The 59,307-nt window shown below is 42.7% G+C and overlaps 3 protein-coding genes across 5 annotated transcripts; 2 read left to right on the top strand and 1 right to left on the bottom strand.

Moving 5' to 3' along the window:
- Positions 1 to 12,240: 12,240 nt before the first annotated feature.
- cicb (capicua transcriptional repressor b) lies at positions 12,241 to 38,672 on the top strand. Its single transcript, XM_026370486.1, is given in 21 exon segments — positions 12,241 to 13,422; positions 13,425 to 16,089; positions 27,056 to 27,205; positions 27,350 to 27,524; positions 28,074 to 28,185; positions 28,285 to 28,467; positions 28,623 to 28,755; positions 28,882 to 29,060; positions 29,316 to 29,451; positions 29,983 to 30,080; positions 30,171 to 31,191; positions 31,318 to 31,457; positions 31,618 to 31,778; positions 33,518 to 33,708; positions 34,157 to 34,621; positions 34,707 to 35,053; positions 35,159 to 35,316; positions 35,417 to 35,577; positions 35,821 to 35,955; positions 36,426 to 36,557; positions 36,662 to 38,672. Coding segments are annotated over 21 exon segments (8,214 nt in total). The 3' UTR covers positions 36,952 to 38,672.
- Positions 38,673 to 38,947: 275 nt separating this feature from the next.
- Positions 38,948 to 44,629, bottom strand: znf526 (zinc finger protein 526). Of its 3 annotated transcripts, XM_026370503.1 has the most exons (8): positions 44,404 to 44,629; positions 43,534 to 43,957; positions 43,153 to 43,322; positions 42,427 to 42,522; positions 41,564 to 42,336; positions 41,344 to 41,482; positions 39,674 to 41,254; positions 38,948 to 39,532 (listed from the first exon to the last, which is right to left on the bottom strand). In XM_026370503.1, exons 2-8 carry the CDS (start codon positions 43,829 to 43,831, stop codon positions 39,359 to 39,361), a joined length of 3,231 nt encoding a protein of 1,076 aa, XP_026226288.1. In that variant the 5' UTR covers positions 43,832 to 43,957; positions 44,404 to 44,629; the 3' UTR covers positions 38,948 to 39,358. The 3 variants fall into 3 exon arrangements, with proteins under 3 accessions (XP_026226288.1, XP_033182287.1, XP_033182288.1); XM_033326396.1 differs by lacking the exon at positions 44,404 to 44,629 and having other exon boundaries at positions 43,534 to 44,397; XM_033326397.1 differs by lacking the exon at positions 44,404 to 44,629 and having other exon boundaries at positions 39,359 to 39,532; positions 41,347 to 41,482; positions 43,534 to 43,831.
- A 578-nt stretch (positions 44,630 to 45,207) lies between these two features.
- On the top strand, positions 45,208 to 58,946 carry gsk3ab (glycogen synthase kinase 3 alpha b). The gene is made up of 11 exons (XM_026370623.1): positions 45,208 to 45,323; positions 45,429 to 45,614; positions 49,880 to 50,067; positions 50,224 to 50,307; positions 50,890 to 51,000; positions 53,795 to 53,925; positions 54,162 to 54,366; positions 54,700 to 54,795; positions 55,649 to 55,835; positions 56,004 to 56,081; positions 56,292 to 58,946. Exons 2-11 carry the CDS (start codon positions 45,440 to 45,442, stop codon positions 56,357 to 56,359), a joined length of 1,323 nt encoding a protein of 440 aa, XP_026226408.1. The 5' UTR covers positions 45,208 to 45,323; positions 45,429 to 45,439; the 3' UTR covers positions 56,360 to 58,946.
- Positions 58,947 to 59,307: the final 361 nt, after the last annotated feature.

The following is a 59,307-nucleotide window of genomic DNA, read 5'->3' as shown; positions in this document are numbered from 1 at the left end:
TCCTGGCTTTTACAATGGCTGATAATGACGGATGAAATGAACACCAACGCTGAGGCAGCTTGATTCAGAGGCCTCAGAGGGATCATGGTAACATAACATGTATTAACCTCTAAATGTAGTAACCTAATACACTTAGAGGTGATAAAGGAAAGCGCTTGGTCTGCTGTGCTGCTGCCCACTCAGACAGGTAATGTTCACATTGGACTCACACGTTTAACACGTAAAGTTTAAACCTTCTGGGCTGCTGACATGTGACATGTGACCCGTGTAACTTCACTATATATTCTGTGACCTCGGAAAGGGTCCCTGTATGTTTGTGTGTAGAGATTCCTGGCCCCCAGTGTTGACACGCCAGTTATCCAGGTGCTCCATTCACAGCAGGAGAGAAAGAGAAAGAGACCACAGGAACCACTGTGCTCTCTCACCTGTGCCACATCCCTCTCCCCTCGCTTCCTCTGAGCGCCTTGCTTTCGCGGAAACCTGTGCAGAGCCAGCTCTATGTTCTACATATAACCACAACCTATGCATTATGCACACATTGCATGGCAAGAAAACTTTGTGAGTTCACACAAACGCACAGCACTGTTGCATCCTCCGTGACTGAGTTACGGTATGGTGAAATACAGAAGGCATGCTAGTAAGTTCACCACATCCTCCACCATACAGAGAAAAGCTGCACCACACAGGAGTGAGGCACTTTCACAGCGACGGCACTTTGTCACTCTGAGCACAGACGAGTGTGTGCGCACATTGATGTGGTTTGTTTGAAACTCTGATACTTGTATTTCCTTTTTCACCTTCCTTCCCGCCAATCTTTCTGTTCGACCTATTTGACCCCAAACTATCATTTTCATTTTTCTGTTTGTATTAGGTACTGGACTATCACTGTCTGACCTGAATAATCCTGTAAAAGGAGAATGAGATTGGTCTAAAATAGCATTTCACACTGCTAAAACAGCATTTACTGTAGTCCCTCTTGATCATTTCACATTGAATGTCCCCCCCTGTTGTTAAAACAGTGTAATGCATATTATCCGTTTAAGCCCATACAAAGTACTGTTTCACAGTGCTGTTAATTGTGTGGTGACACATTTATTTATTTACTACATTAACTATGAGATATATCTGTGTACACTTGACAGTTTGTTTTTTTTGGATTGGATTAATAAATAATAGGCTTATGACAAGTAACACACACTAACCTATTCTTATATCATCCACTTAGAACTTAATCATTCAGTATTAAAATAATCTGCATACAGGCTATGGGGACACAAGATATTATTATAGTTTACATTTAAAAACACATTAAAAATATGAGACATAACCTACATATTTTAATATAATTTTAATATTTTTATATTATGTGCTGATTGGACTCATTTGTGAGCAAGAGCACAATTTTGATTTTTTTGTTCTGAGAAAACCTAATACCATGATGTGTACCACAGATAATTTTCAAACTAAAAGTCATTCATTTGGACTATTGGTACTCACCGTTTTACTTACAGAATATGCCTTTTATGAAACCTAATTATACACTGGGCACCTTGTTAAAATTTGAATAAGAAAAAAATTAAGCAATACATTCTGAAGTGATAGAGCGATGACGTCTATTAAAAGGTGTGCCCTAGTTTGAAAAAACATAACCAATCATTCTTCATCTTGTCCCTAACAGAGGCAGGAATGTGTGTCCAAGGACGCTTGTCCACAAGGATCCTGTCCTCAGCTCTGCGACATGACGTGGACCCCAAGGAACAGCTGAGTGGTGTAAAGTTACTGCGCCCAAGAATGCAGTGAGCACAAGGGCCTACTGTTCTCCATACAGCTTGCTCTCCACCACCTCTGTTAGGCTTTAATGACACTGTAATATGCTCCCTGTGCCCCTTTTAGCGATTTATCAGGGTCATGGCTACAGTTTACAGTAAATCAGTACACATCAGTTTACAGAAGCTGTTTATGGCTCTGAATGGGGCTATGAAAGAGGGACTTTCATACTACTGCCTAGATTTTTTTTGTGGTGATATTCTTTTATTCCAATTGGTTTTATCTTCAGCTTTAATAATAGTGTGTGCTATTATGAGCTCCTCTAAATCCTTAACCTTGCAGAGTCTGAGTACAGCATTTATCAGACATTATTAGACATCTTGTCTCCCAGCTGCCTCCCCCTGTAAGCTACAGGAGCAGCTTTACAAAGATCTCTTCCATCCGTTCAGTCACACATTATGTCCCTAAAAGACCAAGGTAAAGAGTACAGATTCAATGGAAAAAACTATAAATACAAATCTATCTGAACAGCCTTGGCCCCTTATGTAAGATTCTGACTTATCCCCAGGTAAACTGATGGGTCTGGCTTTGTGTGAAGTTGGGGTTAGTTTAAGGTTATACAGAAGGAGGGGGGCATCACCACTAGCAGTTTTGACTAGTTAGTGTTTAGGATAAAATATTTAACAAGGAAGACTTATGTAGCTGGGCTCTGCAGGCCGTAGCATTCTTGTTTTTTATGCCTGTTTCAGTCCTGTCATTCCTCTGTTTTCATCTAAACTCTGTGTTTCTTCTTCCACTTCTCTCTCTCTGTTTCCTCTGCTGCTGTCTGTACCTGAGGCCTGACTGACAGCAGAACCCAGCAGGAGAGGAGGGTCTCTGGTGTTTGACTGACAGGCCAGTGAAGAGCACACAGAGAGAGGGTGAAGGGTGAAGTTAAAAGGTCAGGATCCCATGGTGAGGGGGAGAGAAATGCTGGGCAAAAAGACAGGAGAGAGAGTTGCTGAGAGGGGATGATCGGTAGGGTTGCATGCAAGAAAAAGATGAAAAACCTCAATGAACATGATACAGTGAGACTTGATTGTTTCTCTAGAAGAGTAGGAGCCACTGTAATAGCCTTTTTTAACACAAGCATCAATAAATACATCAGAAATCCTAAAACCAAAACAGAACTAAAAGGTCCAATGGCAGGCTTTTTCATGGAGATAACATAAATACTGACAAGCTGCATTTTTGCCACCTAAGGACTTAAGTACAGCTTTGTTTTATACAATTTAATTGTATAATTTAATATGTGGACATTGGTATTATTAGCTCTCCATTGATAAAAGTAGAAACTGTACAAAATACACAGTACAATATACAGAGCAAGGAAAGTGATGTGCTTTCTTATATGTCTTTACTTTAATAATATCCAGTGGAAACCCTATGAATGCAACAGCAGTCCAGCTCTAGCACTTTGTTTGCACATATACTGAACATGCCTGGCCGCAGAATCCTCGTCTTTGAACAGTTAAAACATTTATGTCTTTCCAATATATCTGAGCTGCCACAAGCCATATTAGGGCTTTTTACCTAGCCTTATCCCCCAGTAATTAATATTTCGCAAATGCCAGGGGTCCCAAAAGCACCAGATGCATATCATTTGGATCTACAGCAATGAAGTGCAGTCAACTGTATCAACTGTGGAGTTCAATGTGAATCCTCAATTGTGTAGACCTGTCATGTCAAAATCTACTTTTAGGACATTAGTCTATATTCTAGTTGTCTGTTTCAAATCATTTTATTTAATTACTCCAATTTCTTTATGCGTTATTAAGTTATTAAGCACAGAAAACCCCAAGGCAAGGTAGTTTTAGGTGTACTGTAAGGTGGCAGCTAGTAGTTATTTTCATTGTCAGTATGTCTTATAGGTATTTGATGTAATAATTGAATGATTGTTCATTACATAAACTATCAGGAAGTAGTAGAAAATATTCATTATTATTCCCAGTAGCCATATTCTAATAGCTTGATATGTCTGACCAAAGATGTTGAATTTACTGTCATAGAAAACTGGGCTTGTACCGGGGAATTTGGGCTTTTTTTTTTTGCTTTTTTCTCCCAGCATGTAATATTTTAACATTGAAATAATAGTTTGTAAATAATTTACACTTCTCAGCCATTGCCACTGTGCCACTAGTTCATCTGTTATTTCACCTTGTAACATTGGAGTCCTGTTCCAGAGACATCTTTCAAGAACATCTAATGCCTTACAGCACCAGAACAAACACAGCTACAACTATCTCAGCTCAGCATGGCTGAGGTAACAGTCAATAAAACTCTGTAGCATTATAAAAATTTTTTTTTATTGAAGTAAAGATACATGCCCAGACATGTTCTTCAACTGCTCCAGTTAAAGTTGGGACAATCATTCCATACAACAACAAAAAAAACAACAACATGACAAATCATTCGATCAGCTTTAGATTGTTTTGTTTTGGTACTTTTCTTGCTATCTGTTTTCATCAATCTGGACTAAAGTGTTTCTATTTGGTTATATAAAAAAACAACACATTAGCACATTAGTGTAGCATAATCAGGTTGTACCGGATATCAGCACCTGCTTCTAAAACCCAGCTGTAAAAACAAAGCTCTTACATCTTACTGGTTTAGATACAGTAGAACTCCTCTGTGCTGGGATTATACTAGAAAATACGTTGAGAGTTTGTGAAAACATGCTTAAATTATAGATATATCTTTCAATCTGAGGATTCATAGTAGTCACTAACCTTTTTAGGCTTGTGTCTTCTTGTGACTCTGATGCTTATTTTTATTTATTTAGACTTTTTATGGACTAGTTCTTCATCGAATAGCCTATTTTAAGTTGCAGAGCTGAACACTTACCGCTAGATGTCACTCTGTGTCAACATTTAACCAACACCCAGACTTCTATTGCCCCCAACACCCACCCCCACCCCCCCATTCTCTCTGTGTGCGCACACACACACACGTGCAGAAACACATGCAAGCATTAAACATACAAAATATATCGTTCCTTTCAGCCAATCAGGACTTTCTTATGTTTTTAGGTCTTCATATCTTTTCCCCATCACCGAGCTTGACTGAGAGATCAGCATGCTTGCATCAGATCGCACTGACAGAGGGCGCTCCTCCTGCGGGATTCCGCATGACTGTCTTGTCTCAGCAGAAGTCTGGTCTTCCACTACACACTGCACACTGAGCACGGAATTATGTAATGTTTACTATTATGACATTATCTTGATTTCTTTCTTTCGCAAGTAAGTGTGGTTTCTCGCCTTCTATGCAGAGGTCAAAGGTCAGGATGCAGATGTCAAATATCACAGTGGGTACACGTGCAAGGATGCCCTTCTCACGGCCGTGCCATCATCTGAAACATCTTCCAGTCACTGATCAGCACACCGGCTCGTCTCCACCGCCGCCTGCAAGTTACAAACACGGGGTTAGCCGAGTTTACGCCAGACCACGCCCCCTCGGTCCAGCTGGTGGCAACACTCGTGATGACATCATCGCTTTGTGCTCCCATTGGCCCCGAGACGCTGCTCACCCATCCAATGGCCTGCCGGTGAAGTGACGTCAGCAGAGACGGTCCCCGTTCACTTTCATTGGAGTGGGCGGGGCTGAGAGATCGCCGACGTCAGAGCGAGCAGGATTGGTGCGCTGTGATTGGCTGAAGCGGTGAAAGTGCGCGTCTGTTGCTGAGAGAAAATGAAGAGGGAGAGCGCTTTGCAAGGGGCACCGATGCGTCGGCTGCACCACATAAGAGTTAACCAGCCCCAACACAAACTTGTAAAACATCCACTCGCGCTTAGTTTTCCCTTGTATTGATGCTTTCACTCTGTTTTGCCTGGACAATAACAGAAGACAGCAGTTGCAACAGTTTGCACAGTGGCCTACTCAGTAGAAAGGACTGCATCATGGTGCTTTAATCCTGCTGCACCAACTTCTATCTGGACGAGCAGAGTGATTGATGCATTATCACCGTCTACTCAGGGATGGCACTTGCGCTGTCAATTATGGTAAACATACTCTTTTCCACAAGGGGAGGGAACATTTGTGCCTTTCCATTGGATCTCGGTGATGTGCTCCCTCCTCTCGACCCTCCCTCATGCTGTTCCTATGGTTCCCAAAGCTCTTATTGGATACTGTAAAGTTTGGGACAGGACACCGGGCTTGCTCAGCATCCTCGCTGTCATTGGCTGGAGCGTCCTGTCTGTCTGCTGCACTTTGACAGGCCGCCACGCCCTCCAGTGTGTGGCGACGGCGCTGATTGGCTACTGTACCTGTCAACGAGCTCTGATTGGTCGACTCGCCCAGCTGTTACTGGTTCATTCACCATTTTGTGACTGTAGTGGAAAAGAAGACCGATAGTTTTTTTATATCCTTGTTTGAGTTTCTGTGGGAGAAAGACATGTTTTGCGGAGGAAAAGTAAAGTGTGAGTCCGAACCGCACAGTCGTCACAGCCAGCAGCCAAGGGATGTTACCGAGACTTGTGCGAGCCTCCTCCTCTGCAAAATAGCACCATAAATCTTTCTCTGGCGAGAGGGAAAGCTCCATATCGGTGAGTTTAGACAAAGTTAGCTGAAGGTTGTGAAGCTCCACTGACTTTGATTTTTCGTTTTCAGGGGCAGCGGGTTAGCCAGCGGTCGGTCGGTGGTTGCGATAACGTTACCGTTCGAAGAAGCGGAGTGACGCCGCTCGTGAGGCGAGGAAGAGCCGAGAGAAGGGGTGGGGGTGTAGCAGCCTGAAAACTTTCTCAAATGTTTTACCGCAGCCCCACGGTCGACCAAGAAACGATTTGGTCTCCCTCGGCTGATGTTACAGCTTCGAGGTCAATGTTGAGTACTTTTCCTTGACATTAGTTTTCGAGTTTTGCGCGGAGCAGCACTAGCGTAGTAAAAACAATCGACCTATTTGCAGCACTGCAGCCCAAATGTTTACTGATTGCCACGCAAGCGTATTTTAGTGTTTATAAAATTTATCTGGAGGGAAGAAAAACAGCAAGGGAGCGACTATCATCCCATTTCCTTGTGATGTTTCTGACGGTGTCGTTATGTGGATACGAGTCTGCCACCGTTGCGTACTACGACTACTACAAGCAGCACTACTACTAACATTGTTGAGCTGCTTACTAGAGCGAAACAACAACATGGAAAGATTCATGCCTTTTCCAAGTTTCAGAAACCATATAGACAGAGCATCACCTCACTCGCTCCATTAAGTAAGCTTCTCTGGAGTGGCTGCGTGTGTACTCTAAGCGTTGTAGTGGATATTTGCATGCCAAGCATCGTTGTATGAGGACGAATTAGGCCCGTCTAGTTAGGATAATAAATCGTCACTTGAAACCGGTTGTTTGTTTCTGTTACCGAGCACCGTACAGCACAGCGGATCGGCTGACTGCCTCGAGTCATAATATTCCTTTGACATTGTGTGGAGCCTCTCGTAGTACTCGCAGAGATCAGCGCAAAGAAGCTGGGTATGCATTCGGTGTTTTCTCGGCTTTTCCCTCGCCGACACTCCACTTTTCCGCACTGCAATCCTGCAATCAGTGTCGATGCACCCTTGACGTCTCTGACTGGGCAGTTTTTAATAGTTTTGTCATATTTCTCCATGGGTATTTTTTAAGTGATACGAATTAGATTATTCTTCAAGACATTAGGACTTTTAAGTGTCCTCATCTATCCTGCATTTTCATATCTTCACTATTGTACTTGTGTACACCAGAGACAAATCACTGATGGTGTAGGCATCTTTGCATAGCTTGTAGAGCAGCTGACCATTGATGTGGCATTGGCAGTTCTGCCATTTGGCCCCAAACAGGAACAGTCACCTCTGATCTATGCTACAGCCTCCTGATCGATATGGGAGAAAAAACACAAATTCCAGACCTCATTTGTCCTTTTTTATTGATAAATAAGCTACAGTCAGATATGCCATCCACTAAACAGCTGCCAGTATTTATAGTACGTCACAGTGAATGTTCTCCATAACAAGCGCACACACTTGCATGCTCACATACACACTCGAAGCTCGCCCTCTTGCAACACCTAAAATACCCTAATGAAATGTTTTCTTTTACTTGTGTCATGTTGCCTGCACGATAACATCCCACTCACTCATGAGAGCAAAACCAAAGTCTCTGTATGTGTGTAACACAGAGTTGTTGTTTTTTTGTTTGTTTGTTGGTTGTTTTGTTTTTGTTTTTTTGCTGTTTCATGTATGATTGTGTTCCCTTGTGACCCAGTTAAGGGCAAAGCCACCATGCCATACTGGTGTTCGAGGGCCACGTCAGGCTTCACTATCATGGCCATACTACTGTCTTCCTCTGTTTTACCATCATACGTTCTTCTCTCTCCATCCTTGTCCTCATCACTGCAGCCCTGCGCCCATGCAGACACCCATAAAATCTTTTAGAAGAGGGATGAGCTGCAGTGTGTCTAGTAACAACGTATACACTCATACTGACATGGCAAATGCAGCATTGAACAAGGTAGACACGTCGAGAGGAAAGCCGCATACAGCCATTTACCTTGTGCACTATAAGCAGCCGAAATGTTTCCATGTCTCCTACAGACATACGTGCATCCTGTACCATGTTGTGGCGGGGGATAGGCTAAATTCTAAACGACTGAGTAAATAAACTGGCATCAAGGTGGACTTTTAATAGGGTTGTATAGTCCAGTAATAAATACTGTACAACTTCTTGTTATAGTGTTGGCATCAAGATTTGTTCTGCTTTATGATGACTGTATTAGTTTGGCGCATACTTGCACCCTTGTCCAACCTGCAAAGAAATTATCAGCAAGGTGCCCTTTGCATGAAAATGTACATTTTGAGCTCAACATTTAAGAATGATAGAAGGCATTTATTTTTTTATTTAGTTTTACAGAAATTCTAAAATTAAACTGTCCAGAGTGTGAGCTCCTGTGTATGTATGTTTATATGGCACAATGAATGTGTGACTGTGCGGCAATATATAGGTCCAGTGGAGATTTTAACAGTGTAAACATGACTGCACTGTAAATTCTGGTGAGAGCGTTTAGTGTCTGTGTAAAGTTTGATGTTGCTATGCTGTGGAGGTTACATTGTGTGCTCCTTTATGTTTATTTGATGAAACAGCATCTTTTTGCTGTTAAAGGAGGAGTTCAGTCCAATGCCATGGAGACGATCGCTGTTGATTATCTGTCTCTTCAGGATTTACAGTTGCTTTAGACCAAACCAGCAAATATCTCACTCCTAACCTGTTTAATGGTGGAAGGTGAAGATGTCTTGAGTCATGTAAATTACGAGGTGTTTATTTGTTGTTGTTGTTGTTGTTGTTGTGTAAAAACATGCACACTAAAACAGTATCATAGAGAAGAGATTTTAATTTAGACTTAACATCTTGGATTATAAAAAAAACAGTCTGCAGTTGTTTTAAATTTACGGGACTTTTGTCGAATACACACTCTACTCCTTTTGATCTTTTAGGGAAGAATTAGGACAATGTGAAATATTAAAATCTTATTTTTTTATCATACGGCTGCTATGTAATTATGGATGCTTCATGCATACATTCATATACTTTTCCCTGTAATTTAGTAACGTATCTGGTGTCTTTGGCAATCTTGGTATTTTGTCTGGAATTTAAATTTAAATCCTGTGGATAACATGATTGCATGTCCACATAACATGTATTTTTAAAGATGGACTCACAAATAGGGACACATCGTGAGACTCTCAAAACAGGCTTTCAACTTACACACTATGATCAGCTCTGAATCTATACATAGGTCACTATCTAATTCTGAAACTCCTCTGTTATGTACGTGGTGTGCACATGCTCTGTGGCCGTCCACAACCTTCAAAGTTACAGAATGCGAATCCACACATACGCTTGCTCTTGGCTTGTCAGCTAAAGCCTAGAGCATTTTGGGAAGCCATGAGCATGACCAAACACATTTTTCTAAGCAATGATCAGATACTGCAAGTTATTCAGTCAACCAGTCAGTCAGCCAAGTGGTCCTGACTCCTTCCTGTCTTATGCAGTGTACCACAGTAAATATACAGGACCAACACTCCCAGTCCAAGCCTCACTGTCTACTCTAATGAAGGGCTGCTTGGCCTGGTACTGGTAGGAGGTACATTCCTTCAGTCAGAGTTTTCTTCCTTCCTCTTTCTCTTTCTTTGTCTGGGTTGGACAATTTGTATGTGGAATTTAAGAACAAATGACTGTAATTACAGAGTAATTTGTCATATGTGGAGTTTAGTTTGATAGTTTTCTCTTTATTTTGTTTTTCTGCCTAAACAAATAGTTGTTTCAAAATAAATTTGTTTCATTAGCACGAATATCATAATATCAAGATTTTGGAATGTTTGATTAATTGTGACATATGAAGCTCAGACTTCTGTGAAGTCATGTGTGTTGTCATACATTTGAGGTGAAATACATATGTTTTTTTCAGTTACAGACAGTGTTGTATTTATAAGTAAATTAGCTCAGAAATCAAACGACTGTTGTTTTTTAAATGACTGCTTGTGCAGGAAGCATCAGAGTTACAGTACAATGGGTACAAACTCCAGATGTGTAACTACACACATCTGGCTATTGCAATGAAATGCAAACCATCAGTATCTTACTAGTTTTGTTGGCAGGATATAACCAGGAAACTGTCTGTTAATTTATAATGATAAGAAAATAATAGTTGTGCCTTACAGGTCAGTAACAAGCGTAATAAATTATTTTGAATACAGTTTGTATCGTGTGATCCAGTTATAAATAAGAAAGCCTATATACAGCCTTTAAACAGTACATATTCTGAGAGGGCGTAGGTCAAAATGGAGAGTTGTGAGTGATGAGTGTGTGTGAATGACTCTGTTTTTTTATTAGGCATTCAGGTCCTAGATGAGATGCTAGTGAAGTGCAGGAAGTGGAAGTGGTGTGATACTAGTTGTTATGTCTTGTTTATAACGGCAAACAAACAGTTAACAACAAGGTCACTTCATGTGTGGGACGAACTTTTCCAATGCCTCCGACAGGAAGTGTGAATATGTGTACCGTCTGTGTGTTCTTGTCTTTATTTGTAGGAATTCAGGTATTTGAACATGTTGGTGAGTTGTTAAGCTCCATCGAGGGGAGCACATATTTGTGTGTTAGTACGAGTGTGTGTCTGTGCGTTACTGTATTTAGCCTGTAATCTTGCATCAGTCAGTGTGCCTGATCTTGTGCCAGCCTTTTCATTTCTCTCATTTTGGGCATATCTTACCATGGCAGATTATTCCAATTATATTGTCTTTCTGTAGAAGTGTGAGTGTGTGAGTGTGAGAACGACAAAAGATGACTGGGAAAGACTGAGACATTGAGAAAGAGTCAGAGAGGGCCAGTTAGTGCAAGAGTGACTGTGGAAATTCCCAATGACTACACAAGAACAGCATATTTGAACAAACACCTAAACAGCCGCATACTCCTACCTCTCTCTCTGTCTTTCTCTTTCTCACACTCATGTTTTATGCCAACCTCACCCAGGCCACTGTCAGCCCTTTTCCTCTTGATGGAAGTCTGAATCCCAAGTTGAGCACAGAGCATCTAGTCTATAATGCGCAGCGTGAGAAAGCTACCCTGTCGCATGTCAAAGAAGCCCGAGGGAGTACAGTGGAGCGATCAGGCAACCTGTAGTATGAGACGCAAGTGTGCTTGTGTGTGTGTTAGATAGAAAGATAAAGAGAAGGCATTTTGTCTCTGCATGCGTTTGAAAATAAAGATGTAGGCTTTATTAAGGGCAGAGATTTGTATACTGGAGGAAGAGACACACCAAACCAAATGACCTTGTTGTTTACTTTTTCTTTTTATTTCTGTTATTCTTGTGAAATCTTACTGACACAAGACCATCCAGAAAACCTTCAATATCAGCCATGCTTGCCCAATACTACTTAGGATATAATCTATAATTCACAATAACAATGTAAACAGCTGTTTAGTCCCTTTTAATTATTTAATACTGCTGTGATAAGATTACTCTTTCTAAATAAGAAAGAGTAATCTTATCCTTTATATTTGTGAAACAGTCATTTTATTATAAAATGTTGCTGTCATGTTTTAAAATGGTTGGATTTTTAGTTTTTAGTATGTATTGAAAGGTAAAGAAGAGCACACACAGACATGCTTACATGCACACTGTAGTAGATCAGGCAGACAGGGAGGGTGAATGAAAGCATACGTGAGATACTGAGCCAGTGTGATAGCCAGTGCAGTGTAGCACACTTCCAGGTATGACGTCACTTTTATTCCCAGCAATTTTTGATTATGAAGATAATAAATGACCACCTGTCTTCTTTCTTTCCAGACTGCAATACAGAGGACAGAAGGAGGGGAGAAGAAAAGTGGAAAAAAACTGAACAAAGTAAAAGGAGTGCCTGAGAAGTGAAAAAGAGGAGCAGCACACAATCTGCAGCACTTTGTGAACAGTGAAGACAAGATGAGACCAGTAAAGAAACACAGAGGGCGTTCTCCGCCATTAACTAGAGGAAGAGGGGGGAGAAGAAGAGGCAGCTCTCAGCCCCCCCAAGAGAAAGACCCAAAAAGAGTCAAGAGGGAGACACTCGTCAAAACCACACAGCACACATCCATCACCCCATCCACATGCAAACAGACCCCACCCACAGCCACCAACTCTAAGGAAGAACCAGTCACAAACAGCAATAGCCCTACAAGGGAAGAGTCTACTGAGCCAAGGAAACCTGTGGAGTCAGTTGAGAAAGATGGAAAGAAGGCTGAAGAAAATAAACAAAAAGAGAAGATAGTGGGCACAAATGGAAACAGCACCACTGATACTGTAGTATTTCCTACCTCTACCTCTACCCCAGCACCACTCTCCACATCGACACCCCCTCTGGCCACGAATCATAGCCCCAGTTTAGGTTCTGTCTCTAGCAGGAAAACAGCCACATTTAAGGCTCGTGTCCCCAAGAAGAAATACACATATGAGCACTTTGTTCACAATGCAAGTGCCCTGACTACCAATCCTACCTCCAGCCCTGCACTCATACACAACAGTTACTGCAATATTAACAGCAAAATCAGTGATAGTATGACTATGCCCAATAATAATTTCAGGATCATTAACAATATTAGTAATAGCATTAATAAAAGCATTAACATTCACACCAGTAGTAGTACTAACAGTAACACTCCATGTGGTGTTAATAACATGACTAACAGTAGTAACAGTAGTGCTGGGAGCCACATTACTTTTATTAATAGCAGTAATAATAGCTCAGGTAATCAGTCATCATTGCTAACTGTAGATAGCAAAGCTACAGAAGCAAATCATTTTGTCTCTACAGAGGATAGGGCCCTCCGGACAGCAGACTCCCAGGAAAAAGAGTCCCAAGCTGGTGAAAATGAGTCAGAGGGGGCCCCTAACTCAGTGCGCTCCTCATCCACTGATACAGCTAGTGAGCACTCAGCAGACCTGGACGGGATAGAAGCAACAGGACCAAGCCTTCATCAAAAAAACTCCCACATGCAAGCATCCCTCCATAACTCACACCCTAAAGAGGCCAGTCTTTCAGAAGGACTAGCTGAAGCGCTGGCCAAAGGCTTGAAGAACCAGAGAGTCTTGGCTCGCCAGATAACAAGGGCAATGGAGAGTGGGGTGGAGGCTGTAGGGGACCATGTGGGGTAAAGAAGAGAGAGTCATGCCCCCTGTCACCTGTGTTTAGACCAGGGGTGGTGCGTAGGGTGAGCGGAGATACTGTTGAAGTTCAGCTCCAAGGAGCAGAGACCCTTGTTAACTACCCTTTCCGTGGTGGAAGCATGATGGAATTGTCATCAGGTCCTAAAAGCACAGTGGAATTAATTTTGGATGCCCCTCCACCTGGCATAGCACCAGTGGCTGTTGGGACCCAAGTGTGTGTGCCCTTTGGTGGAGAGGAGGGGGTTCCTCTGCTGTATAGAGAGGGGATTATCACTCAGATGGATCCCCACCCTGGTGTCTCATTTCCTTACCAGGTTCTTTTGACTGAAGATGTAGAGACTTTAAGTGATGAAGGGGTGGGAGAGGAGAAAGACAAAAGGAAAGGTCAGACTGTATGGGTGTCCCGGCAAAGCCTGAGATTGCTCACCCCTCCCTGGGAGGTCCCACATTTGGATGGTGGGAAGGCAAAAGACAGAGAATGGGAGAGGGAAAGGGAGGAGAGGGAGCGGAGGGAGGAGATGGAGGTAGAGAGGGAAGTGTGCCAGTTGAGTATTGGAATGGGGGTGCTGGGAAGCGGAGCAAGGTTAGGTCATGGTTTTTCACATGAAGTGGTTCCAGGGGGGCATCCCTATGGAAACGCACACCCACCCCCCCACTCCTCCACTGTGACGTCTAGTGTAGTGGCCAGCACTGTTCGTGGCTGTGGAGATAATTTTTCCAACAGAGAGAGACAGAAACAGCCAAACACTCCAGACGAAGATGTTGAGGTGTCTCATTTTAATTTGGGCCTCACTATTGGTCCCAAGTCAAATCCTGGGACCTCTCAGCACAGGAACATCTCCAAGTCCAGTGGTTATCCTTCTTCCTCCCCCCACCTGTCTGTGATGCAGGGTCTGGGACCCCCACACATCTCCTCCCTAGTTAGTCCTCAGCCACCCCCTTCCCCTGCCTTACTCGGGTCTGAAACGAGCACCACTCCAAACCTACCTCTGTCCAAGACCACACCCACTCAGACCCCTACCCCCACTTCTGGTGGAGGGTCGTCTTCTACCTCCTCTCGCTCCAGGACTCCCCTCTCGTTGGCTCAGCAGAAATACAAGAAGGGTGATGTGGTGTGCACCCCTAATGGTATCCGTAAAAAGTTCAATGGTAAACAGTGGAGGAGGCTGTGCTCCAGGGAGGGCTGTATGAAGGAGTCTCAGCGTCGAGGGTACTGCTCTAGACACTTGTCCATGAGGACCAAAGAGATGGAGGCAGCAGGGGGAGAAAGGGGAGGAGGAGGCAGCAGCTCAGGGACAGTCACCCCCTCTGACCTGCGAGGCAGAGCCAGTAGCGAGTTTGAGTGGGATGACACATCAAGAGAGAGCAGTGAGACCAGTAGCAGAGGAGACTCCAGACCACGCCTGGTTCTCCCCTCCCTCCTCCCCCATGAACTGTCGTCCCGCTTTGACTTCGATGAGTGCGAAGCTGCCACCATGCTTGTGTCATTAGGAAGCTCTCGCTCTGGCACGCCCTCCTTTTCTCCTATCTCCAACCAGTCACCCTTCTCCCCTGCCCCGTCTCCTTCACCCTCTCCACTGTTTGGCTTCATACCTGCCAACTTCTCCCCGATTACCGCCTCCCCAGTCCTGCAGCACCGGAGACACAGGCAGCCCAGCGGCACGGGGGCCGGAGGTGGAGGCAACAGTAAGGCAACAACCCCAGCTGGAGGAGGCGAAAGGGAGAGACACAGTTCAGGCATCCAGCCCTCCTTCCACAGCAACTTGACATTTACTGTGCCCATGAGCCCCAGCAAACGAAAGCCAGACGCACCTCCTCCACCACCCCTCCCTTCACACCACCATGATTACACACCCAAGACAGAGGTGGAGCAGGGGGAGCTCAGCAACTCTTTCAGGGTGCTGTCCCCTCAAACACCAGCTTCACATTCCCACACACCCACATTCTCCCGACCCAGAGGAGTGACCACCCCCTCCTCCAGCAGGCCACCGTCCTCCACTGCTGTCTCCCCCCCTCCTCTGCTGGTGTCTCCAACTCCTCCTTCCCCTCTCACTCCCGATGGAGGGCCTCATCGTGTGGTCCCTGTATCCCAAAAGGCCTTGCGGGATTCCCCTGTCATTGTGAGGAATCCCGAAGTCCCACTGGCAAAATTTACAGAATGTCCCTTGGGAAGAGGAGGAGGAGGTGGAAATGAAGGAGGGACAGATAATGGCTCATCTAAAGACACTGGCCTAACACCCCTTAACCCTCAGCCAATTTCTGGCCTCCAGGTTCCCGTCCCCATTAATGCTGCTGCAGCTACAGTACCCAATGGTACTGTTCTCTTGCGAAGCCCAGCCCAAACTCTAGTGCTTGTGTCCCCAACACCTTCCACTCTGCCCACCACCGATACCCAAGCAACCCCCCTGCAGGCACTGTCTGTTACCGTCAGCACAACAGTCACAGCTCGAAGTAGCACGGACAGCTCTGCACAAAGAGAGGAGAATGGGGTGACAGGATTTGGGGGTGAGGTCCAGCAGCCTGTTCCATGTCACCCTTCTCCGACAGCACTGCTGCCCCTCATCCTCCCCGCAGAAAGCCTGCACCCTGTCCCACGAAAGGACATCATCATGGGACGTCCTGGCACAGGTGAGAACTGGTGCATATGTGTGAGTATAGTTTGTACACGAGCTCTGCATGCTACAGAGAAATTAGCTGCAATTTGCGAATAGGTCTTCAGTTATTGTATTTTGAGAAGAGCCCAAAAAATGGGCTATGTGGAATAAGCATATTAATTTGTGTGTTCTGCATACCATTAAAAATTCTTCAGTCACTGCTCCCCCACAATACAAAAATATAAAAAAAAAAGAAATCCTAAGTGGAAATGCATCTTGTGGATTAGAAAAATTACAGATCATTATATATTATTCCACAGGAACAGTGTCTATTTCAAATTGTATTGGACAAAAGTTGCAGAAACTAGACTTTTCTTTACTCTGTTAATATGTTGTTTTATAATTATCACTTATTAAAGATTCAGTATACCCACCAAACTGCGGCTCTGAATTTACAAATCAACAATTTGTCAAATCAACAAAAATCCTCTCTGTTTTAATTTTGTTGATTCCCCATTTTAACTCAAAGGAAGGATTTTTTTTTATCATCCCCAATAGAGTGGGATGAAGGGAGCTGTTTTAGTTTGTAGAGTATATTTACTAAATTCAGTTGTTATTAAAATTGTCTCATAACTTTTGAAAGATTTTTTTTAGCTGTGTGGCTTGTTGTTACACACAGTGTTATCTCAAAAAGGACGGAGGAAACGGTTTACTGGCCTTCAACTAATCAGCATTTTGCAGTACGATGGCAATGATTGTTTTACTCAGAAACCGAGACTTCACAGAGAAATGCAGTGATAGTACAAAAAAATCAGTTTGTGAATTTAGGCAAAGCCACTAATGACAGAAGTATTAAAACAAGACAATTGTGTGTAAATATAGCTTTATATTTTTTTATTTTTATATAAACAGATTGAGAGAAAGAAAAAGAGGGAGTTATTTTTGAACCTTTAATTTAAAATGTTTTTTTTTTTCTTAAATGAAATAGTAAATAGAAACCCCTTTGCTTAGAGATTTGTTTCTTTCTCTCACTCTCTCTCTCCCTTTATGTAATGTATATAAATGCATATAAGGCAATATAAAATACCGGCCACCACACACACACACACACACACACACACACACACACATATAGTGTTGTATTTAATTTTAAATCTATATAAAACGCAATCATTTATTTGACAATCATAGTTATATTGAACATAAAAAGTATTAACCACTGTGTAATGTTTTTTAATTTTATGTAATAACATGTCTGAAAACAGGTAACACCCACTGTGTAATAGAGGGTTACATTCACATAAGCATGCCACAACCTGTTTGTGTTGATGCCATGAAAAAAATAAACTCCTGTTAGCCAACATGCTGTTGTCCCATATGGCTTCCTATTAGTCCACTTTCCACCATCTTCTATGTAACCCTAAACTAAATGCTAAAGCTGGTCACGTGACCAAGGACAGAACTAGATTTATTGGAAACTATTGATAACAAAACAATTAGTACATTCACTTGTAAGCATTCAGGTCGGTGAGTATAACCTGACCATCCCAGAAAAGACGGGTTGGTTTGTCTTTAGATTTATTTCTGCCATTTTCTGTCAAGTGTCACACAATATTTAAAGTCCAATTCCTTACTATTAGAAAACCAAGATTACTAGTAGTTATAAAAATTCTGGTTTGTCTTTTACAGTAAATGCAAATGTAGAAGGGACACACTAACTGGATGAAAACTTCTCTCTGTGTATTTATGTGTGTGTGTCTTGGGGTGTATTTGTGAGTGAGAGAAAGAGGGAGAGTGCAAAATAGAAACTGTATGCATGAGCATGCATGCTGTGGTGTTTTTGTATTTTCTATAAGGATTAGACTGTACGTTATACAGGATTAGCTTTGTCGATGTTGGAGAGTACCTCTTATATTCCAAGTTATTATAGACAGAAACTTCATGGCTGAGTGGGAGCAAACATACGTGAATTAGAGGAGACACATGGATTTACAACAGAAAGCATTGGCAAAGTTTGAGATGAAAATAATTTACATTTTTAAAATAAAGAAAATAAATAAATAGTGTAGCTATTCCCTGCTTTGTATTGTAGCTGCACAAAAATGTTAAATTTTAGACGAAAGCTAAAGTCGGTATGGAACATGTGGGCTAGATGAGCATGTAGACCTGCACTAATTTATTTTTGATTCCATGTTTTAGAAGGAGAACGAATGGGGGGATTAAAAAGACACAGAAGGAGGCAAAGATAATAATTCAAAGGAAGTTTTGTGTAAATCTCACTGGGAAATTTCTGACGAATGTGCTTATTTTAAGTTTCTGTATTTTGTTTGACTTCTTGACCCTAAAGACTATTATCCTCTTTCCCACTACAAACTATTTCCACTGACTCTTTCTTGCTGTATGTTCATGTATTCGTGTGTTCATTAGAGAATCATGCAACTATATAGTGAAACGTGGTATGGGAAGTATCTGAGGGCACTAATTCTGAGGTAGGCGATTCTAAGTATGTGTGTGTCTATTCGGTGAATTGTGTGGGTGTGAGAAAAATTCGTTGTCAAGCTCCTGTGTGGGAATATCGTGTACTATAGTGTGTGTGAGTGTATGAGAGAGAAGATTATTCATCATCTGGTAAAAAAAAGAAAACTTCTTAGTCTGTTGCAGTGCACTCACTTTATCAGTTAGTGTAATTTATTTCACCAGGGTCATTTGCCCCCTGTGTAGATGTATGTGTTGCTGTGCAGACGTTTATGAGTGTGACAGAGAGGTGGACAGGAAAGGGAGCGCTGTGATTTTGAGTGTACAGTCCCTCTTCATACCCGTTTTTTTGCAGCTGAAAGGACACTGAATGGATAGCATGTCTTTGTGTGAGAGCATGACATTATTATTTGAAAAACCACAACTGAACAGTAAATAATATGTATATTCCTGACGTCAGATTGGAACTTTGTTTTCATCAGGACTGAATCAAATTACTGTGAAATATCTGGCAGTTAGTAAAAGGATGAATTCAGCACCTTATAGATTATATAGTATAGAGCAGCTTTACTATAAGAAAACAGAGAGACCATGATATGAAAGACGAAAGGGAGAGGTTCAATTAAATTTCATACTGCTCAAAAATATGTAGTCGGTGAATTCTTTCTCTTCTGCCTATGTTACGTTTTGTACTATCCTTAATATATTTTTTATTAATTAACTCAGAAATAAGGCAATAATCGCTTGGCTCGGTTAGGTTTGTGTGTGTGTGTGTGTGTGTGTGTGTGTGTGTGTGTTTGCGCATCTTTTCACTTAAGATGTGCTAATGAGTACATAAAATAAATGTATTTTAAAGAGCAGAAGTAACTTCCTTAAAAATAAAACTGGCAGTGAAGTGGAAACGACTAGGTGAAGGATGAGACAGTTTTTTTATGGTGTCACGTGTGTGTTACATGCAGTGTGAGTGAATGAGACAGAGTAACCTAGCGTCAATCACTGAGTACCGGATATGATGTGTGAGCGCCAAACGTCTGTTGCCATGGCAACAAAGAAAACATCACACTGATGTAGCCTGTACATAACACAGAATATTCACAAATAGAAATAGCAGTCCTGTTGTGTCCATGTGTGTGTGCATGATATATGTGTGTGTGTGTTGCACGTGTACTTGTGTCACTTTCCACTGAGAGAGGAGGAACTTCAGCGTGCTCACATGTGTTTACAAACCAACACATTACTGGCAGCTCCTCCTTATTCCATCTTGGCTGCTTTAGCCAACATTTCTTTAAAGCAGAGACAATCCTGGCTATTCGGAGGGTTTCCTCTAAATTATTTACACAGTGAAGTGTTCAAATATCAGTCATACCATCACAATTACAAACAGCTACTTCCACATACATGCTGTTTTCTGATTATACGCATCTATTTAGAAAAGAGTTTGCCTTTTTGCAAGAATGTTGGTGTAACATTCTTGAACTGCAACTTTTATCCGTTTAGCTCTGAAGTCGGTGAGGAAGGTGAATAGTTGACTATGTTGTGGTAAAGGTCCTAAATGAGTGTTGTATATTTGTTGTATATTGTATATTGGTCTTCTTGCATCGAAGTCCTGGTTTCAAATGAGAAAGCCGGCTTTCTCTGTCGCACATGCTGTGCTGCGTAATTGTCTGTGAGCATAATTAATTTTAGCATGATTGTCTTTTATTGCATTTTAGCATCTTAACTGGGCATCACCTCAACTTCAGTCAGCACTCTGTTTCAATATCATATGTTGAAATTAAAGAGCTGTAAAAGATTGAAAAGTAAAATTACAAAAAGCTTTCGTTTTCTATTAAGTTGTCGTAATTCTTTTTTTCTGTTGCTCATACACATTCATGCACACTGTGTGTGCAACACTGAGTAAACATGTCACACTCTCTCTAAGTGTACGTGGATACACTTTTTTGCACAGTTTTTTGCACTTACACGTTTTTCTCAGCTTTCCCGCCTTCTTCAGTCTCACGTTATAATTTCATTTTCTATAAAATTATGGCACATTTGTTTTAACCCTTAGCTCCATCGCATTGCAGTGGCTTCGCTTCCCCTCCTCTCCGCTTCGTTCTCTTCATCCTGGTCTACCCGGATACGGATACCCGGGAATAACATCCCCACTCCCTCCCGCTCCTGCTTTACGTAACGCTTAAAGCCCTGCATATCCTCCCCGGCCATGGCAACAACCACATCTGGATCACACAGCCATCTAGACTGGCACCAAAGCACATTTGAAGCCCTCAAGACTTACCACAAAAGTCATGTGCAGCAATAATCCTGTTTTCTATTGGACGAAGCATACTTTCAAGAGATTCTGAAAATGCACTGATGCAGTGGGACTCCATAGACTAAGGTGGCTCCAAGACTTTGCATCCATGTAAAGTTAGAACGAGATTTAGATTTGTCCCTTCTTTCTTGTAGTCTCTTTCAAACTTAGTTTATGGTTCTGAGGAGATCACAGTTTTCCTGAGTTCATCACATCACAAGTTTTGGAATTAGATTGTCTTTTGATTGGGGTTTTCTTTTCTCTCTTTCATCCCACTCTCTGCGTCTCCTCTCCTTGCATCTCCAGTTTCAGTCTTTGCACTTATTTTCTGATGCTGCCTGTCTGTTACCCATTTATCTGCAGGCTAGTAGTGCCCCCACATGGCCACAAATGTACATTACACACTTCACACACTGGATGGAGACATCTGTGTCTCTGAGCACTTGTGTCAAGTTTGTGTTTCATGTGTTTTACTGGATGGAGTAATTACTCAGTGTTGGAAGGAGAGAGTTAATGTACTTGTATATGAAGCTACACAGTGTGAAGCGAGTTTAGCATCGTACTGTATGTAACCATATGTGTTCCGTCATTCTTCTCGGTACACAACAATAGAACAAATGGAGCGGTGCACTTGAGGCTCCGGCAGTTTTTTTTTTTTTACTTTAACTGTAAATCCAGTGTCTTGTGAAATTTGTGTTCTTTTTTGATTCTACAAATGACCTTTATGGGCGTCAACAACCCATATAAAAATGATTGGTGGAGTTTATCTTGATGCAGTAGATGGTGATGGTCAGTGGCAGAGTGGTGATCATGGGTGACACAGGGGCTTGTGCCCAACATAGCTGTTGCCATGGTAACTGCAAAGGACTGGTGGATCGAGTTATAATTGGACGAAGCAAATGGTGGGTTGTGGGAGGGAGAGACACAGAGCTCAGGGGTGGAAGATGAATTAAGGGAAGAGAGTGAGCTCCTCCTGCATTGTGCCAACATAGTTAAAGAGGAGGAGGAAAAGTTTCCTGTGCAAGGTCATGTGGCGTTTGACAGATGTAATTGGGGGTTAGAGGCATGCATACATACACGCTTTAAAAGTATGATGTCCATATGAGGAGACAACCACCGAAAGCTGCTGAACTCCTACACAAATATTACATTGCCAGCACTGCAGCAGGTAGTTAAGCTTAGCTGAGGGGGAATTTCTCATTTGCTGTTTTCTTCACACCTTTTCTTCTGTCTTTTATCTATATTATATATGACTAAGTGCTAAAATTCTGTGGTTTCCTATCTCACCTCGCCTGTGCCTGCATACAGTCAACATATTTTCCTTGGCCTAACAGTATATTTGTTTATCTGCATGACATGCAGGTTTGTTTACAAGTATAAGTACATGTGCAGCATCTTGTTGTGACTTGGTTGAGAATTTAGGCATATTGAAACTAAGTTAAGGGAAAACTTGTTATTCTAAATAATTGGTCAGATGTAGTTCATTACTAAGGACTTTTGATGTTTACCCAGGGTTGTAACCACTGAGTGGCCACAGTAATCCCTCATCTCCACCCCTGCCCTTTTTCACCCTCTTTTCCTTTCACCAGCCAGGCTGTTCAGTTCCCTCCCCTCAACACACTGTGTTTGCTGGATTGACTTGTTGAGAGCTCAGTGCAGTTGATAAGCTTTAATCTCTCTCTGTGTGTGTCTGCCTCTCTCTTCTTCTCATGCCTATTAGTTTAACCCTTTCTACAAACTCCCGAGGCTTAAAAGAATAATAGTCACCTCGTATTTTGACATGGCACAAAATGTTTAACCTACTGCATGCCAATGGGCAGAGAGGATAAAGGCATATGACTGTTGAATTGTACTGTATGTTGATGTGGAGCTTAGGCACGCTGCAGCCCTGTTTTTTATTGTAGATCAGATCAGAACCTTATTTTTTTTCACCCAGTTAAGAGTTTAAATTCTTGCATTGAGACTGTATACGTCAGGACTGAAAGGGTTAACCTTTTTTACTACTGGGGACAGCGGCTGCCAGTGGCTCTCACAACCTTATTGGTTAGTTCCTAAACTCCTGATGAGCTGACTGGGTTGTAGTGGCAATTAAATCCCTCCCAGTATTGTATTTGTCTTACGGTTACATGAGCTAGGTTGATCATGACTTGTTGTGTGCTCACAGAGATCATGACATGCAAGTTCTTCGCTTGTCTATATGCAGTTGTGTTACAACACCACCATGTGGTATCTTTAAACGCTTTCCCTTTGTCTTCTTCTGTCCCCCCCATCTCTGCCCCCACACCAGTCCTCCCTTAAGAGAAGTTCTGTTTTCACAAGTTGTTTTCTCTCCACCCACCCACCCTCCTCCTCTCTCCCTCCCTGCCTGCTTCTCTTGCTGAAAATGACTCTCAGTCTATTTTTACCCTCTGGTCCTCTACACTCTTAGTCTGTTCCACCAATTTTCCCTCTCTTTCTAACCATCCATACTTCCCTGCTTTCAGTTCTTTTCTTTCTCATTGTCTACCCCTGTTCCTGTGATTATTACATCAGAACATTTAAAATCCTGCCTGGATGAGGCACATTTGCATGATAGAGAGCTGGAAAATTGTTTGGAAATTTGAAGGGGCGTTTTAGTGGAAAATTACATCACTTGCCTCCCTAGTCTTGGCTGCATTCCTAAAAGCAAAGGTGCAGCATTATCAGATCAGACACTGGGTTTATAATCCCTCTCACAAGTTAACTTTGCGGATTTCTAATGTTGCATTTGTGTTTGCATGAAACCGCTTTGTAAAGTCACACAAACAGGAGGCTGACTGAAACTGCATATTCATGTAGGTTTAGTGGGTGTGGAGGTGCATTGTCATCTTGACCTCAGAGACCTCATCAGAATCTATCTCCTCTGCAGAGTGCATGGACCGATCAAAGGCAGCGTGGCAAGTAAACAGTAGATGGCTCAATAGCGCCTCTGCATGTGGTGGTCTTTATGTGTATTAAAGTATTACTCGAGTATTTGTAAGGGGGCGGGGTTTGTTTAACTTCTGTTAAGCCATTGGTTGGCCTACATCTGAGTGTCGGCTTTCAATTCGTGCTTTCACGCATCACTCAAGGTTTACTACGACTCCTGCACCACTGGGGTGAGGCTGGGTTGGGCTTACTGAAAGAAACACAAAAACTAACTTTTGTCGAACGCCACTGAGTGTTTTCATGCTAATGCCACGGAGTGACATGGCATTTCTGTGCATTACTATTGTGTGTTTAAGATAAGTTCAGTTTTTGTGGTGAGAAGAAAAGCAGTTCGTAAAGCCGGGTAAAATTTGCATATGACTGGCATTCCAGTGCACACGTCGGCCAATCAGCATTGGCGGCGGGCAGATGACAGGTAGTTAGCTCGACCAATAGCAGCGCAGAATCCGCCGAGGGAGGCGGGACAAGGCTGGGCGAGGTTGACAGGACGAGGAGGGGAGGGAGACGAGTGCGGGGGGGGGCAGGCAGCCTAGTTTACAACAAGAGGAAGAGGGAGGGAAAGAGAAAGAAAGGGCCATGACTTGCGAGAGATATAAAATAAAGCAGTAAACTCGGGCTGGGAGCTGCGGAAATGCCCTAGGAGGACTTTTCTGGACCAAAACAACAGTCGGATCACGAAGTACTGAGCGGAGCGGACGGTGTGCGCGCCGATGTCGTCCGCACGAAGTCGCTAGCTAACCTGCTGCAGACGGACAGACCTCAACAACGGCTAGAACCTATCGCTTCTCCTTAAAGACCCCCTGTCGGGTTCGGGTCCCGTATTCGAGCATCTTCCACCAGCCACTCATCCGCTGCCTTAAGAGCTGGGTCGAGGAGGAGGATAAACCAAAATACAGCTGCGATACATCTCTCTTTTTCCCCCTCGCCGACTGGGACCAGGACCGTACTCGCTTTCATCGCTGTGTTGTAGTCTCATCAGTTGCTAGCTAGCGTCAGGTTCGTGGTCAGGTAGGATAGGTGCTGGTGTGTCACCCAGGAATCAGCTAAACATTACTAGTAGTGGAGACGACAGTGTTTGGTAGATAACCAAACTGATGGATAGCGGGCTTGTAAGCACAGGGTGATGGATGAATGCACCAGATTTACAGTCAGCGGCATCTGCTTATGCGTTGTAAACAGGACTTAACCCAAGTTGATCGCAGTCCTTTATAGCTGATTTTATTTGTTGGCAGGTGTTAAGTAAATTTCCAGGTTAGGACAGGTGCATAGTGCAATTCGGGGGCGCGTAATGGGAAAACAAGTTAGTATTTGGTGAAAGGCGCTTGTCAAATAGTCCTCGTCGGATTATTTGGGCACTTATTATGTGTGAATACGCCTTTGTAATTGAGACATGAGAACAATTGCGTTTCTTTTGCCTCTCTCTGTGCAGCGGGTGCACGACCAGGGGCGTTCCCGAGAGGTTGGTCCAATTTGGAGCGGTGCACTTGAGGCTCCGGCTGTTGCAAGAGGCAGCTAAATCAGTGCCTCCGCGGTTTATTATGTGATCAAACGAGTATTAAAGTAGTCAGTGTTTCATAGAGGGGGCTCACTTGAACAAATGTAGATTCTAACGCCAGTTCTTCCACGTTATATGAATCACTTTAGCCTTGATCCTTGATCGTCCCAGTTTTCGTGTTGCAGTGGTGTGTAGTGTGCTCGGTACGGAGCCCCAACACGGCAGCCCTTCAGCTGTTTCACTCGGAGGCTGTGTGTGCTTCTTAACACCTACCGAGCCCACTTGTCTGCAGATGTATTGTAGCGCAGAGCAAGGTTTGACATGGCCCAGAAAGACTGCGTAGTTCGCGGGTGGATGTATTAATCGAGGCCGTGGATGGGCTCCGGGCCTTGTTAACGCCTTCCTGACCAAGCTGCTGTAGTAATGTAAACAAACAGGGAGAGAGGGCATCAGGGGTAATTAGACCAAAGGGAGGAGGAACCTTGCTTTCAATCACGATCATCTTTCCACTAGGTCGTCTACATATTGCTGCATTCTTACAAATTGAACTTGTTGTTGTTGTTGTCGTTTATAGAACATTTTGTCCACTGATGTTGGATTTTTCCGTGTGCGTTATTAGATTGCGGCATTCTGCGATACGGACTCTACTTGACGGGAATAATTAATTTTCTCTCGAATTGGACTAGAAAAAAAGGGATACGTCTTCATGCCACATCTTTAAACCATGACGATTCAGTGGGATGATGCAGTAATTAATGTGAATGATGACTGCAACCTGTAGGGAGAAACGGATACAGACACCATTGAGCACTTCTCGTCACCTGTGAGCTTCCCAGCAATAACAGCTCAAGATTTTGGATTAAAGATGTTTCTTTGCCGGAATTTCTGTGTGTTGTAGAAGAAATATTTTTTAAAGGACATTTACAAATTACTTTTTGGATACACATTAAGGATTATTTCAACCATGTTTTCGTCAGAGAATCCACAGTATCTCCGACAGGGATTAAGCATGTTTGGTCAGTCCACTTACCTTAATGTTTGTATGACAATAGAGTGTCCTTTTCGCCTAATGTTCATAGACACAGTGTTTCATTATGTTCATGGCAGCATCATGCAGTCTCGTTATTAATTAACCTATTGGACAAAACCTGTTATTCAGTTACAGATATAAACATGACTTAATAGTCCCTTTTTCTTTTATTAAAATGCAGAGTGTACCAACTTCTGTTCTCCGTCCAGTCTGTTATTGAGAACAGAGAGTCCTTTGGTACATCTGCTGTCTGGAGTGATTTAACCATTCATGTGGCAGGAGATATGCTACTGAAGCAGCACTGATATTCTCTAGTTCTTCTATCTTTCAAAGTACAGATATTGAAGTTGATTCTACCAAATAATTAATGGTATGACGAGAGCCACTGATAATAACCAGCCCCTGGTTCAATGGTTAAATAAAAGCCAGCATACTGCCATAACCAATGCAGCCTAGTTGTCTAGTCTGTGTCTGATTTTAGTATATTGATTAGTAAAAAAAATAAATAAAAAAAGATGCATGATTCTCTTGCAAACAAACTTTAAAAAATGATAAGATTTGGTGAATAGTGTAGGAATGCATTTCTGGTGGGAGTGTTGTACTGAGGCCCCTGTTCCCCAAATAAGGATATTGCATCTCAAGATGTAAGAAAGCCTGGACCCTTTGAGTGTGATATCAGAGTGTGAAAGTTTATTATAAAGTGATGGTCAACAGATGGTGTTGGTTGTAAGTAACTGTGGTGTTACTGTTTTTCTCTGCAGTATGGACCAATGTAGAGCCCCGGTCAGTCCCAGTCTTCCCCTGGCATTCATTGGTTCCTTTTCTGGCACCCACTCAATCAGATGCTTCTTCTCAGCCAGGAGAGGGACAGCACCCAGTCAGCCACCCTCAAGCAGCCAGTCTGAAGACAGGTACCAAATACCCTCATGTCTTTAGAACATGTGTCATCATCACTTTCATGTAATTTTGTTTGGATTTTAACACCACATATTGTCTGCATTTCCCATTTAGTGTTCCTAAGAACAAGTATGCATCTTTTTGGTGTTTTTCCTCAGAATGTCAGGGGGTGGCAGCGCAGGCACAAGAGCCTGCAGAGGCACCTCCCACTGTAGAAAGAGGTCCCCCGTCCCGGCCTCCCCCCTCTTCTGATGAACCGCCTCCAGAGAAGGAGAAAGGAGATGCAGAGAGGGAGAGGCCTGACAGTGAGACAGAGAGTGACGTGGATGACCCGTATGTACAATTTTGTTGATTTATGGCAACTTTATATATAAAGATTAAATGTTTTAGAGACTGACAACACACACACACTGCACATGTACCCTTTTCAGTTTCTGTAAAAAGAAGTAGTTATGTATTTGTCCAAGTCAGCCTTCACAGTAATTTTCTGTGTACCCACACATACAGTAAGGGAGTGTGATATTTTCTGTATCCTCGTGCTAATTTTGGGCAGAAGAGCTCAATGCCAGAACAAAGCAGATGGGAACAAAAGCATTCCATCTCTGGGCTCTATCACTATATAAAAGGCAGTGGCCAGGCTGTCAGCTATTGAAAAGAATGAGCTATCTGCTGAATCCACCGATTTATCTCACGGGAGACAAACTACTTGTGCTTTGTGATCTGTTAGACTTGCAACTCTAAGGTGAATATTACCTGATGTGACGTAGAAAACTACTCACTTTTTCAGTACTGAAGAGGGAAAGAGGGTAAGGAAAGTAATTCCTGGTTGTGTATAATATCTAATAAAGATAATAAATTCAGGGTTGCTTTGTCTCCTTTCAGTTTCCTCCCTGGAGTTGTACCAGAGCAGCCGCTTTCAACATCACCTGGAAAGAGACGCACTCAGTCCCTCAGTGCGCTGCCCAAAGACGGAGATAAGAGCAGCCCTGGAAAGGTAGCCTTTCAATTTTCCACCAGTACATCAACCATATTAGTATTACTTTAACCAAAATATGAAATGCATTATCTCTGTCTTTCTTGCTCACTTTTTCAGAGGGAGAAGGACCACATCCGGCGCCCAATGAATGCATTCATGATTTTCAGCAAACGCCATCGAGCACTGGTGCATCAGCGGCATCCAAACCAGGACAACAGGACTGTCAGCAAGATTCTTGGGGAGTGGTGGTATGCTCTAGGACCCAAGGAGAAACAGAAGTACCATGATTTGGCCTTCCAGGTAAACAGTTACATTTACAGGCAAAAAGTACCCAAACTTCATTAACACATGACTAAAAGCTTCTGTGCTTTTAGTCATACAAATATACCACACCATATTTACATTTTACATATATTTATTTTGTATTTTTTTCTTTTCCCTTCTTGTGCTACCAGGTAAAAGAGGCCCACTTTAAGGCCCACCCAGACTGGAAATGGTGCAACAAAGACAGGAAAAAGTCCAGCTCTGAAGGCCGCGGGGTTCCAGGGGGCAAGGACATCAGAGAGAGAAGCATGTCTGAGTCCACAGGTTGGTCTCACTCAGCTCACAAAATAAAACACACACACACATACATACACAGGAATATAGTTACAGTATTTTACATTATTCTTATCCTCTCCTGCTCTTTAACAGTAATGTTTCTTCCCCTTATAGAGCCCAACACTGTGGAGCTGAAGGGAGCTGGTCCAGGTCTGGTAGGTGTGTCTGAGAGGAGTACAGGGGAAGGTCATGTGGGCCAACTTACCCGTCCTCGAGCCTTCTCTCAAAGTGCCGTGCATAGCATGGAGCGGAGTGACAGGGGTAATACACAGGCTCTGGCAGAACTGGCACAGGTAAGAGAATAAAGTCAAAGACATGAAAATTTTATTTTTAAAGATTCAACATAAACCTGGAACAAGCTGGTACTACAACAAGCTAGTTCCATGAGTGTAGTTATTTTAACAGAACATTAATCTGTCTCAGATTCTTTATTTTTGTTTGGTTTTTTTTTATAAACACAATAGAAATATACAAAATAGTGAATCACAGCCACTTCAGTTAGTTTGAAAAGCAACTCATCTATGAAGCCTTTTACTTCATAATTTCAGATGTGTGGGGATGGAGGCAGTCAGTTTTCCAGTCATGCCCCACCCCTATCACAGTCCCAGCGGGGTATCAGTGAGGACATGACCAGCGATGAGGAGCGCATGGTCATCTGTGAGGAGGGAGATGATGATGTCATTGGTAAGAAATCAAGCCTACTCCATTTATGAAGCCATGTGTCAGATTAGGGATATGAAAGTATTAGTATACTTTTTTCAGTGGTATGTCAGTGGTGATGCCTAAGAACTTATTTATCACAATGTTTTGTCTACGTCATGTTTGTTCTCTACTTCTTAATATTGCTCGTAATGTGGTTAAGTTGTGTCCAGTTTGAGACCACTTCATGTTTCAGTTTTAGTCATCTGATAGAATTCAGTAACAATTCAGAAAAGGTTAATATGCACCACTGCTAGCAGATACATTAAAATGAAAATCAATGTTTAGTTTGTTTGTATCTGGCTTCAGTTGGTACAAACTGGTACAAATACGAAATACTATCAAAGTAGCTAACTGAAGCTGCTTGTGTTGTGACGAAAAGGTTTAGCTGGTGTCATCTGTCTTTCCCATTCTGATGAAATTGTGTTAATGCAGCAATAGTATACCATGACTTGTTTGGGCTATAAGTTGTAAGGAATTTCAAGTATAGCTGTAGTGTGTTTTTCTTTTCCACAGAGGACCCTTATCCCAGCAGTTCCATAGACCTCAAATGTAAAGAGCGAGTGACAGACAGCGATAGTGAGAATGGTTCTGGAGATGAAAGTGGTCGAAAGGTATTATTATATTTCTCCTTCTGCTATTGATCTTTTCAATTTCGTGTCATTTTTTTTAATATGGTGTCATTTTTCTGTTTTCCCTTTCAGAGAGTTTTTGCTCCAGTCATCTGCTCCTCTGCATCATCATCTTCCTCCCACCATACCCCTCATCATGGCAGGAGTGTCTCTCTATCGTCCTACCCTTCCAGTAAGCGTTATGATGAGGGGAGATCAGGAGGGGGAGGGTTTTCAGATCACAGAAGGAAAGAAAGAGGAGAGGGAGAGGGCAAGGACACATGTGGGGGAGAGGGAGGTGGAGGAGGACAAGCTCCTTCTCTCTCCCTCTCTTCCAGCCAGTCAGTCATCTCCACTTCTCCAGCTGGAATGCCTCCGTCCTCTTCAGTGGGTTCTCAGGGTGCAAACCCGCTCCTGGGTATTGGCACAGTGAGGGTGGCCTCCACAGTGGTGACCAATGTAATGCGTCCTGTTATCAGTACACCGCTCCCCATCGCCAGCAAACCCAGAGATGGAGGTACTTCTTCTAGTCCACATCCACCAGAGAGGAAGTCCCTGACCCCCCAGCAGCAACCGCAATTTCTGATTGGTTCAGGATCAGGAGTTGGGGCCACAGCCACTGGGGGTGGGTACTACTCTTCATCATCTCCTAATCCCATAAGTGCAGGTGTGGGCCCAGGTGGTGTAGTGACTAATTTGGTGTTAGGTGGGGCTCTGCCTGCTCAACCTGCTGTACAGCTCATCACCCCTTCCCCCCAGCCTCAGCCCTCTCAGCAGCAGACGCTGCCCTCCACCGCTGTGCCAGCACCACATAGCCAAACCAACGGGCCCCTGTCTCTGCCCCTGCTACAGCCCCAGTTCCTTCCTGCTTCTTCCCTGGCACCTCCGGGGGGTAAGGCCATCACACAAGTTCAGTACATCCTACCCACCCTACCTGCCAACACCAACCCCAAGAGTCCACCTCAGCAACTCAGCCAGCCAACCAGTGTCTTCAACCTGCCCACAGCTCCTCCCGCACACATGTCCTTGGCCAATGGGAAGCAGCAGGGTACAAGTTCACTAACAGCATATACGTCCAGCCCAGCAGTGGGAGTGGTCAGTCCGGGAACCAGAGGTGAGAGCTTCACACCATTGCTCTTAAAATATTTTATTTTTGACACGGTTAGGCACATAAACTAATAATCTGTAGTGACGCATAATGAAACGCTGATTTCCTGTCTCTTTTTTGTTTTTACCTCAGTGCAAACACAGTCTCCTGTGCTCCAGAGTAAAATGCTTGTTCCCATGGCAACAGTACGAACTGCACCAGCCCCTGCCCAGCAGTTTCCCATCGTGGCTCCACCACTTCCTGTTCAGAATGGTGCTCAAACAGGAAGCAAGGTCAGTAGGCACTTAACCGTAAGCACTGACAAGAGAGCTTTAAAAGTTTGTCCATTTTGTTATTACCTGTAAAAACAAGTGACCACATGCACTTTACATTCATAATTGTGTATTTGACATCCTCCCTAATTTATGGCTTCCACTTTGTGTGCCTCCATAGATCATCCAGATTGCCCCCATGCCTGTGGTGCAGTCCCATTTGCCTCAGGGTGGAGCAGTGCACCCTGCTAGCCCCTTCCCTGTAACAGTGGGCACTGCCGCTGTGGTGGCTCCAGGATCAGCCCCTTCCCAGACTGTACTACTGCCACCAGCACCCACCAGGTAGGAAAAATTACTCAAACTGCAACATAGGAATTAAACTTTATTCTACAGTCATTGAACCTTCAATAACCTTCACCTTTTTTCTTATCTGTGTAAGCCACATTATCTTAAAAATATTCTAAATTGACTGTAGTTAACTTTCTGCTATAGTCTCTTTGCAAACATGGCGCATTGCATTCTGACAGTGAAGCAATACTCTTTCAAACATTAGCTTCACCTTGTAGATGTACTGTAAATGTAACATGTTTAGTTAAAATGTCGCCCTGGTGTTTAGCTTCATTAGGACCAAGCAGAACACAAACTGATAATGTAAATGAGTTTTAATGCATGCACATTTTTTCAATGCCTGTGAAAAATGGTAAATACATTAAAGAAGATAAAAATTAAGGAGATATGTTATTTAAATTTCAAGTGAGAATATTTGTAAAGATGAGTTTTTAGTTTGCCTGTGTAAGGAAAATTTGCCAAACGATTCGCTTTGGCAGATTTTGTTGATTCGATTAAAGAAAATTTGCCCAAAATGTTCTTACTTTCAGTTCAACTTTTCCAGTTGTGCAGTGTCATTGCAAGCAGAACAAAGACTGAGTTCCCTTACCACACTGTGGGCCTTGCTGTAACACTCATGTTTGAGTAAATGGACTATGCATTTCTTCAGCAGACAAATGAATCTAACAATGCTACAGTTCAAAGGCAATCCACAAATTATGTTGCCAGTAAAGTTTGACTCGGCTCTGATAAATGCCAGCGTCATGCATCCTTCCCTGGACTAATTTTAGTCTATGTAGTTGTTTAGTTATTGTGATTTTCTATGTAATTCAGACTGATGAAACTCTTTGCATATTGCCTCTCAACCACATTGGTTAATGCACTTACTCCTGAATACCTGCTTAGATAAAGAGTTCCAGTGCATTGGTAAAGCTTGAACAGCTAGTCATGCATTACTGCTACACTATCTATTAAAGAAACATTTTTGTACAGAATATACTCCTGAATGGGAGAAAGCTAGTCACTTAAGGGATTTGTGGTGATTCAGAATCTCCCTGAAACTAGTAAACATTACTTAACCAAAGATAATTCCCCTGCAGCCATATTGGACTTAAATACATTTGATGAGCATGCACACAGAATGTACCTGTACTCCAGAGTTAAAACAACCAGAACCACTGGATATTGTCTTTTACATGTAGTTTATGCCTCTGGTACTTAATTGTAGTAAGATGTGATAAATAATTGTAAACATCAGGAAGTTATATTGTCTGGTAGTCCAGTTTTCCCAAAGCATAGTGAGCAGACAATATGAGAGACAAAAACTCCGGCAGGGGTGCAGCTGTAGCAGTGCAGCTCTATTCTGGATGTGTTAGTCATGCTGCTGGTGGCCCAAGTTGCCTCTGCATGCCACCCCCACACTACCTCTCAGTTCTAGCTCTCTTACACACACACACACACAAACATACATACAGCACTAGTCATCCAGTGCTGCTAACTGTAATGTACCATCACCCACTGACCCTCACTGCAGCACTTCTCTTTTTGTCTTCCTCTTTCTTTCTAGTTATGTTCCATTCTGCCTAGTATGGTATCTAAATATGTTCTGTCACCGCTATTATTCCCCTCTCAGTACTTTTCATTATAAAAAAACAATCTTCTCTTCGTTTGGCTTTTTTACCTTCTTAATTTTCGTTTTAATTCCTCATATTTCTCTTCTAACTGTCTCTTCTCTTTCTGCACCTACCATGCAGGATCACCTATGTCCAGTCCACTCCAGGGGTCCAATCCACTCTGCCTCTGGTCTCCACAACAACAGGCTCTTCTCCCACCCAGCAGTCTCTACCAGTGCCTGGATCTGCATATGTTCCCTCGCCCCTAGCAACACTGGGGTTCACAGCCATCGCACCACCTGGACAGACACTTGTTCAGCCATTGATTGCAGGTCAGTGCTGTTCTTTATATGCTAATTCAGTATTTTTCTATTGTATCAAAGAGGCTATAAGAGCTAAAACATTGTTTGACAAATAACAGCCTATGGATCAAACCTGGCCAACAAATGTTTAAATGCATTAGAAAATATGAACTAGAGATAAGCGCACGTTTTTTAGAGGGTACGTTTCGAAAGAACTAAGAATTCAGTAGCTGTGACTTCGTCTTGTTTTTAATTTTCATGCCTACTTTGCACCTCCGACTGGCTTCTTTGCCATATAACAGCTCATTAGGCTCAGAGTATTGTAGTTTTTAAAGCCGTCCACTGAAAATCATTTCACAAAAACAAAGTTGCAAATGTTTCAGGTGTGCTCTCTTCAGTGTGTAATATTTAGCACTGTGAGAGTCACAGAAAGTAACAACAGTATTTGATCATTCGATCTCCTGTGTCCTTCATCCAGGTCAGCCACCGCTCCTAACCACAGGTCAGCCTCCACAGCCCTCCACCTCAGTACCTGCCTCAGGCTCTGGGAGCCAGATAGTCACTGCCATCTACGCACCTTCACCGAGTGTTACCATGGCAACCGGCGCAGTCTCGATGACAGCAGTGCCACCGAGCGTGGTCTACTCTGTCTCGAGCCCTTCCAGCGCCTCCCCTCACATTTTGCCCAAACACACAGCAACCCCTGCCACAATCGCGCACCCGCATCCCGACAGACAGGCAGAGCGACACCTGCCTGCAGACAGACCTGCAGATCGACAAACTGACAGACAGGCTGAGAGGCAGACAGAGCTGCTGACACATTCGGACAGACAGCTGGAGAGACAAACACAGACTTCCAGCAGTAGCAGCTCAGTGGCACCCCCCAGTGGCTCAGCGGTGTCCATAAGGCCCTGCAGTCCTCCACCTCAGATCCAAACACCTGGTGCGACTACGTGTATTGTTTTTTTCTAAGACTAAGTTTATAATCTGTAGTGAAATAATTCACTGATATTTTTTGCATTTTGCAGGCAGCACACCAGGTACACCCAAACTAACTCAGCTTCCAGTCAGAGCTCCTCAGAAAGTGAAGGCAACGGTGGCAAACATCCCCATTGGCACCTACGAAGGCGGAGGAAGAGGAAAAGAGAGAGAGCGAGAGAAAGACAGGGAGAGAGAGCGGGAAAAAGAGAGGGAAAGGGAAAGAGAAGCTGCAGCCAACAGTCATTTCTCTTTTGATCCTGAGCCAGCAGGGCAGACGGGGTCTCCATCAACACATCCTGCTGAGGACCCACCCTCCTCTGACAGACCCCTGGAGGGCTTCAGTGTGGTGGACTCCACTGACACATGGAACAGGGAAAGCACCACCACCAAAGAGGTGAGAGGAACATCACAGGCCAGCTTTCAGCACAGGAAAATCAAAGTGTTGTTGACACGTCACCTCTCTGTGACTCTGTGTAAACTACTTGAACTTTCTGTGCAGGCTGGATGGAAGGAGTCCCTCCCCTCCTCTCCTCTCCCCCATCCATCAGCCACAGAACCTGTCCTGCCTCCCCCACAGACTGACAAAGATGGTCCTACACCCAAAAAGGTCAAAGCTCGCCCGCCACCCCTTAAGAAGACTTTTGACTCTGTGGACAAGTGAGTTTAACATCTTTGCTTTTGTGTATATTTGGCTGGAGGGATAATTGACGGACAGTGTGCATACAGTGTACTGTATATTGTGTGTTTGTGTATGTTGGTGTGGCAGGGTGCTGTCAGAAGTGTACTTTGAGGAGCGCTTCGCCGAGCTGCCAGAGTTTCGGCCTGAGGAGGTGTTGCCTTCACCCACCCTGCAGAGTCTGGCCACTTCACCCCGTGCCATTCTGGGCAGCTATCGCCGCAAGAGGAAGAACTCTACAGGTCTCGCTTTAAAGAGCGTTTTATGATTCAGTGCTTTTTAAAATGATGTTAGATTTATATGTGGTTCTCTAAAGATAAAGTCTGATCTCTGCTAACATCACTGTTGTTTCATTGGTTGGCATGTATATGTATTCTATTAGCGTTAACTCTAAAAACTAGAATCATGTAAATTATACTACTTTACAGGTAAAGGCTGCACAGTATGTTGATATTAACAACTTTGCTTCCTCTGCATGTTTTTAGATTTGGATTCAGCCACTGATGAACAAGTTTCTCCTAAAAGAAAAAGTCGGCGGCGTTCAAGCTGCAGCTCGGAGCCCAACACACCTAAAAGTGCTGCTAAGTGTGACGGAGACATCTTCACCTTCGACAGAGCAGGTAACACAGTAGTGTTTTTTATGGTCTGTTAATTTTTAGTTCTAGATTGGATGTGTGGGATAGGCTCTTGTGTTGTTTTTTCTGTATGTGTGTGGGTGTGTGTGTCCTTCCATCAGAAATTATATCCACAAATTTTGAAATAAATTTCTAATTCACAGTAGAGCTGTTGAAATTGGCCAAAAATCTTATTTGAAGAAGTGTTCAAACATTTTAAAAATAGCCCTAACACATAGTTGGCTTTATTTAAATTGCTTATCCCAGTGAGAATCCACCACCGGTATGATTTGAAAGTGGTTATTATAATGAACAAAAGAGAAGTACAAGACTTTAGGATTATAATATAAAAACTGTTGAAGTGTCTCACTCACTTTATCAAATATTAGGCCGGAAGGGACATAAACAAAAATATTAATTATTATAATCAATTTTCTGAAGACTTAATCCCTCCACCTTTTCGTTTCCTCTAACAGCCACAGACGGAGAAGACATTCTGGCAGAACTGGAGTTTGATAAGGTGCCGTACTCCTCTCTGCGACGAACTCTGGACCAGAGGAGAGCGCTGGTCATGCAACTGTTCCAGGAGCAGGGCTTCTTCCCGTCAGGTGAGATGCAAAGACACGGCCTTTAATCTATATACAGGCGTTTTTAGAAAGAGTTTCCTCCTGCAGACATTAATTTCTTTGATTGTTTGTTATTTTGCTTCCAGCTCAAGCCACTGCAGCTTTCCAGACAAGATACTCTGACATATTTCCCACTAAAGTGTGTCTGCAGCTGAAGATCAGGGAGGTCCGGCAGAAGATCATGCAGACAGCAACTCCCTCTGATGCCCCTGGTTTAGGCATCCCTGATTCATCCAGCTCCCTCCCTGGACCATCTGGCTCCCAGTCAGGAGATGGATCTGGGAGAGGAGGTGTGGACCTGCAGGACGATGAAATGGAGCAAGGGACAGAATTTAGCCCCGAAGACCATCGTGACACACAGGACTCTTCTAGATGAGGGATGTGGACAGATGAGGTTGACAAATCAGCGTCTGTGTGAAGTTACACCTTTACATCCCGACGGACATTCACACTTTTTTATCCACACCCTGATCAGATCTGATTTCTTTTTATTCTCAGCAGCCATCCTTTGAGAGTGAGAGATGTTTGTATGCAATGTTGGAACTTTATGTGTGACGCTGGTACCAAAAAAAGGACATGGGGGAAAAAAATCAGTGGCACAAAACTACCACATACCACGCTGTGCACACACACAAACACACACTTGAATTAGCACTCTGTATTAACCACCTTGGAGAAAGCTCCTACTGATGCCAGTGAACGAAGGACCATTGTATACAGCTGCACTTGTCTATCTTGAAGGAGAAAGGGTTCTCGCATTGGATGGTGAGAGCTGCTTAACTCATTCAGAGACGGTAAAGAGTCAGCAGTTTTAAAAAGAGGACGCTTCATGTTTTGGCATTTGTTTTTAATAGAGTAAAAGCAGTCAGTATCTGCTTGAGGAACAACCTGTATGTACTTAAGTGTTGTACGCTTGTGTCTTGTTTCTGCTGACATTCGAGGGCTGGGCCCTCAACTGCTGGAAACCATTCGATTTGACAAGAAGACTCATTGCAGCGGACCTGGAACGATCATTTTCTCCATTTTACTGATCTCGTGCAGACCTTCAGGGGAGGTCTTCCAGGAGTGACTGAAAATTTGACTGAAACTTAAGTGGACTTCTGGCAGTGCCATCATTCCTGCAATTACCTTTCTGGCCAAGTCCTCCCTTCTTGTGACTGACCCTAGCACATGCCAGTAGGTAGTAGGAACCAAGCATTCCTGTGCCTCTCATTCACTAACCATTAAGGAAGGAGGTGGGTCTGAGTCAATGGGCACATCCTGGCTCTTAGTTGTAGAGGTCAGGCTGTTACAGCCTTAATCCTCTATTGCCAAGCAGTTTTATTAACTTTTTTTAAAATAATTTGATTTGTATTTAACATGTTCATATTCAGTTTGTTGTTGTACTATTCCTATGGTTATTATTATTATTATTATTGTTATTATCATTACTCCTCATATCACTGCAGTGAAGCCTGGTCCTTAGTTCTGCTCACGTTGCCGGCAGATGTTTCCTTCACGTCTGCCAGCTGTTGATTTCTTGTTACTAGTATTTTATAATTTTGGAGGCAGGTGAGAGATGCTGCTCCACACCTGTACAGTTCCTCCATCGTAGTCTTCCCTTGACTGGACTCTCACCTCAGCAAGGACCTGTGGCAGTTTTTATCGTTCATTTCAGAGAGAAAGAAACACATGGACCTTTTTATATCCTTTCAACAGTAATAAGCCGTACGTTTCTAGACAACCCTGTATGCCTCTCTGTCCCTCACTAGGTTTTATTCAATAGCCTCAACACTTGTACATCTCCCTCCTCCACCTCTTTCCTTTCCTCCTTCCTCCCTTTGTCACTTTATTGCTCTCTCCAGACCTCCTTTTCAAACGGGTGGAGAGAAAACCGGGGGAAGGGAGGGGAGGGTAACGAATCAAAGAGAGCTGGTTGGATATTATACTGGTTGTGTCTTTGTGCAAGACTTGGTTGTGTTGTAAATAATTACTGTAGAGTCAGTAGACTCATTATATTATTGATAAGGAAAAATCAGTCATTGAACATAAGTTGACTTTTAAGACACCCATTACTGAAGGTAAAAACAACAATAATAAATATGGCTATTAATGTTTTTTGTGTTTTACTTCTTGTTTTGCTGTTCAAGTACACAAGAGAGGAATTTATATAAATAATTTAAGTTTGTATCTGTATCTTTCAGTATGCGAATAAAAATAGGTGTTCAATTAAAGTGATTTTATCGTGATATGGTAACGAGAATAATGGATTTTCCTTAAGCAGAAATACGGTTTAGAACAATTAGCTTGAATGAAGCACATGTAGTTTTCACCTGCCTCAACTCGTGATAATTCAGATCATCTTACAGAGTAACAGCACTGCAGCTACGATACCATCTCGAAAACATTTATTGATTCCACTTATTAACGACAGAACACTTTTTTCAAACAAAACTTTCAACGGAAAAAAAAGTCACATCCATCTCAGGTAGTTAATTAAAAATTAATTATACAAATGTCATTTGAGGCACATCCAATGGTCCTTATTCAGAATGAATGTCAAATTGTAGTATTCATCGTTTCAAAACATTTAATACTGATTCCTCTCATATCTGTAAGAGAGGAACTTTGACAAGTCGACTTTGGTCTCTTTGCAGAACTTAAATGTGTTTTGTCGTCCTCCCATACATAAATATCTGTGAATCCTTACTACAAAATGAATACTGAATCCCACAGTAGACAATTAGTCTTTGTTTCAGTCAGAGTTACACTGGTGTTCAAGTTCCCCTCAGTTCGAACTGAACTCAGATGAGCTGCAGCCCATCCACAGCGACCGTGTCCATGGCGAGGCCGTTCTCTAAAGCTGTGTGATAGATCTCCAGGGCCTGCTCCAGCGGCAGCGCTCCTCCTTCGCTGGTCTCAATGATGGCGATGGTCTCTCCAAACTCATTACACATGATAGTAGGAGTGCCCTGTGCCTAGAAGGTAAACAAAATCACAATAAGGTCAACTAACAAAAGCTGAATAAAACGTACAGGGTGCTAATTAACAGTCGTCCTCTCTCTACTGTTTAAACTTCACATAGTTTATTCACACGACTGAGTGAAACCTGTTCTGACCTGATGAAGGTCTGAGGCTTGGATCTGGATTAGCTGAGGCTGCCCGTTAGCTAGCTCCACCGCTGAGGCGTCTACCACTGCCACAGCTGAGCTGGTCTCCATCGCCGCTTGAGCTGCAGCCTCTTCGTCCATCCTCTGCTGCCTGGCGTGGGTCTTCTTGTGGTTCCTCAGGTTGGAGAAAGTCTTGAAGGCTTTGCCACACAGGGGGCAAACATGCGGCCGCTCGCCTGTGTGCGTTCGGCGATGTTCTGCTAGGTGCATGCTCTGAATGAAACCTTTCCCGCACACTTCACAGCGAAAAGGACGCTCGCCGGAGTGCGTGCGCAGGTGCTCTCGCAGGTGTGTGTTCTGACGGAAGCGCTTGCCGCACACTTGGCAGGGAAACGGGCGCTCGCCAGTGTGGACTCTTTGGTGAAGTGCGACTCCAGAGGAGGACACAAACAATTTGCCACATACAGGACACTGATGGGCTTTGGGGCGCTTCCCCAAAGTGCACCGCGGCCGCCCGGGTCCCAAGGCGAAGTGGCTCAGTCTGTGAAGTCGCAGGTTGGCCGGAGAATTGAGCTTCTTCCCACACATGTTGCAACCCAGACCCCCTCGAGTTGAATCCCCCGACTCTGTCTCTGCTGTGTCCGTGGAGGAGGTGAGGTCTTTGCCCACCTCTTCTTGTTTTTCCGCCTCTGTACCAGCCTCCATCAGGGTGGGGTGCTGCTCCACACAGTGGCCGTCTCGTTGTTTCCTGGTCAGGAATCCGGCCTCACAGTGCGGACAGGGGAAAGGAGCGGGAGCCCCTGGGTGCTGCGTGTAGCGATGTGCTGCTAATTTGGTGGGCCAGCGAAAGGTGGCAGGGCAGTCGGGGCAACACAGCATCGCAGCACTCGAGTGCAGCAGGCTGTGCTGACGGAGGTTGGAGGACTGGGAGAAGGAGCGATGGCAGACATCACAGCGATATGGACGCACACCAGAGTGGATGAGGTTGTGCCTCATCAGATTGGCCAGAGAGGAGAAGGTTTTGCCGCAGTCAGAACACTGGAAGGGTCTCTCACCGGTATGTGTGCGTATGTGGTTTCGCACGTGGATCTGCTTCTTAAAAGACTTTCCACAGATGCCACAAACAAAGTTTCGCTCAGTGCCGTGAGACTTGTGTCGATGGTGAACTAGCTGCAGCTGGGAGGGAAACGTTTTAGAGCACGAACGACAAGAAAAGGGCCCTTTGTCTGATGATGCAGCTGAAGCAGCTTCGGCTGTGTCTGTGGAGCTCGCTGTGGCTGCTACACCGGTGTCATCGACAGAAGCAGCATTTGTAGCCAAGCCAGACTTCTCCTCCACCTGCTGGGGGTCATCAGTGTTGCATTCCAGTGGGGCAGACACCTCCATGTTGCCGTCCTCCTGCTGCTTATGCACTTCGCCTTCTTCCACTTTGCTCTCGGGAGTTTCAACTGAATCTTCTCCCAGTTTTTCCAGCTCATCCTCTGTGAGAGGCGCCAGCAGGTTGGCCACTTCGTTGTGGGCGTTCCTCTTGTCTCGTGCTCTCTGTAAGATGGCAAGAGCAGAGAGAGATGCTCTTCTTGGAGCTGAGACCTGGAAAAGAAGACAGACAGTTATGAGATTGAACTGTGAGGCTAATTGAAGTCATTTAAACAACAGGGAGATGGAAATACTTATTGTACCACCATGGAGATGGGGGTGGGTGTAGCAGAGGAATCACAGTGCAGGTGGGTCCGACGGTGGTAGAGGTACTTGGTCATGTTGGTAAAGGTTTTGTTGCAGAACTGACACTTGTGAAGGGGGTCTGCGGTGTGAGACTTCCTGTAAGATGAAACAGATTCGTATCAGTTTGTCAGTTTCTCATTATTAACCAGGCCGCTGTGATGTCTCCAAACTCGTTACCTGTGCATGATGAGCGTCATCTCGGTGGTGAAGCCATTGCCACAGTCCACACAAAGGTACCTGGCCACACCTGAGTGAGTGCGCATGTGTGTCTGCAGAGATGTTGCCTTCTTGAACACCTTGCCACACTCTGGACATTCGTGCGTGCCCTGTTCGTGCACCCGTTTGTGCGCGGCCAGCCTGTTGATGGAGGTGAAGGTGCGGTTGCACAGCTCACACTGTTGTGGTTTCGCCCAAACTGCTGCTTTCTTCTCGGCTACTCTGATCCTACTGTCCTCCGCCTTTTCTGTAGTCTCTTCTCTCACTTGCACCTCGTCGACCCCGCTCATGACCCCAGACTCGCCGCTCTCTTTGTCCTGACCTAGGAAGTGCTCTCCCTGGTGCTGGAGGAAGTCCTCAGGAGTCTGGAAGAGCAGGGAGCACTCTGAGCACTCATAAGGGTGGATGACCACCACTTCTGGCTGCTGTCTGTCATCCTGGACGCTGGGGGCCAACCTTAACTCCAGTCTCTGGACCCCGTTCTCCAGGACCCCCATCTTTGCACCTCCAGCTACGGCAGGTAACAAAGGCGGCAGCTTCGAGCGGCGCTGACTGGGAGAGGAGGGGTTGTCTGCTAGAGCCTGAGCGGTGAGAATCTGCAGGTGCATGGTGGCAGAGCCGGGTGTTGCTGTGACAGGAGGCAAGAGGGCGGAGCGGGAGAGTGCAGCGGGTTTGGAGGCAGACTGGCGTTTCTTCTGTTGCTGCTGCTGCTGCTGCTGCTGCTGGGCAAGCACCTAAAAAACACAAATATACACAGATGAACTTTAACACAGTGAAACCTCAACAGGGTTCTGACCTCTGAAGTGGCGTTTCCTTCCGAGTACCTGTGCCAAGATCTCTCTGGCCTGCTGCTCACTTAGCACATAGTTCTGCATGTTGCTCAGTGGTGTGATGGTGCCGTCCGGCTGTAGCACGTACTCCTGTTTAAGGACAAAACAAAAAGCAATTAGTACAGGTTACTACATTTTTACATCCTGTTAAAGCAACGTAAAAATTAAGTAATGCTTTTATTTTTATTAACGAAGAAGGTGACAGTTCTGTAACTCCCATTAAAAGTAGTAATTTTAGAATCATCACATACACACACACACACACTGAGAATCACACATTATGTGAATGTCATTAATGCAGTGAGTGTGAGAAATAGTCACGGCTCACGATATTAAACACAAACACTAAGTGAAGTGAAGCACACATGAATGACTCAGCACATTATTTTAATTGCTCCTGATGATTTAAATAAAATTATACTTTAGCTGATGATTTTACATATTATTAATACAGTAACTATTAGAACTGAATATACGTGTTTGACCTAACTCAGCATAATTAGACAATAAAGGTACAGCAACATTAATTCTTGTTTGAAATTTATTTTATCAGAACAACAAAACAACTGTTACTGTGTTAAAAAGTCTCTTAGCCAAAACACAGCCTCCACAAAATGACCCGTTTGTGCTACACCGCCTGTGAAGAGCTGCCATGAATTATTTGTTGGATCATTGTGGCTGTTAAAAAATATTCATATCTTAGTCTAATTAATCCCTTACCGTGGTCTCTGTGTTACTGTGAGTGCTGCTCCGGCTGTGGGTCCTCCGGTGTTCCAACCAGGTCTCAGGTGAGTCAAACAGAGCCAGGCAGTCAAGACACTGGTACTGAACTGGTCCCGACACCAAAGCCTCTGACCCAGCTTCGTCTGTCTCCAGGATCTCACATAGTTCTGCTCCACACACACACACACACACACACACACACACACACACACACAAGGTTGGTTCTAAACCTTAAAACCTTAAAACTACTAACAGCCATGCGAGTTTCGAAAATGTTGGACTCAAATGTGAAAATTTTAACTCTGTGTAAATACGATATGAAGAATGAGACATTATTAACACATGAACAGGCTCAAAACACACATAAACCTCTATTACCTTGTTGTTCCACATCCATCCCGGCCTCCCTCATGTGCATCTCCTGATGCTGCAGCAGCTCCTCCGGGTTCATGAGGAGGGCTCCACACTCCAGACACTGGTACTGCTGACTGTGCCCCATCTCTGGGACACCCTGGATGGCCACGGCCTCCCCTGCATCCCCTTCTCCCACTTGTCCGGTGTGGATCTGCTGGTGGATCAGCACATCCTCGAGGGTGTTGAAGAGCTGGTGGCACTCGCTGCACATGTACTGATGCTCCACGTACACATCTTCTGCGTCCTCCTGCTGCTCAGCCATGCTGCTGCACTCTGTGTGTGTGTGTGTGTGTGTGTGTGTGTGTGTGTGTGTTGTCTTACGTGGCTTCAAAGTGTATCATGAAAGGTGACAGGTGGAAACTTTAGGGCTGTGCTCCAGAGAACAAACCTGTGGTAAATAAAACGACACAAACAGCTCATTAAAACCAGCAGTCACTGTATGTAGGAGCTTTCATTACATTATTTTGCAGCAGCGTTACATGTCTGTATTTTTGTGATCACACACAGATATCACGGAACAATCAAGCTAAAAACATTTACAGCCATTAGCCAAATGAAGGCCTGCTGTTGCTAACACTGTGAGCACTGCTCCGTGCCGCAGAACTAACTAGTGTCTGATTTTGCTCACGTATGTGATTGATATCTTTGTTTACAGTGTGTGATTGCATATGGAGAGCTGTTGGCGGCGCTCCCTCCGATACTGCAGACTTGTTTCTCGACACCGCGGTTTCCTGACAGCTGCTCCCGGCTTCGTCGGGCGGTCCGTCAGGCGGCGCTACCCACTTTTCCCCGAAGCTCTCCGGCTCCGACGGCGGGCCCTTCTTTCCCCCTTACCTCTCATTTACTCTCGTTGGACAATCCCTCGTGTAGTCATCGCTCCTCTTTCAAATCGGCGTGTGTTTTTTTGTTTTTTTTGTCAGCCTCTTGTCGCCATCCGCCGCATGAACACGTTAAAACCTGAGAAGTGACCGTGGGAAATAACGTTTCAAAGCGTCTCATGAAGCGTTTGCCCGCCGATAGCCTCCATTCTTGTGCGATGAAGCCCCGCCCAATGCGGTAGCCTCCACATTGCAGATTCTGTAATTGGATAGGTTAGCTGTCAATCACAAAGTGCGCTTTACTGACGGGAATTGTAGTTTTTGTCATCAACGGTTAGCAATGCTGTTGTTCATCATTTTTTATTATTTATATTATATAATAATAAATAGTATATGTGTATGAATTCATCATCTAACGATATTGAAGCCCATTGTACACAGAGTATAGATTTGACAGCTTGTCCATTTGCACTGTAACATTTATTTGTTTATTCTTTTTATTAATCATGACAAAACAGGTGTTTGCTTCAAGCATAATTGGAATCATTCAAATAAAAGTTTACTGGAAGTGTGATCTGATTAATTACACAGAATCTGTCTTTATCTTTCTAGAATAAAACAAAGTCAGCGAGGGAGCACGCACAGTTATTAAATGAACAAAAATTAGATTTCGATCATCAGTTTTTTTAAAAAAACCTACAAAATGAAATCAATCATTATTGTATAAATTACTAATAAATGCGGCGCAGTCAACAAAGTTATTCCAACGAGACACAACGCAAAATTCAAAACTTTAAACTACTCAAAGAAGGAAGAACTCGGCTTCCCATCAACCCTTGCGACCTTTACGTAGTTGTGCGTCAACTCCCCGGTCCCCCCACCATCACTGTTCTACAGAGGAAGAAAGGGGGAGACGGGCAGCCTGTACAGAACGCTGTAAGTCTAGTTTTTACATATATCGAATATTAAAATACACACATATATAGCTTAGCTTTGTGCCGGTCTGACAGCTAATAACGTTTAACCTTGTCCCGGTTTTAGTTCACACAAATATGAGCGGCAGCGGGCGGCCCAGGACCAGCTCATTCGCTGAGCCTCCCGGAGCTCCCGGGTCCGCTGCAGCCGGTGCCGGATCAGCAGTAGCCGGTGGAAGCTCGACAGGAAAACCTGGGGCTTCACAAGCAAGTGGAAGCAGCTCGACGAGCTTTGGGAATCTAAAACTGCCTAGTGAGTATATTTTGATATTTCTGTCAAACGCCCAACGTACATGTTTCCACAAAGGCTCGGGCTGTGCCGTGTTTTTACAGAGATGTGTCTCGGTGTGTTTAATCTCGATCATTGTTGCGGCGCTAACGTTAGCCGCAAGCTGTTAGCTGGCTAGCTAAGTTAAGTTAGCTGTTTTTCATTAAGGAACCACTGCGATCAAAGGCTTTTATCGCATTGCTAACATTATCGTTAGCTGCTGATGGCAAGCTTAAAACTAAGTTGCTGATCTTTCGACGGTAAATATCTGTATATCGGTATTTTTGGCAGCATTATCCAATCATTATTATTGCATTGTAGCCCAAAAACAGAGTTTGCGTTAGCCGACGCTATAATATAATTGTCAGTAATATCATATGTGGAAGCTAGCTAGCTTGTTAGCGTTTAAGAAGAGTATGTTAAAATGATCTGGTTAAACTTTTTAGGCGTCGTCCTTGGTCCAGTCTCATCTTCTACATATATATTTTTTTCAAACTAGGATAACGTTAGGGTTTTAGTGTGATTGTCTAAATAGGCTGAACATAATTTTAGCGTATTCTTTCCTAATTACCAATATCTAGTTGCCCATTTGCCAACAAATCATAACCTTAACTGCTCACCTGGATCATATGCATAACGTTGCATAATAGCGTGTGTGACCTACAGTATTCTACAGTGTATTAAGTCTTTAAACAGCATATTGCCTTTGTAATTGTGTAAGTACTCTCAGGTAAAAACAAATTCTTAGTTAAATTACATTTTGTTCCCTTTAGAATAACTTGTGATCTACTAAAGTAGGCCAATGGGTAAACGTGGCCCCTTACTTCACCATTTGGTGCCTGCATAGGAAACTCCATTTGGTTTTGTTGATGTGATGACAAGAACTTGCATAATGCTGCATGTAGGCTGACTTCAGAAAGTCTTCAGAAATTCATTCAAATCATTTTAAATTGATAAAAAAGTTGACTATTTTTACATCCCCAGTAGCTAATAAAACATGTTATTTTTTTACAATATATGATCAAACCATATGCTTGTAGAGTTGCAAGATGACAGGACGACAAAATGGTATACGTGTCACTTGCTCATAACGGCTGCGTAAGAATCTTTATCTACATCTCTCGTGCTCTGTGGAAGTGTCGTTCATGTGTCAGAGCTGCCTGGACCTTGCAATAGACACTTTTTAGGCAACATTGGCAGCACATGATAGTGATTTGATCAGTGTTTTTAGCAGTGAAAGAATAACTGATTTTGATTACTATGTTGTATTAAGAAGCCATGATTGAATCACTATATTATTCCTATTCACGTCTTCAGCACTACTGAAAAACGGTGGAAGGAGTTACTGTGATCAGGGGGTGACGAGAGACAAGCTGAGCCATTTTGGCTAATCAAAGCCTTTACAGAGGATGCCTGTGACCGATTTAAACTGATTACATTTGGCCAGACAAATACTTCAAAACTCAGTCTTACACCTTGTCTTTTGAAATTATTTTTTTACTAGTGACATTACAGTACCTGGCTCATTGCAATACCAAAAAAATACCTTTTTCTATATGTTATTTCACATATCATTTAGTAAATGAGTGAAATTTATCAATTGTTAAATGTGGTCTAACGACAACTAGTTGTACAAGAACATGACCTAATTAATTAGTAATCTGAAATGACAAATGGTTGGATAATAGAAGAATGGAAATACTTAACTCCAGCCCTGAATACTTAAGTTTTCTGTACTTAGTTATGATATTTGAAATGCATTGAGTATTGTTAGAAGCTTTAATACCTATTCATTTCTAATATCTATCCAATTCTAATACACCAAACTTGTCTTATTAACATCAAAGTAAATTATCAAGAAAAGGGAAGTGCCAATACCAATCTAGTGCCATCAGCTGTACCTGTGATTAATCCAGACTCAGTACTTTGTCATTATTAATGTCATTATTGTATTCAGTGTTTCAGTGGCCACAACCCAGTGTTTAGTGCCACAACAAAAGTGAACAACATATTTGGTCAGTACCTTGCACAGATAAGTACACTGAGTTCACGAATCAGTAACTGTGCAATAAAAGTTGAAACGCAGCCATCTTGAGCCTGTGTGGTGCAAAAATATGAACAAATTGAAGCAGTTGTGCGATGACGCTTTAGTTATCCGAATGTTATTTAACTTTAATTAGCATCTAGTTAGATTGTAGATGAGGCAAAATGTGTAGTTGTGTAGATTAAAAGCCACATCTAGTGTAAAGCCATCATAGTACTGAATTAGGCAAGACTCTCTTATAATTCCTAGAAACCTCAAATGATAAAATTGAAACTGCTAATCATTTTATAAAAAGTGTACATGGGTTTCACACTTGGAGACAAGCTCCAAGCTAATTGCTTGTAAGTGTGGGTGTGATGAAAGTCACTTTGCTCATCCTTTTTCTCTTACTCATCAGGCCTGCGTTGACGTATCAGAAACCAAAGCTATTCACTGACAGCTGGGCAGGGTGCTCATCTTTGCATTCATTATTCAGGGGACTATCATGCCACAGCTGCTCCATTTTTAATGTGCTCCCCTCCGGGTTAACTTGTTTAAAGGGAGTATGAAAGTGATGCTAAAAGGAAATACACAGGAACAGTGTATTGTAGAGCTGGAAAACTGGAATGTGCAGGAACCACATAGTAACAGATCTCAAAAGCTGGGTATTTCCTGCTGACCTAGGGGTATAGATCAGATCTAGGCCAATCATGTGGATAAGCCTCTGTTTACTATTAACCTTGAAAAAGTTTTGGGTGGAAAAAGCTGTTATTTGTCAAATCAATTGGAGGTAGTAATCTATTTAAGAACTAATTAGACCGTTACATGTTTTTGCACGTGTTCATACAGACTTGAATAGCAGTAAAGATAAGTCTCTTTGTTTTTCGGAAGTTTGTCTGAGAGACCTACATGCTTCTTTGTCTTACTCCATTTTGAGATTGGAAGACCTACTAGAGATCAGGAGGGGTCCTGTTGAGACAGGCGAAGTGAGCAAGCCCAGGAAATGGTAGCACTTCTGGGTGTGCTACTGTCCGTGCAATTTTATCACAGGCTCTGACAAGCCTTTTGGCAAATGGCCTCTTCTCTGCTGCTCTTCCCCTCTGACTGTATTTGCTTCTTGTGCCGATTTGTCAAATGATTCTTGACCCAAAACGTGCACAGGCTTAAAACACTGAGCAGCTTCTTGACCCTAAATAGAGCCGATGGTTAGAACTTGAGCTTGATTTCCAATAGGTCAAACATTATTCTGAAAGTGACACTGTTGGAATAGTTTAAAATTGACATCTTTTTGTCTGTGAAATCCTCTCTAGTAAATGTGCTACAGCTGTCACCTGTACATTGAGTTATATATAATGTGATAAGGAAGCCATTTTACATACTGAACTTACATTTTCTTTTTTTCAAGGCCACATCTCAGCTCTGTCCTTCTCTGTCTGGGACTTTATGTCCCATTCCTGTATACTTACTGTTACATTATGTAACTATCTATACCATAGTTTTAAAGTTTTGTGTGTGTTGCTCCTAAATGTTTTTACCCATGTGTGCTAAAACCTTCCTAATGTAACAATCGCCTCTCACAAATAATAAAATTATGTATGTATCTAATATGTTAAGCAATGCATAATAGAAAATAACATGACTTTAACCTAGTTCATCTACAACTCTATCCGCTGTATATTTAAACTGTAAAAACCGAACATCTAACATTTTTTAATAACCCATCATTTTACCAAATACAATAATGTACCTAAGTGGCTGTTGCACAAGGACTGTATCAAGTCGTCTGTGAAGTATATGTGAATGATTGGGATGGCCACATTTGGGTAAATGAGACTGCAGCTATGCAGCTCCCAGTTGCATTCCTGCAAACACTACTATTTGAATTGGAAATTTTTGGTTTAAGAATATTTAACCAACTCCCCAAAATGTAAAACAAGCTAGCTGCACATACATTTTATTTATTACCTTAATACTGATACTGAAATACTGTTTTTAGCAGTAATATGTTTGGAGTAGTGTTGTAAATTGGTTTCAAACTCGGGTTCAATATTTTTGGGCCTGCATTATGGGTGTGTCTCAACTATGAAAGGGGTTTTGGATAGTTTTGCCACCAGAAAAAGTGTTAACGTTTATTATCTCCATCTTTCTTATTGTTTTTGATTTCGTTATATTTTGGTGTGAAACCGCTGTTCAGTCATTTCAAGTGTATTTCTCCTCTAATCCACAGGAGACAGCGGCAAAGTGACGACGGTGGTAGCCACACCCGGCCAGGGACCCGATCGTCCGCAGGAAGTCTCCTACACAGACATAAAGGTTATAGGAAATGGCTCCTTTGGAGTGGTGTACCAGGCTCGCCTCATCGACAGCCAGGAGATGGTGGCAATTAAGAAAGTCCTCCAAGACAAGAGGTTTAAGGTACAGACAAAATAACTCAGTCAGCAGATGCATGTTTGAGTCTGGATTTAAACATGATGATCTTTAGTCAGTTTGCCATTAAAGTAAAAATCTTCTGCACAGTTCACAATGCATTTATTTCCCCTTCCTCTTTCCCTCTTCCTTTCTTCATTGCAGAATAGGGAGCTGCAAATTATGAGGAAATTGGACCACTGCAACATTGTGAGGCTACGTTACTTCTTCTACTCCAGTGGAGAGAAGGTGTGTATTCACTTTTATTTAGTAGGAATCAAGTTTCCAGATGAAGCACTAAGCCTCCACACCCAGCCATTTAATGGTGGATGCATCTAAGATGATTCATAGACATGTTCTGGACAAGTAGAGCTCTGTCTTTATTGTGGCACAGAGCTCTTTATTCATTTTCAGATTATCGATTTGTCTTAAATTAATCTCCATCTGTGCAAGCAAAAGCTGAATAATCTTAACCTGAATCTAAAGAAAAGAACTCTTACAACCCGAGCTACAAAGACTAAAACTTATTTATTTTTGACACATTGACATTCAAGATTATTTTTTGGTCTATAAATTCATAGGCATTACTGTGAAGTATACACTTAAATATGTGTATTATACTCAACCTAACTTATAACATATAACTGCAGTGTAATCTGTAATTGTTTATCCAGTCACTGTTTGCAGTAAATATTTATTTCATGATATTAGTGCAAAACGTAAAATAAATATTTATTTCTTAATCAGTTATATAGTTAATCATTGAATAGAGCTGCAATAAAATTTGACGTCTGTGACGATACTGTCTCTCCTTTTTGTTCCTTCATGCAGAAAGATGAGGTGTATTTGAATCTGGTGCTGGACTTCGTCCCCGAGACAGTCTACAGGGTGGCTCGGCACTTCAACAAGGCCAAGACCACTATCCCCATTATCTACGTTAAGGTGCGTAGACAGACAAACACCTGGGTGGACTCGTGGGCATTTTCCTCTTACTGCTTTTACTGCTCCTCTGTATGGATCAAACGTTAAATAAAGCTTGGTTGCGTCATTTCTGTATCAGTGAAAATGTAGTTACAGTCCTAAAAGTCTGATGTGTCAGATTACAGAGTCCACATACTTGCAGACGTCAAGTTTTCACCCCTGTTAGGTTTATCTTAAAGTCTGATTTCATTCCGGTATTAATGAAGGATATATGTAATTATTTTTTTGTTGTGAGATAAAATGCTGAATTCATTAGTTTTTGGGACACCCTGATACATGAACTGCCAAACGGCGCTGTTTTCATGTGCTGTTTTTGTAGAACAGCAAGCTGATGTTTCACAAGTTGGAAAATTGGCCAGTGTTTGGCAAATCTGTGTTCCTGGTGCTTTTGAGGATTGAAGTATATCACTCTAAATATTTAAATCTAAAAGGATAAGACTTCTGAGTCATATTCTGTAAAAGTGGCTCGGAGCAATGGTTCTGATTTTTAATTGTCTTAATATGTCACTGTTTTCGATGGTAGGTTATTAGGTAGATTTTTCATGTCCTTTTTAACAATGTCAGTTTTATTAAATTTGTTTCATAAAGGCATTTATTTACTATTGAGTAACAATTTAATCTCAGTCTCTTGAATTTAGTATAATCAGTTAGGCTGCAAATTTGTAAAGAAAGAACTGTAAGTTAAGTTAAGACTTAGGTTAATTTCCTGTGGATGATATAAGCAACCAAGTGGTTTGCTGCTTGTGACTGTCAGCTCACTCTTTAAGCATTATGAAATCAGGAAGGGAAGGATGGCCCCATGGGAATTAGTCTGTTGTCTTTAATACTCTTGGTTCCTAGTCTGAAAGGATGCTCATTTTAGGGGAGAGTGTTTGTGTGTTTATCACGTCTGTAGCAGCGGAGAAGACATTATTGCTGTCTCATGGCCCATTTCCCTACCTCAGCTTCTCCCCTGTGGCTTTCAGATGCATACAGATCTCTCCCTCTCTCCTCTGTCATTCCTTCCTTCCTCCAGCGACACACCTCCATCACAGCATGCCTGGGGTCTTCTCCCCCCCCCCCGTCTCATGGGTCTTACGTCATTACCATGTCTTCCTCACTCCTCCCCTCCTCTTCTCCCTATCTGCCCCCTTTTTAACCATCATCTCTCATCCCTCAGTCATCCAGTCTGAAATCATTTTGTAATCTGTGGCCAGCCTGTCGCTGCATCATGTGGGCAGTAATGATGATAATGGCGATGACAGTGATTTGTCATTTTAAAATGCTCACCATCTGCATTCCATTGGCACATCAAATGGGCACAAACTTAACAATGTGAGCTCTGTGTGACCTAATATCCTCATCTTCGGGGAGAATCTTTCACCTTTTGCTTTTTAAAATGTTTTCTAAACATACCACTGCAGGCTGCATCAGACAATGCACATACTATACTGCCTATGAACAGGGAGTGTGTTAAACGGTCACTGAAGTATAAAACATAGAGATATCATATTTGTTGCATGGTAGTCATCCTCTAGAGGTAGCTAGACAATAGATCAGTGATTCCCAACCTTTCTGACTGTGTCTGGCTAGTGACTGCTTTAAATGAAGCACTGTTGACTTCAACCCCTCATTACAGAAGTCCACAAATTGTTAGTAGTCACGTTGACAAGTGTTTGTCTCTTCAAAAGATGTCACAAGCAATAAGCAAAGGTAAAAGAAATCTCCTGTATTTTTTCAGTAAAGCAATATATTTCTTTCCTCTATTTAAGTTTCTGTTTGCTCATTATAATGTTTGAATTGGTCGGTACAATTATTAACTGCAAGTCTTTAAAACATTTATTTAGAGATGTACCAATTGCAATTTTCTAGGTCAATTACAATTTTGGCTGCTTAAGATTTCCTGTCTTTCTAAGACTTTAACTGACAACATACACAAATATTTTTATCAGCTTTCATTAATGAATAATTTAATTGTAATTAAGCAATCCACTACCAAATAACGTAATATTTTTCATCTCTGTCTCACTCAAATCAAATCCCAATACAAAGGTTACTGGACAAACCTCCAATTAAAAATGATGTACAGTATTTGTACTTTTTCTGGTGTAAACAGGTGCAACAGCCAATAGAAACAGAAGAAAACAGCAAGACACCAAATGTTTTCTTCCTCCATGCCTTATTTTGGCCTCACAGGTTTTACAAATTACACGCTTCCTGTCTCCACGGTAAATAACTTTCACATTGAAAACATGTTGTGTGTGTCTGTGCGTGACAGCATGTGAACAAAGTGAAGTTTTGGACAGAGAGCAGAGCAGCCTTTTTGTTTGTTAAATGAGTCCTGCCTCAAATTTCACTCCAGTACTATTCACATCAGGGGACTGAAACATGGCTAAACTCAACCCATACTGATGGTTTTGAGCAGCGGAGCAACGCAGTGATCAGCCCAGACTCGGCTGTCTCAGATGATCATGATCAATCAATCCTAAAACCGGCCAATTCTGATCTCCTGCCGATCAATCATTACATTTATTTAATTTCCGATAACTTCCCATTTCTATTATTCCTACTACTAATGCTAAAGCTTTACATATCACATGTAATAAACACTTTATTTCTGTAAGTGAACATTTAACAAAGATGTTACAAATATTCAGGAGATGTCAGGAGATCTTATACATAAATTCAATATGCTGTTACCTACAACAGCTATGAAGCTCATTGTCTAAGTTGTTAAGCAGTCAGCATTATGCCAACCCTCTATGTCGCCCCGCAGGTGTACATGTACCAGCTGTTCCGCAGTCTGGCTTATATCCATTCCCAGGGCGTGTGTCACAGAGACATCAAGCCCCAGAACCTCCTGGTGGATCCAGAGACGGCCATCCTGAAACTCTGTGACTTTGGCAGGTCGGTAACAGACGCTGCCTCTGGACATGTCTGTCTGTGTCGCTCTTTCCATTGTGGTAACATTCTCAATGTGCATGTTTACATGGCTGTCTCTGTTCCAGTCTGCATCTTACTTTCTTTCCGTGTGTATCATGTCTGCTTATGTCTCTGTTTTATCACTTATGTGCTGTGATTTTCATGTTGACCAGCACTCATCTCCTGAACTATCTTTTTTTATTGCTTCTACCACCTTCTAGTGCTAAGCAGCTAGTTCGGGGGGAGCCAAACGTGTCCTATATCTGCTCACGGTACTATCGTGCCCCGGAGCTCATCTTTGGTGCCACCGACTACACGTCCAACATCGACATATGGTCGGCCGGCTGTGTGCTGGCTGAGCTGCTGCTGGGCCAGCCCATCTTCCCTGGGGACAGTGGAGTGGACCAGCTAGTAGAGATCATCAAGGTAAAGCAAGGGTGCTGCAAATTGTGGAGGAAAGCCAATTAATGACAAGCTTTCTCATTAAAAGAGACACAGTGTTATGTTTGAAATTGCAAATAATTTGGCATAGCCTGATGATTCTATATGGGCATCCATAAAAGAAGAATAAAATTTGTAACTAGCAAACTTTAACAAAATCTAAAGATGTATACTAAACATTAAGGGCAGGTGTTGTTAAATGCAAAAACAAATATTTGTGATAATTTACACTGACAAACCTCCATCTCCTTTTATGCATAAGCATGCAAGACAATTGTGATTAATACTAACGAGTATTAAATTTTTGCACTGTGTCAGGTTCTGGGGACCCCAACAAGGGAGCAGATCCGGGAGATGAACCCTAACTACACAGAGTTCAAATTCCCACAGATCAAAGCACATCCCTGGACAAAGGTATGTTTCTGTAACTGGAATATACACTCAGCATTTTATTAGAGACACTAAGATAAAATTAAAGGCTGTTCATCTATTTTAAAGAGGTGTTGATTCATGATTATTTTGGAGGATGTATCACCTGCTGCATCACAGTCCCTTGACACAGACGGATACAAAGTAGTTGGCAGCAGCTGGGTTTTAAGTGTCTGTAGTTCTGGTAGTGTGTCTGTGTTGAGCATGCCTTTTACATTTCCTGCTTCAACTGAACTGTTGTTTTCTTATGTATCTACCACAGTCAGACACACCAACAATGGTGAATTGTTTCTACAGGTCTAGTTTTCTGTCCTCATCAATGATCAGCTGTTCCTCTATTTAGTTTGTAGTTCCTTCTGCATCAGTTGACACTGGAATCAAAATGATCATGAGTAATGACAGTCAAGTAAACGTGCAATCGGGTTGCATGAAAAGAGAGATAATTACACAGAGTGACGCAACCTCGTTTTTCAATCAAGTCCCCCTGAAATGACCAAGACGAAGTTTCTTGTAGAGATCTAAAAAGGTTACTTTTTACTGTGTATTTCTTTAATTCAGACAGTTTGCACTGTAACTAGGGTGCTAAAATCTGTGGACTAAACTTCCAAAATCTGCCCAGGGCAGAGGAGAAATCAGATTACTCTTCTGCTTCATGTATACTCGAATTTCCAGTAACCAGGTTTCTTGAGTACATGTAAGCGTGTTCCCCAAGTTCAGGAAATTTGCCAAATAATGTTGTAAGAATGTTTGTTTACACAGGTATGTGGTTTAGATCTTGGATTTAAGTAAACCAAAATTCTTGGTGGGTCTAACTGACACCCTTTCGTCCTTCTTTCAGGTGTTTAAGCCTCGTACCCCACCAGAGGCTATAGCCCTCTGCTCTCGGCTGCTGGAATACACGCCGGTGACCAGGCTGTCTCCCCTTGAGGCATGTGCGCACGCCTTCTTCGATGAGCTGCGCCAGCCCAACACCCGTCTGCCTAGTGGACGAGAACTGCCACTTCTCTTCAACTTCAGTCCTGTTGGTCAGTTCAACTCTGTCGGGATTTCTATGTACTTTATTTCAAGTGTGTGCTTCTTGCATTTGACCTTTGATGAGCTTCACTTAGTCGCTCATGGTTGGCTGTCATGCATTTGCACCTTGAGTATTTTATGTGTAATTAAACATTAGCTTGCCTTTTCTGCCCTCTCAGAGCTGTCTATCCAGCCTCAGTTGAACTCCACACTCATTCCTCCTCACGCTCGTGCACAGACATTGCCTGCCTCACATGGTATGTATGGCAACATAAACATAACTGATATCATTTTTGATGTTAGTATCGTTAGAACATTTTAGTTATTAATTTAGTTGCCTTTTTTTGTTTAGATCTAGACAGTAGGTGGTGGATATTATGAAAAATGATTTACCAAAGCATGCCTGGATGTGTTGTTAATATGAGAGGTTGGTTGGTGACTTGTGTATTCCCTCTCTCCTCCTGCAGAGGGCAGTGTGTCAGACAGTACCGCCCAACCCAGCTCAGCACCTGGATCCATCAACAACAGCACCTGAACATCCATCCCTCTGTCATCTTTTCTTTTTGTCTTCCCCATTTTCCTTTTCATCTCCTCTGCTCTTCTCCCTCTCAACCTTCTTCCTGGCTCCAAATCCTTAAAAAAAAGAAAAAGACCCACTTAAACACTGAGCATTGGTATTTACCCTGAATGTTAACCATTTCCAATAGACAGTGATTTCTGTGGCTGCTAGCTTCAGGAGGGTGTGGGTTTGTTTTTAAGGACATGTAGTAGCCATACTTGGGCTTAATATAAGCTGCAGCTTATATCAGTCCATGATGTACATGTTATGTGGATTTGTAACCTATATAATCTACAGTTGACTTTTATCCCTTTTTTTATGTTCATTTTATTTACATTAGCTAATTTTATGTGTGGCCGTGGTGCCATCAAATGGGATCGTGATTGGCTATGGAGCTGAGAATTGGGGCCACATGTGAGGCCTGACTAATATTGACAATCATCTTTAGTTGGGTCAAAAATGACACGCTTGTACTGTACATAGTGTTCGATCATAAAACCCACTGTGTAGATTTGAGACTTGTCTCTACTCAAGTATTGTCAGTTCACCTAGACCTGTGGTGGACAAATGAAGATTTATTGTTCTTTTCTTTTTAATCTCCAAATTTGACACAAGACAGAACATGATGGCTGATTCTGTCTGTCAATTTTAAAATAAGAGGTGGTTTTTAAATTTTATTAGCCAAGAAAGCACCACAGCCTGAATTTACAGTTTCTTTTTGAAAATTGGCTCCTTAACTGCCTTTTATGTGAAGGAGAGGGAGCTTTACGTGAGCAGAGTGCACACATCTTCAGTTTCTTCAGTATAAGCTCATGTTTTCGTTGGTTAAGCTGGAAACCAAGTGTTTCATTTTGATTCTCAAGTGAGTATTGCACATCTAGAAAAGGAGCAGAGGGGGAAGCAAAGGGGTCAATTATGTGTGCTGTCCAGCTGTCAACAAAGGGAGCCACTGGTTAGGGGCTAATACAGAAGCCTCAGTGTCTTAGATGTCATAAACACAGTTACTTAGCTCTGCAGGATGAATCGTCACCTCATTAATTATGTCACTTTTACAATATTAAGTTTCATATCAGCTTGATTATGTTAGAGAAATACTCGGAGAGACTTCTGGCGTCTTTCTCTGATCGCCTGGTTTGTTTTTATCATTTCAGCTAGTTCAGTAGGATGAGTTCGTGAATGAATTTTGCTTTGTGAGAGAGATATGTTAAAACCCTCTTCGCGCCTTCCCAAAGAGCCTCTCTATGACGCTCATATCATCATCTTGTCCTCAAATGATTTACACAGCTCAACGGTCCGCTGTCAACACAGACTTGTTTTTTTTCCTCCAACATACAAATGTGCATGTTCAACCCAAGTGGACCACACTATATTACTTCCACTAATAACAGTGATCTGACCAGAAACAATGCTCAAACCCCAGAAACCCAACAGCTTTTGGAGCCTCCCCTTCCATTCCTGTTTGTCCTCTTCCCTCTGCCTTCTGCTTCCCTCTGTCCTCCTTTTTTCACAGCTAAACTGTAAATATCAAGTACCTTTTATTTTATTTTGTTATTTTTGTTATTATTATTATATTGTTGTTCTTGTAATTTTTTTTTCTTTAGTAGACCGGCGCAGCAGCAGCCGGACTGTTTATCCTCAGTCGCAGTCTGTAAATACGATTTCATTTCAGTCCCTGGTTCATGAGGGGAAAACAGAACAAAATGTTTCATTTTTATTCTCTCTCCCTCCATCTCTCTCTTCATAACTTCCCTTTTCTCCCATAAATGTTGTCAAGACTGTTTTATTTATTGTACTGTGTTTTTTGAGGGGGGTGGGGGTCCTTTCCACTGGGGTGGTTAGATTAAGGGGTTTTCTTTTGTTTTCTTTTAGTCCAGCAGTGTCACATGTTAAATGATTTCACATCCAAGATACTGTACTCAGATCCAGACGTCGGAGTGTGTTTTCCAATCAGTGTGCATTGAGGTGCACATGCAAGCCAACAGGTTTTCAATTTAATTTAATTGTGAAGGGAATGTTACAAGCTTCTGGATCTGTGGGTGTTGTTGGGAGGGAGCATGAATCACCCTGTGAGAGTGTGTTTGTGTTTGTCTGGAGGAAAGGGGGAAAATGAATCTGTCAGTACCATCTCCTGTGTCCGACTGACCTGTTTTCACTTGCTGTGCGTTGTATGAGTGTTTGACCTGTTGACGGTGTGTGTGTGTTTCACAGATGCTTGGTGAGTGTTTTTGAGCACAGCTGCAGGGAATGTGGGTGTGTGTGTGTTTGTGTTTGTAAGTGTGTGTGCTGCCAGAACATGGACATCACTCTGTACCTTTTCCTAAATGAAGAGCTGACTAAATGTGCTGTTTTAAAATTTATTTTTTCCATCTTCGGATCTGTCACACTTTGTTTTTAATTTGCTGTGACCCTGCTCTTTTATCACTCTTATCTGAGGAGAAAATGTCATTGTTGGGAACAGAACGGTTGGATAGAGGAGATGACGAAAAGAGAGGGATTGAGGGAGAGAGACAGTTTTTGTTTGTTGGTATAAATAATTAAACTCATTAATAAAGTGATGAAACTATTCCTGTCTCACATTCATGATTGAAATGTACCTGTTTACATGATGTTCGTAAAGATAGAACTCACTATGAGATTACCTAGAACTGTATGATTATTGGTTATGTGCTACCTGGTCTCTGTGCAACACAAAGCTGAATCACAAAGTGGGCAAATGTTTCAAAAGTTGCTCCAATGTAACTGAAAATGTGTTTTGATGATGCACATTATTAACACGCATGATAAGAGCATGAAGGTGGGTTCTTCTGAGCTGTCCTTTAGGCCTTGTTTTAAACAGGGTCATCAAAATAAACTATATTTAGTCAAGTGCTGTACTTGAGTAAAATTACAAAGATTCCTTATAGCTTTTTTTTTTTTTTTTTTAC

This window comes from Anabas testudineus, chromosome 16, assembly GCF_900324465.2.
Source record: "Anabas testudineus chromosome 16, fAnaTes1.2, whole genome shotgun sequence".
NCBI classification, from domain to species: Eukaryota; Metazoa; Chordata; class Actinopteri; order Anabantiformes; family Anabantidae; genus Anabas; species Anabas testudineus.
Note: the sequence above shows the minus strand (reverse complement) of the source record. Positions and strands in the feature narration are given on the sequence as shown.

Coding starts and splice junctions, on each gene's coding strand:
- znf526 (XM_026370503.1), bottom strand. CDS start 43,831: ATGGCTGAGCAGCAGGAGGACGCAGAAGATGTGTACGTGGAGCATCAG. Junction 43,323..43,533: donor GATGGATGTGGAACAACAAG/GTAATAGAGGTT, acceptor TGTGTGGAGCAG/AACTATGTGAGATCCTGGAG. Junction 42,337..42,426: donor CCAGAGAGATCTTGGCACAG/GTACTCGGAAGG, acceptor TGTGTTTTTTAG/GTGCTTGCCCAGCAGCAGCA.
- gsk3ab (XM_026370623.1), top strand. CDS start 45,440: ATGAGCGGCAGCGGGCGGCCCAGGACCAGCTCATTCGCTGAGCCTCCC. Junction 55,836..56,003: donor CTTCAACTTCAGTCCTGTTG/GTCAGTTCAACT, acceptor CTGCCCTCTCAG/AGCTGTCTATCCAGCCTCAG. Junction 56,082..56,291: donor GACATTGCCTGCCTCACATG/GTATGTATGGCA, acceptor CTCCTCCTGCAG/AGGGCAGTGTGTCAGACAGT.